General features: G+C 36.3%; 4 protein-coding genes and 1 long non-coding RNA gene across 5 annotated transcripts; 2 read left to right on the plus strand and 3 right to left on the minus strand.

The window, feature by feature from the left end:
• Positions 1 to 1,073: 1,073 nt before the first annotated feature.
• LOC101221138 (kinesin-like protein KIN-14F) lies at positions 1,074 to 13,092 on the plus strand. Its single transcript, XM_011660653.2, has 17 exons — positions 1,074 to 1,573; positions 3,773 to 3,936; positions 4,042 to 4,185; positions 4,345 to 4,725; positions 4,840 to 4,908; positions 4,984 to 5,178; positions 5,353 to 5,434; positions 5,535 to 5,630; positions 5,990 to 6,169; positions 6,298 to 6,404; positions 6,498 to 6,676; positions 6,789 to 6,953; positions 7,025 to 7,278; positions 7,511 to 7,674; positions 7,755 to 7,949; positions 11,481 to 12,223; positions 12,687 to 13,092. The coding sequence occupies exons 1-17, from the start codon at positions 1,411 to 1,413 to the stop codon at positions 12,832 to 12,834; spliced, it is 3,429 nt and encodes a 1,142-aa protein (XP_011658955.1). The 5' UTR covers positions 1,074 to 1,410; the 3' UTR covers positions 12,835 to 13,092.
• Positions 13,093 to 24,296: 11,204 nt separating this feature from the next.
• On the plus strand, positions 24,297 to 43,638 carry LOC101220193 (regulatory protein RecX). Its single transcript, XM_004139726.3, has 6 exons — positions 24,297 to 24,534; positions 24,755 to 25,035; positions 32,213 to 32,390; positions 42,344 to 42,433; positions 42,594 to 42,681; positions 42,882 to 43,638. Exons 1-6 carry the CDS (start codon positions 24,464 to 24,466, stop codon positions 43,158 to 43,160), a joined length of 987 nt encoding a protein of 328 aa, XP_004139774.1. The 5' UTR covers positions 24,297 to 24,463; the 3' UTR covers positions 43,161 to 43,638.
• A 79-nt stretch (positions 43,639 to 43,717) lies between these two features.
• On the minus strand, positions 43,718 to 44,341 carry LOC116405132. Its single transcript, XR_004218232.1, has 2 exons — positions 44,202 to 44,341; positions 43,718 to 44,104 (listed from the first exon to the last, which is right to left on the minus strand). It is a non-coding gene; the product is annotated as an uncharacterized LOC116405132 (long non-coding RNA).
• A 7,070-nt stretch (positions 44,342 to 51,411) lies between these two features.
• LOC101221377 (LRR receptor-like serine/threonine-protein kinase) lies at positions 51,412 to 55,445 on the minus strand. Its single transcript, XM_011660654.2, has 2 exons — positions 52,091 to 55,445; positions 51,412 to 51,995 (listed from the first exon to the last, which is right to left on the minus strand). The coding sequence occupies exons 1-2, from the start codon at positions 54,918 to 54,920 to the stop codon at positions 51,592 to 51,594; spliced, it is 3,234 nt and encodes a 1,077-aa protein (XP_011658956.1). The 5' UTR covers positions 54,921 to 55,445; the 3' UTR covers positions 51,412 to 51,591.
• An 8,038-nt stretch (positions 55,446 to 63,483) lies between these two features.
• LOC101221618 (cytochrome P450 94A2) lies at positions 63,484 to 72,020 on the minus strand. The gene is made up of 2 exons (XM_011660655.2): positions 71,350 to 72,020; positions 63,484 to 64,633 (listed from the first exon to the last, which is right to left on the minus strand). Exons 1-2 carry the CDS (start codon positions 71,931 to 71,933, stop codon positions 63,685 to 63,687), a joined length of 1,533 nt encoding a protein of 510 aa, XP_011658957.1. The 5' UTR covers positions 71,934 to 72,020; the 3' UTR covers positions 63,484 to 63,684.
• Positions 72,021 to 72,089: the final 69 nt, after the last annotated feature.

The following is a 72,089-nucleotide window of genomic DNA, read 5'->3' on the forward strand; positions in this document are numbered from 1 at the left end:
TTAATACCATAATTTTGATTTTAGAAAAGTATTTGAATAAGAATAGAGTTGGTCAAAATTAAAAATAAAAATAAAAAATTACCATCAATCAACACAAAATGCTTAAAATAAAAAATACATCCAAACTCAAAGTATATATATATAAAATATGTGAACCTAACCCCCACGGAAATGAAGCAAAAACGACGTCCGCATTATTTAGATGAAAGAAGAAAAAAAATAGTATAGTCCTATTAGTTTGAGAAGGTTTTTCTAAGTGAAATAAATTAAAGCAAAAGTCGTACTTTCATAATTTAATAGAATAGTTTCCCTATATAAACTATACTCTATTTCAATTATATTATTTAATCATTACTATACACTCAATAATTAGGCTCACAAAAACTCCTTAACTTATAAATATAATATAGTATACCATTCAACATTTGACACACACTAAATGATGTGTATTATTTTGTTTCATGAGTACCACAAAATTGATTAAAAAGGTAACGTTAACAACTATCTCCCTATAATTCTTTCATTTTTCATGAGAATAAAATAACAATCATTTTTTATAAAATTAAAAAGTCAAGATTTATTTGTCACACGATAAATTTTAATTGGACTGTGTAAAGATAGATAAATGTTTAATAAAAATTATTTATAACATAGAGCAATAATAAAGATTTTTTTTGGGTAAGAATAGCCCAATTCTTATATCCAAAAATATTGTTTGATTAAAAACAGGGGTCAACTAACAACATTTCAAACTTTGAATCAAACAATTTTTGGATGGTGAAATTTGAGACATTTATAAAATAAAATTAAAAAGAAAAAAAATCTCTTACCACTATGATATGAAATGAAATGAGTAAACAAAAAAAGAAAGAAATGTAATAAGAGTTAAGATTTTATTTTATAAAAAAATTGATATAGAGAATAAAATGGGAGAGTTTTGGTCAGTTGTCTTTATTAAAGGGTTTAATTTCTTCTTCTTCATGGAAGCCATAAACACTCCATTAACGTTACAATTCCAAGTTTTTCTTTCTTTTTTTAAAAAATAAATTTTAATTTAATTTGAATAGATTCTCTCTTTCTCTCTCTACAAATTTTTCCCACGTCGAAATAAAATCAACTGCTTCTTCAAAAAATCCTCACATCCCTGAACCTCCTTCATCATCTCTCTTCTCTGCTCTCCTACTCATGAATTTCTTCAACTTCAACTCCAACTTTCTTTACCGCTAACAATTTTCATCACTATACTAAACCGAATTCCCTGAATCCACATTACTTTTTTTTTTTTTTTTTTCTCTTCTTCTCCTTGATTCTTTGATTAGGTCCTGAACTCAACAACCATTTCGATCATCTGTTTCTCGAAAAGAGGAATTCGAGATTTCTTGGGGTTAAGAAGAATAGATTCATCCCACAATGCCGCAGGATCAATTAAGCTTTATGAATTCCAAACTAATATCTCCCAACAAGAATGTGAGAGGATTGAAAGGCCTGTTTTCCATTTGTAATAATGATCAGCCTTCTTCTGAGGAAGTTATTAATGACCACGAATTGGCTCAACGCAAAGCCGAAGAAGCTGGTATCGATTTTTAATTCATTGCACTGATTTTTTTTTTTTTTTATTTCAGCTCTTTCGATTATCCATTTTTCTTTGTTCAAAATTTTCAAATTATTTGATTAGATCACTCTTCATTCAGTGTTTCTTTCTTACAATTTGTTCTATCAGCTTGTTTCTTTTACTTTTTCCTTTCCACCCCCCCCCCCCCCCCCCCCCCCCCCTCCTCTCAATTTGAAAGTCACACCAAACAGTTCCAAAGAAAGTAAAACTACCAGAATTCAAAATTTAAAAATCTGCATTACTTTCTTTCTTTCTTCTTTATTTTCTTTTTACCCCGAACCTAAATTACTATTAATAGAGTGAGTGGGGGAAGATGAACAGAAAAATAAAGAAAAAAGAGAGAGAGAGAGAGATTAAAGTTGTGGGAGTAATGTTTACAAATGAAACCCTGAATTTAGGTTCAAGTAATGTTGGGTCCATCTTCTAAAGACATAGGTCCATTTTCAGCCGAAAGAAGATGTTTTATTTTCTTTTCTTTTTTTTCCCTCCTCTTTTGATCTTTTTGAATTCAACAATTATGGTTAAAAACGCCTTTAATCCCTAGAATTACATCAAGTCATGATTTCATTCTTCAACTTTCTGAAATTTAATGTTGGTAATAATTAAAGAGACTTTCTTATCGACACCAAAAAACTTGTTTTTGAAATTAATTACAAAATACAGTAAAAAAAATTAAATGGACTCTCGAAAATTTGATAGATTGCTAATCTTTTTTTTCAAGTAATTAAATCCTGTAACATATACAAAAACTATATAGTTTATAAACATATTTGGTTATTTATTAATTTATCAATTTAGACTATAATTTAAATTTAAATTAAGTTGTTAAAGTTAGGGATTAAATTGTTAGTACCATACAAAAAGCGTTTTCTTTTAGCAAACAATTATAGTAGGTGAAAGGATTGGGGAGATATATCATTGAGCCATTGCCTTTAGGATTGGTTTATGGAGTGGGAATAATTATATTGATAGAGATAGAACTTGTAGGGTCTTCACTCCATTGGCATTAACCATTACCTGCACGCCGTCAGATTACTCAATTATGTTCAAGTTTCTTCTGTGGTTGAATTTAGCTTTAAAAGAATTGTCCTTAGGAATGGGAGGAAAGCTAGATTGAAAATTGTAATTGCAGGAACAATAAAGAATCAAGAAAAAACAGAGGACCATTGACCTATTCTTCCCCTGCTTTTAATTTTACTCATGGATTTCTTATTTAATTGTTAATTTTAATTTCATGAAGTTATACAATCTTATGCTTCATGTATTGCACTCAGTTTGGATTAGTTTTGTAACTTGTAAGTTGCAGCACATTTCGGTTTGGTGAGATGGTGTAACTCAGGAGCAATGTTATATAATGCAACTAGGCTTTTTTATTTTATAAGTCTCTGTCCAGTTCATTAAATTAAAATGTTAGAACTAAGGTATTTTCGACAAAAAATGCATTTTCATATCAGTCTTTTTTTTTCCTTTTTATTTTTAAGATTGAGATGAAATTAGAACTCTTCAAAGGTTAGGAATAAAATTTGGAAAATGATACCATTATGTGGATGGAATTGTATATCTGAGGTTTCAATTATTTAAATTACATTTCAAAATGTGAAATCTGAAAGGGTTTTATTCTAACATAATATCTAAAAGAAGCTGAAAATGAAGATAGGAACGCAGGAAACTGAGTCCATAACAACTGGAGAGGGATGATTATTTGATTAATTCATGACTTGATGTGGGGGAAATATTCAAAAGAGTTTGCAATATGTTATCTGTTTAACAATTATGTGCTTTAAGTCACAATTATTGTTAGTTTTTAAAATCAGGCTTGTGAACAGTCACAATCCTGGAAACAGTTAAATTGTTAATTGGAGCAATTAACAAAACAGAGGAAAATGATTAGGAAGAGAACACAATTTTAAAAAATAAAAATCTGGGTAATTAACAAAACAGAGGAAAATGATTAGCAAGAAAACAGAATTGTAAAAGAAAAAAAAAGTGAAGTAAGTTGTGGTATGAGATTAGTCGAATTTCGTCCAAATTGATCTGGATGGTCGTGGCTATCAGGAAAAATAAAGTATCAAACATACCATTTTCGGTTGTTTAATTTTATAATGGACAATCTATGACTAATTTAGTCTTATTGCTATTTGTAAATGTGATGTTTTTCAGCATCAAGGAGAAATCAAGCAGCAGAATGGCTACGCCAAATGGATCATGGAGCATCAGGAGTACTATCGAAGGAGTCCTCCGAAGAAGAATTCTGTCTTGCACTTCGCAATGGCCTTATCCTCTGCAACGTGCTCAACAAAGTCAATCCTGGTGCTGTTCTCAAAGTAATAATACGCTTTCTAATGTTATTGACTTCATTCTTCTCTGTGTATATTCTGACTAGAAACAACTAAAGTGGGGGTGAAAAATGTGCTTATTTTTTACATTAGGTGGTGGAGAGTCCAGTTGTAACAGTTCAGTCAACAGAAGGAGCTGCACAATCTGCAATACAGTATTTTGAGAACATGAGGAACTTCTTGGAGGCAGTTAAAGACATGAAGCTCTTGACATTTGAAGCTTCTGACTTGGAAAAGGTTCTCATCTTCTCTTGGTCTATCACCTTAATTAACTTCTGCTTACTAGTTTTTATCTCGGTCCAAATCACCGTATCTTCATAAAATTCATTCTACTTGAGTCGGTTGAAAAGTTTTACTCAAAATGCTCATGTTTTGGTTTGAATTTGATGCATGCAGGGAGGTACTTCAGGAAAAGTTGTAGAGTGTATTCTCTGCTTGAAAGGATATTACGAGTGGAAGCAGGCTGGTGGGATTGGGGTTTGGAGATATGGAGGAACTGTACGAATCACATCGCTCGCCAGAAGTTCACCATGCATAACTGAAAGTGAGAGTGCAGACGAATCAGTAGACGAATCAGTAGACGAATCAGTAGACGAATCGGATTCATCTCAGTTTGAGCAGCTACTAGACTTCCTCCATCTTTCCAATGAAGTTTCAGTTGAAGAATTCAGAACTTGCAGTGCTCTTGCTTTTCTTTTTGATCGTTTTGGACTTAAACTTCTACAAGCATACCTCCGAAAGAGTGATGGGATTGAAGATTTGCCTTTAAATGCAATGGTAGGTAAGGCTCTTTTCGTGCTGTACATTTTTTTGCTTCAAAATATCTACTTAAAAGCTTAGACGACTGGAACTAACTCTAAATCTCACATTACGTCTTATAAAATATCGTAGGTAATTGATACATTACTTAACAAGATTGTTAAGGATTTCTCTGCACTGCTTGTGTCCCAAGGAACTCAGGTAATTGATGCAAACATTCAAAAAAATGCACGGTAGTTTGAAGTGTTCTTAAATTTTATCTATTTGTTTATACAGCTTGGACTATCTCTGAAGAAAATATTGAAAAGTGATTTGAGGTCACTGTCAAAGTCTGAATTCATTCAAGCAATTTCCCGATACATCAACCAAAGAGCTAATATGGCATCAAGCGACTTCTCCAAGTTCTGTGTTTGTGGAGGAAAAAGTGAGGTTATTCAAAGGGTTCCTGCCGACCATGATGATCAGATTCAGGTTTTCATTGCAAGAGCTTACTGTATATGCGTTATTTCTAGTTCTAAAGCTATCAATAAAAAGTGTTGCACTCCATTTCGTTTACATTTTCTCAAACATGCAGTATATTCGTTGACAAGCCTACTTCAGTATGTGAAGTCATTTATGATATACTTTGATATTGTTGATCTTCAGGGGCTAAAGTCAGAATTTGAAGAAACCAAACTTGAAGTTAAAAATATACAATCTCAATGGAATGAAGAAGTCGAAAGGCTACGTGAGAACTTCAACCTCTTTGATTTTTCTTTCTCCCATACAGTTGCATTTTTTGAAATAGGTATGATCTCAATAATCTTACAGTCCATTTATTTTCCCAGAACATCATCTCAAAGGCCTTGAAATGGCTTCCTCTTCTTACCACAAGGTATTGGAAGAGAATCGTATACTTTACAATCAAGTTCAAGACCTTAAAGGTAATAATAATTTGCTTCTCTCATTTTGCAACTACAAAATATGAATACAGTAGTTTGGCTATTGTATCTAAATTCGACTCGTTTCAAACACTTCGATACTTGTTGAACATGTCACGTACACCTATTGGACATTTGCACTGGAGCCAGGCCGGCACTTATTAGACACATGTTAAATAGTTGGGAAATATACTGAAACCAGGTCTGATATTTGCAAACATTTATGGATTTAGAAAATGTATATTGCTAGAAACATGTTAATGCTGTGTGGATGGACATTGTTAACAAAATGATGTCTTGCCCATGTCCATGTTTCTATGATGAGGAGAATAATTGAATTAAATGTCATTTTGTAATCACAGGAACAATAAGGGTGTACTGTAGAGTGAGGCCTTTCTTACCGGGACAATCAAATCAGCATTCTACAGTGGACTATATTGGAGAAAATGGGAACATTATGATTGCAAATCCTCTAAAGCAAGGAAAAGAAGCAAGAAGAGTATTTTCCTTCAATAAAGTTTATGGAACTAATGTCACGCAAGGTATATTGATAACTAAGTTGACCATTTTCAACGTGTGGACTTGAAATCAAATACAAATAGCTGATTATAATATACACTTGATCTGCAATCAGATGTCACTCACGATAAGTTTCTACAAAATTTTGCAGAAAAAATATATATAGACACCCAACCATTGATCAGATCTGTTCTTGATGGTTTTAATGTTTGCATCTTCGCATATGGACAAACTGGCTCGGGAAAGACGTATACAATGGTATGCATCAAGTTCATCATTATCAGAACAGAAGGGAATTTGATAATGTTTTTGTGATATAAAACATATAAACCAGTTCTTATTTTCTTGCAGAGTGGCCCAGATTTGATGACTGAGGACACATGGGGGGTTAATTATCGAGCTCTCAATGACTTATTCCAGATATCAAATGCAAGGTTGGATGTGATGAAGTATGAAGTTGGAGTTCAAATGATTGAAATATACAATGAACAAGTGAGAGATTTGTTGGTCAGTGATGGCTCAAACAGAAGATATCCTTTTAAACAACAAAGTGAGAGAGTACAACTTTTTGCATATGACAAAAAAATTTCTTCTTTTGTTAAGTATTTCTACGACTAGATTGGTTTTCTTAACCACTTGAACGTTAGATATTAGAAATAACTCCCAACTTAGTGGCCTCAATGTGCCTGATGCAAGTTGGGTTCCTGTGACATGTACTCAAGATGTTCTTAGTTTGATGAGAATTGGTCAGAAGAATCGAGCTATTGGTGCTACAGCTTTAAATGAAAGAAGTAGTCGCTCACACAGGTATAGGTCTTTCTCTTTCTCATCTCAATGGTACAAAACTGGACTCTCTAAATAAACGTATCTTGTTGTAGTGTTTTAACAATCCATGTCCTTGGAAGAGATTTGGTCTCCGGATCCATCCTTAGGGGATGTCTTCATCTAGTAGATCTGGCTGGGAGTGAAAGAGTGGACAAATCTGAAGCTGTTGGCGACAGACTGAAGGAAGCACAGCATATAAACAAATCCCTTTCTGCACTTGGAGATGTGATTTCTGCCCTTGCACAAAAGAGTGCACATATCCCTTACAGGAATAGCAAACTCACTCAACTCCTACAAGATTCTTTAGGTAACCACCTTTTCAGCATTCTGTTGGTTGATACTCTTTCTTGGATTTTTGTTTTAAATTAGTCAAAATTGAATAGCTGCTGGTGATGGTGATTCACCATTCTGTTGGTTGATATACTCTTTCTTGGCTTTTCGTTTTAAATGTAGTCGAAATTGAATGACTGCTGGTGAGGTCAAATGGAATTGATTAGAAGGAAGCTATAACACGTTTTTACATTTTCCTTAACGAACAGGTGGACAAGCTAAGACATTGATGTTTGTACATATAAACCCCGAAGTTGACGCACTTGGAGAGACAATTAGCACGCTTAAGTTTGCAGAGAGAGTTGCCTCTATAGAATTAGGTGCAGCCCGCTGTAATAAAGAAAATGGTCAAATTCGAGAACTTAAAGATGAGGTTAGTTCTGACCATTCTATTACTTCTTTCCCCTTCCATGTAAGTCAGTTCTAAACTTTGTGCTACATATTCTTGTTTAGATATCAAATCTTAAATCGACATTGGAGAGGAAGGATGCAGAGCTTGAACAACTAAAAAGTGGCAGTGCTCGTGCCTTCGTAGAAATTCAAAAGCCAAGAGCTGCATCTCCCTTACGTGTTTTAAGACATGGTACCAGTGGAGGTGCTAAGCCTGAAAATTGTCAACCGCCTTTGAATGATGCTAAAACTTTTGAGGTAATCAGACCTTGTTTTTACTGCCTTGTACTTTGAATGTTGTGTGCTGAGAAAAAAATGTTCAATTTTAAATTTGGTCGAATTTGACGTAGTATTTATTTGGAGCCGAAGATTTGATGTAAAAGGCAGTCAAACCTCATACATTTTCAAGAAACAAATGTCTTGAAACTAGAGACGAAAAACAAACACAATTTTACGTGAAAGGTCCTAGTACAGGGAAGAAAACCACGGTGCTGATAATTTTATTATTGTCTAATACTCATAGAGGTACAAAGGAGAAGTATTTACAGGCAATGAGTCTATTTAAAAGAATAAAAAATAGGGCAAAGTAAATTACGTAACTCCCCTTGGGCTTTCAACATGACCTAAGCTCAATATTTCTAATACTCCCCCTCATTTTAAATGCAGCATCACCCCATTTTGTTGGGGATATAAGCACAAGAACTTTGGTGAACAATTCCTTTAGAGGATAAGAGCTCGTTAAGTAAGAGGGTGGTTTTGAAACTCACGATCATTATCACTCCACTTTCTTTAGAGGATAAGAGCTCGTTAAGTAAGAGGGTGGTTTTGAAACTCACGATCATTATCACTTCACAAGATTGCAATTTTTGTATTGAATTGTGTTTCTACGGCGTGATAGAAGTCTTGAAATGTGGAGGTGACTTTGAATTTGTTGGAGACTAGGAAAAACCAAGTAAGACGAGTATGGTCATCAATAAAGATCACATACCATCGTTTCCCAGAGGAGGTAGTGGCATTGGATAGTCTCCAAAGATCAACATGGACAAGAGTAAAGGGTTGAGTTGGCTTATATGCATCGTTTTCCAAGTAAGACAAGGCAAGGGAAAAGATACTCAGTGTTGTTTAGCCCATGTGCACACATCATAAAATAAAGAAGAAACATCAACATTAGAAAAAAGGTGAGGAAATAAGTATTTCATATACTTAAAGTTGGGTGGCCTAAATGGAAGTAGTAAAGTAGGAAGATAAAAGACTAGTTCTAGAAATGTTACTTCGTAGTTTGTTAAAATAAGAAATTGCAAAATCTAGAAATGTTACTTTAGGAGGCATTATCATCAAGCAAGTAAAGTCCCCTATTATGCCAAGCAGTGCCAATCATCCTTCCCGAGGTCAAGTCTTGAAAAGAAACAGAATCAGGTAAGAATGTTTCTTTGTAGTTTAATTCACGAGTAATCTTGCTTATTGACATAAGATTATATGAAATTTGTGGCACATGCAACACATTATGTAATGATAAACCGTCAAAAGGAGAAACTTTCCCTTTCTCGGCAATGAGAGGCAAGGAACCATCTGCAATTCTTATCTTCTCATTCCTAGAACACGAAATGTAGGACACAAAGTGTTCAGAGTCCAAGATCCAGGGATTCTTACCGACCTGTGTTTTGATTTTTGGTGGAAGATCGTCTCTTAACTTCTGGGGGACCAACCATGCAATTTCCAACATTGCTCCTTGGTATGCCACTATTTCTTGCAATGTTCACAAACGGGGATCGGTTTTCCACTATTCTTTTCAATATTCTGAAGGCAATAGAATTAATGGCGAGAGTTGGCAAAATACTCATGACACATGTACGATCCTCCTTAAGATAGACTTCAGAACAAACTTCCATTAGAGAGGGAACAAGTCTCTGGCCCAATATACGCCCTCGTTCAACATCGAACTTAGACTGGAGACCAGCAAGAAAGTCTTAGATCCTGTCACTTTCCTCAATCCTTGAGTGTTGTATACCATCACTAAAACAATCCCAGACAATTTCTCTGCCCATATCCATTTCCTACCAGATAAGAGAGTTTGTTTAAAATAAGACATCATATCCATCGTCCTTTGTTTGTATTAGTGGACTAGAGTATAAAGCCGAAAGGCATTCGGACGAGTCGTGGCTTGCCAATATGGAAAGAGAATCCTCCTCTTTCTAGTATCATTCCTGTGGGTCTCCTGGCAAGGGACGAGGTATCTCTCCTGTTAAAAACCCAAACTTGTCGTGCCCCTCCAAGAATCATTCTAATATAATGTGACCATGAAAAATAGTTTTGACCATTTAGTTTCTCCCTTGGAAAATACCGTGGAGACTGTGCCCCACTATAAAACACATAAGAAGAGGACAAAGGATTCTCATAATACATCGCTGAGTCAAGTGGGTGGTGGAAGGGACCCCTAGTGTAGCTTTAAGTGCTGCAATCTGATGTTGAAGCATGTCCAATTGATGTTGAGCAACACTGGGAAACAAACCTTGTGCATGTGGTTGTGACTACACGGAGGATTCCAACCTTGGGGCAGACTCTGGGATTTGCGGCTAAACCAAAAGTTGGTAGCTGGACAAGACCTAACGACGATGTGTGTGGTAGTGCATGGACTGACTAAGCAATACCAAAAGCAAGTCCGTATAAAGAGTGCATCTGTAAGGGTAGCGCTGCATGAGGGTTTGGATGAACTGAAGTTGACAGTGTGTTTGATGGAGGAATCAAAGTTGGCAGTGTGTGGTGACTTTGTGTGGCTGGCGGAATGGAATAGTTGGAGGAGTGAGGCTGAATAATGCTGGTTAGTGAGTTCTGTAGCTGTCTGAACCATTCTCCATGTCGCTAATCCGGGATTCAACAGCGGCGGCGACGATGGCACTAATGTTGCAGCTGTCTCTTCTGCTTGAGTTCCACCATGTGTAAGAGATTGTCCATAGTTTCTTCAATATCATGCTCTAATACCATATTGAAAGTAGAGACGAAGAACAAACACAATTTTACGTGGAAACCTAGTACACGGAGAAAAACCATAATACTGATAATTTTATTGTTTTTAATACTCATAAAGGTTCAGAGAGGAAGTATTTAGAGGCAACACAAGCCTAATTAACAGAATAAAAAATAGGGCAAAGTAAATTACGTAACTACCCTTGGACTTTCAATATGACCTAAGCCATTATTTCTAACAAAATGTAATAATGGGAGATACAAAGAAACCATATATTCCCAAATGGTGTTAGTGCATTTAAAACGTTTTGAAATTTTTTTAAAAGTTTGTACTCTGGCCTCTGGGTTAGTTCCAAAATCAGTCACACAAAATTACTCTTTTTTTATTAGAAGTGGAAGTTAGGAATAAAAGAATGAGATTGAGGTTAACAATAGGGCCCTTGCAAAAATAGCAAAAAGATAATAGAGTCCATATCACTACATTTTCTAAATTGCAAAAGTAGTAAATTTAAAAGTCGATAACCTTATGATTGTCGTCTGATAGCCCTCCGATAGGTTTATGATTACCGTTTGATAGCCGATATCACTAATTTTGTCATATTTGCTATATGCAAAAAAAAAATGTGTCATGTTTTTTTCTAAATGTTTTTGTCATTTGATTTAGTTTCCCTTCATGATAACACTTCCCTATTTGGGGATATTTATATAGCCTTAGTAAAGAGAAACTACCCAACTGATTAATAACAAAATTATCTTCAACTAACTACTAGAATAACAACTTATTTTATCTAATAATCTGTTTTGACAATATTTTGATGATATCAGGCTAGAAGCTACTCTTCAGGAAAGCAAAGAAGGCCAAGGTTTCCCTCAACATTCACGGAGAAGGATGCAATAAAAATGCCCCTATTAGCTGAAGAGAGATCAACAACGAGTTCAAGCTCTGGAAACCCAAGGTCACCATCTCCACCAATCAGGAGATCAATATCAACAGATAGGGGTGCCTTTATAAGAAGCAAGGTCAAAACAGAGACGAACGAGAACCAACCAATTGCAAAGCCTTCATTCCCGACAAGAGTGCACGTTAATAAGTCAATGGCCTCAGTCCCAGCAATCGATAATCGAGGAAGAGTAAACATCAGTTGTCAAGAGCATGAAAACTTGTCTGATGCATTGGTTGGTATCCAAAAAGTAATGGCTTCAACAAAGAAGAAACAACTGGTTTGCCAAGAAAATAATGAAGATGAACAACAGGTGAAGCAGTCTTTAAATACAATGCATGGTGGTGCAAGGAGAAGCAGAAATGAAGGCAAAAGCAAAGCAAAGCAACAACAGTTACCTGGTGCAGCAGCTAAGATTAATAACCAGAAGCATCCTGAGAATGTGGTAACAACATTTCTTACTGACATTAATGCGGCTGGAAAAATGGAGGATGCAAGAAAGAGTGACTTCTCCGAAATGGAGAACGAGCATTTTCTTGCGGGATTGCCTCATGATGGTGCTTTAAAGGTTAAAAAAACTCGTCAGAACTTCCCAAGAAACTCTCAGAATCTGGAACCACCACCAAGGTATAAAATTATATTGTTCGCTAAAATAAACCATAAGCTTAAGTTTTTTTGGTTTTAGAGATGGTTTAACATGATATGATATTAGGGTAGGAGTTCTTGTGTTTATATATTAATAGTTCAAAGTTAGGCTTCGTTAGTCAAATTAATGTCTGAGCCGACACGTGAAGGCTACCAAAATTACCTCTAAATGATTGAAGGTTAATTTACAAGTTCGATCCAAGAACTAACAAGTATGTGTCTATTTCATCTCAGCTTTAGAAAGTGTCTTAAACTAGTGTACTTTTATTTATGTCTGAATAGGTCCCTAAAATGTATAATAGGTCTCTTCAAACTAAATCCAAATAGGTACATATTCAAAATTAGAACAAATTAATTGACCTAATAAGAGATATATATATATATAATTGAATCTAATGTCTAATGAGACTCTAAACCTTGCATTTTGTGACTAATTATGAAACAGAATGACAGTTTCGGGCGTTGAAAGCTTGCTCACTACCAGTAAAGTTGAGAATGGGAATCGCAATCAAACTGAAGTTAGCGAGAAATCAATGTCTGAATTTAGAAGAAGTAGATCTACACCTCGCGGGAAATTTTTGGTAATACCATGAGATAGGAATATTAACACCGTAAATGAGCAATGAAAATATATTTGTTTGTAGCTATTTTTTCTTTCACTTTGTTATTCTTTGTATATTTATTGTAGTGTTCCAAAATTCTGATTGATATGGGTTGGAGTTCCCTTTTGGATGCTGATGGTTTGTTGGGAATTTGATGGCTTTGAATATTTCCTTTCTTATATTACCACAACAAGAGTGACAAACTCCTTGAGACGGGAAAAGGAAAAATTGAGTGTTTTTTGACTCTCATACAAAGCTTTGGACTTTGCTTCTTCTAAAGAATGTTGAAAGCTGCACATCAAAATAATGGTCTTATTAATTTTACATATTACAACAAAATAATTTTACTTATTCCCAAGTTATGCGAACATGAGGATAAGTCTCATTAGTTAAGAAAATATGCTATTTCATATACTAAACGCGGCCCCCGAGATTCAAATTTTTGCCTTATATTTTGTTGTACTCTCAAAGGAAGAAAAAAAATAAGTTTAGTTTGAAGAAAGTTCAAACTCGAAAGTTCAAACTTGTTTGTTTTGGTCTCTAAATGATAAGATGATTTTGATGTTTAACCTAAGGATTTAAATCAACCAAGAGAAGACTAAAATTAGATTAACTCATAAATTGAAGATCTAGAGGTAACTTTAATCTTATTCTAAACTGAATCAATCCACGTGAACTCAAATTTAGATCGAAAGATCTCCAATTTAATTTCTGATTACAAATGGAAGGGTGAAAGAATTACTCAAATTTAGATCGAAAGATCTCCAATTTAATTCCTAAAAAGTCTAATTTGATTACAAATGGAAGGGTGGAAGAATTTTTATAGTATTGTAGAGATTTTAATCTACATAATGTAAAGTAACAAAAAGTAAAAATTATGCATTAAAAAATTCTCCATCTTTTGACTATGCATAAATAATAATTAAAACTAAAATTGCCTTTAGAGAACTAATATAAGAACTTCGTCAACCACATCACTAAATTTTCAAAATCTATTTTGGATTGAGATTGTATTTTGTTTTTTAAACTTTTAAAATGTTCTAGTAAATTTTTTATATTTCAACTGTACGTAGGATAGAAAATTTGAACCTTTAACTTTTTTTTATCAATAGTTCATGTTTTAGAGTAGTTAAGATGTGTTACCTTCTTTAGTTTGAAAAAGTAGGGCTTTAAGTTTATTTTGTTTTCGAGAAATTAATGACGTAGCTTGAGGATGAGTTCTAACATGTTGGATGATTAAACTAGAATCATTTATCTATTGAAAAATAGAAAATTGGGGAAAAAAATGTATAGAATGATCTTGGAAGCAAGACTTCTTCATGATTGATCTATTTGTGAAAACATGTTTGTTTTTTATTTACCCTTTCCCATGTGAAACACCACTTTTACCTTAATGCTAAATGTTTCCTTCTCTATTTTCTACGTCTTTTTTGCCTCTCCCATTTGGGTTTCTTCATATGTTTCCAAAACATCACATGAACAAAAAAATCTAAGTTTAAATTTGAAAAAGTTATTTGAAAGTATACACATTTTAGTATTTCATTTGATTTATAAGTATAATCGAAAAGAAGACATTGAAAGAAAGAGAGGAAATATTTAGGAGGCATTTGGGGGAAGGGTTAGGTTATGGAAGGATTTAGGTTATGATAAAGCTAGTGTTATGATAAAGCTAGTGTTATGATAAAATGTGTTTGGGGGAAGAGTTATGTTGGTAGTATTATCATAAGATGTGTTTGAAGAAAGTGTTATTTGATAATGTTATGATAAGATGTGTTTGGAAGAAAGATTATTTTGGTAGTGTTTTGAATTATTATTTTTATTTCAAATTCATATTATAAATTCAATACACAGAATGTATATTTTTAATTTACGAAATTGTCCTACTTTTTCTGAAGAAAAAAAATTGACTTACTTTCTCTAACAATAACACCCATATTCTACATTATTCAACTAGTCGTCATGTTTCATTAAATAAACATTTGTCTTTTCTATGTCACGTAACTCGTAAACGTTATAAATTTGTGGAAATAAAAGTTACGAACCAAGATAAACAACGTCAAACATAACTTCATTACGGTGAAAATAAATAAAAGATCTTTTTAAGGACACGTTTGATGGAAGAGAATTACAAATTTAAGAAAAGTACATATATAAAAATAGAAGCATAAAAAAATCATAACGATTCATAAACAAAGAAATACAAAAACAATCACACATCATCTCATAGGATCACCCTACAGTAGTTGATCCTTTTGTCGTCCGACACTTCAAGGAAACCTTTCAGGTTGGCTAAATTGTGCATAAGTATCCAAGTGCAGTGCGCCCTTTCCGACCTACTTAGCTCAAGGATGACATGCAACACTCAAATTAAGTCCTTGCGAGCACTACTTTCATCATATAGTGCTAATTGCGACCACTTTGCAATTAGTCTTATCTGGTCAATTTAACAGTCCATGGCATCCTTAATGACATCAACAATATCCATAGGCTGCCCTCTCCTCCTCTTTGAGCCGCTCGGACCCGTTCTACTATCTCTTACTCGACTAGGTCGTTCGATGTCTTCTTGCAATATGTTGAACTCATGTTCAGACATAGAATGAAATTTCATTTCGTTCATGTCCGGATGTGGATACTCCTCGTACCCGCTAGGCACATTGGAACCGACATTTGCAAAGGTCTCCACACGTCCTTCTGTTGCCCTATCTTTCTCGAACACATATGACAGTTCATCGTAATAGGAAAACAATTTGTTTAGGAAGCCCTTTGCTACCAAATGGGTATGTCTAATAAAAAAAATTAAACATGCATTAGTTACTACATTGCGTTTAATAAAAACCAATAATATTTATGTCATATTTGAAACATCTACATATCCTGACCCAGCTATCGAATAATTTCTTTTTAGCACCTATGCACTTTTCATCATCATTCCATCCGAACACATTGCATACGGGGCCTCACATTTCGACTATTGATTGGAATGCTCACTTTAACATCTTGATACTGTTGGAATTTATGTCATAAAACTCGTAGTTTGTATTCAAAATTCTGTTCAATAAAATCGTCTTATTGATACTATAATCTAAAAGCCAATAAACTAATGTTTTAAGGCTATTATGTAGACTTGAACTTTATGTACAGACATAAAAGTGGATCAAATTTGAGTCATAGCCTAAATGGTCTATAGTATATGGATAAAGTTGGGCGCCTTATTCGGGAGATACTATTGATGCGGCCTACTTTGTAGTTAGTACAAACAATGTGATCCTAAATCGTTCATGTAGAGACATGGAAGTGGGGGCATCCTATGTAAAGAGTTTACATAGAATGGGAACCATGAGATAGTCACTTTTAAGTTATAACACCGTTAACTTTTTAAAACTGACTATTTCGTTTATACATATCCAATGTAACTTAATTTTAATCCTTAGCTAACTATGAACTTCTGTTCACACAAAATTATCCTTAGATCTGCATAGGTGAGGGCAGCTCAATGGCACTGGCCCAATAAGCCTCCCATTTCAGAGGTAAGATCAGATGGATAGCTAGAGACATAGGGTGCAAGACGGAACCCCCTCCTACCCACTCTAGGGTTAGTAGATAGGTCGTTCCCTTAAGGACTGAATCCAGGTCTTGAACAAGGGGTCCCACCCTCTCATTGGCCTATAGGGATTCGGTTTAAAGGTTGGACTTTAAACCAATTGTTCAATAGTGGATCAATGGGACTTGAGGAGAAAAAATATAATATTTGGGGTAAAACGGTACTTTGACCCAACCGAGATTAGGAACAACCTGTGAAGGATTAACTTACTTATCAAGGACACAAATATATCTATAGTGAAGGGAGTGCAACCACGAGACTTTAGTGGAATGACCCGTTAGTTAACGAAGGTTGATTAACTCATGCTAAAGAGTTTAGCCAGTTAATCTTGGATTGTTGGAGCTCATAATCTATAGGTCCATTAGGTTCCCCGCTAGCTCATGAATCAACTTAGAACATTATGATAGAATAATTTGAATTGTTCGAATTAGGTAAAGAGAGAGAAACCGACAAATATATCTAATAAAGTCACATTTTGTGTCACGGACGTCGAGCACGTTTATGGCAACTTTGCCCTAACATGTTCTATACCTAGGACGATCAATCACAGACACGTTCACTTTTATGTAAGTATCGTTCATTGCTCCAAGACTATTCTGCATAATTGAACAGATTTCAGATAAGTACTATGACCTCGGGCTACCTTATCAGTGTGCATTACAAGACTAGTTGAACCTCGAAACACTTTTATCGTGAGTCGATACATGTGTTTGTTACTGATTGTGATTTCTTCAACAACTCATCGTGCAATCGTATCATAGCTAACAACATGAGGTTGAAATGACAGGAAATAGTCTCCCCCGACTTCACAAAGACTCGTTGGATGACTCTATTCTTCACATCATGTGCCAATATATATATGCAGGAGCATTGCGACCATCTCCTCCACATCGACGACTTTTGTCGACGTCAGACCAACACTTGTCCTTAGTAAGTGACATAGAATGACAAAAGTTCTTCTGTCTATTTTAGTACTTTGACGACAAACGAGGTCGGAGGCGTGTATCATATGAAAGTAGGTAAGTTGTCTAGTGACGTACGGTGTATATGTCACCCGCTTATTGTCGTTCATCAGTGCCTCAAAGTCAGCAGTAACTAATGTTGGGAGACTATGAAGACGGTTAATATGTGTGAATGTTTATTGACGTCATTTGCGGGTAGCAACTACGAACCTAATGATCTACTTTCCTAACTAGAATACTATTACACCTACAATGCATGCATTAGTACATAATATCTTTTTTAACTTGTAAATTGTGGTTAAGTAAAACGAACTTATTGAATGGATAAAAACTCTATGGCAGTGGAAGATTTTACAGAACCATTCCTCAAATTAATTTGGGAATCTTAAAATACCAGTACATTGGTAAAAATTTAGAATCAAACTTCTAAATAAAAGATACAAATAACTTACTTTTCTTGACATCTCTGAATCTACAAACCACCAAATTAGGACACCACCCATTGGAGACTTTCCTATCCTCTAGGATGAGATTAGTTTGTGGGAACCAATTGAGATGGAAAAAAATTTAGAGGTAGTTGAGAGAAACTCTTCTCTTTGTGCAGAGAAAAAGCATTGGCTTTTTTTGTGTGGATAAATCTATTAAAGAAAATTGTTTTCTTCTAGATATTTATAACCCTATTTCCTTCTTGAAATATGAAAAGGAGTAGGAGAGAATTATGAGATTCTATTATCAAATCTACTAATTAATTAACAATCAGTCAAAAAGTTAATAATTAATTAAATCATATTTAATTAATATTTCATTCAAATCTTATTTGAAAGAATATCTCTCAAATATCTTATAGATTTATATTAATATAATTAATTAAATCACATTTAATTAATATTTATTTAAATCTTATTTGAATGAATATCTCTCCAATATCTTATAGATTTAATTAAATAAAACTAAACTATTAATTAATTAATAGCTAAATTAAATATCTTATATTGAACTTAAATTAAATTTGAATCATATTCAAATATAAGTTTCTTTCCTAATCAATAATTTTAATATGAATCCAATTTGCATTAAATTAATATTTGAACTTATTTAAATATTTTATCTCTCATAAATTAATCATATCCAAAATTAAATTTATATAACAAAGTTTGATAAACTTTATATGATAATGTATCACTAGAAATTAAACTAATTCTTAAAATATATTTGAACATTTCAAATTACAATCAATATAAATAAATCTCATTGCCCTTTACGAGCTAGGAAAGGGATCTAATGGACCTACAGATCAGATGCTACAACGATCTGAGATTAATTGACTAAACTCATTAACCACATTAATCAATATACATTAACTGTGTGTATTCCACTAAAAATTCACAGTTGAACTCTTCTCACTATTGATATATTTCTGTGTCTACGGATATAGACCAATACAGTAAGTTAGTCTTTCACGAGTGTTCATAACACCAGCTGGGTCAATTTACCGTCTTACCCCTAGGTTACCTCTAATCCTTAAATATCAGTGCTCCTCTAATGACAACATGTTTATGGTCCTACCAATAACAGAAACCTCTCTCGTGCCATAGAGAGGGTAGAGTTTTTTGTTTAAGTCCTGGAGACATCATTTAAGGGAACGCTCATACACTTACCCTGAAGTAGGATTATTGAGTCGATCTCGAGAATTCCATCTTGTGTAATTATGTTCCCAACTCCTCACTCGATCTTGTCACCAAAATGATTAGAATTATTGAGTCGACGATCTAGCTACCCTCACCCGTACAAATTAAAGGACAATCCCTCGCAAACAAGAGTTCATGACACACAGACTAAGTTACCTAGATCATCCTAATGAAATAGAAACCTAACTAGTTAACAAAGTTATATCTAGTGGTTACTATTTCACGGTCCGGTCTTATGCAAACTCATTGTATAGGATACCCTCACTCACATGTCAACTACACGAACGTGTTGGATCATTACGTTTGTATCAAATACAAAGTGAGCCATATCCATAATGTTACCCGGATAAGGTACCCAATCTTATCCCTATACTATAGACCCTTTAAGCTGATCTCGAGCATTGATCCTTGAATGTCTCTACATACTCAAGACTCATTAAACAACTTAAGATGTTAGGTTATTGGATTTGGGTTATTAAGACAAAACTAATAATATAATCAATAACAATTATTACAATAATAACACTTTATTAACAACCGTCAATGAATTATATTTACAATCTACGAGTTTTAGAACATAAATCCCAATAGAGAAGGGATGAAGACAAGTTGAAAGGGAGAATACAAAGTCGTGAAGGGTTGTGAAGGGAACACGATGGATTAAGGGGTAAAAAGGGTTTCCATAACATGGGCCCCAAACGTGGTTAACGTTATCATAACCCAAACCCACAATGATTATATGGGGCCCAAACCATCCTTAATGTTGGGAGAAAAAGTGGCACTTCACATGTGAAAAAAAGTAAAAAAAAAAAAACGAAGATGTTTTAAAAAATAGGACAATAATAGATAAGTTTTTGCATTTTAGGTCATTTGAGAATGAGATTCAAAATGTCTAATTTATTTGTTGTTTGGTTTCTGACTTTTGTTTTTTGTCGGTATCCTAACCTCCAATTTTACTTTCTATATTCGTTTAGAAGTTCACTTAATCCACATACAATAATGCACACATTTTCGTTCATAAACAAAAAAGACTTTGAAAATTGTTTCAAAAGAACTCCCAAATTTTATGGGTTGAAATGAAAATGTTCAAAATTCAAATTATAATTGAAAGTTAAAATCCCAAGCCTATAGTTTAGAAGCTAAAGTGAGCTTACATGTGACAAAATTCACTCTTTATTAGAAAGTCGGAGGTTGAATCCTATATCATTAAAATGACTACACTCCAAAACGTAGATTGAACATTTAACCAAGAGAGAAAAAAGAATGAAGAAGAAGAACCATAGTTTAGGGAAAATTTGTAAAAAGTGACACAATTTTGGTTTTATATTTCAAAAGTAGAGCACTTTTAAAAAACTCTCATTTTTGTTTCTCTCGGACAATCTTGGTAGGACTCGTCCTCGAGATATTTTGTTTAGTTTGTGTGCCGGAGATTCATCTTGAGTTTTAAAACCTTATAGTGAAAGGCATCCCAATATTACTTTCTTTTCTTTTTTTTTTTTCTGATTGTGACGACATGCCTTCATTGTTTAAAATAATATTATTTTGTTAGTGAAATGACTTGCTCAAGAAGTTTCATCCGAACAACTTTCCTTATAAATGTTTGGTCCTTTCTCTCATTTCCTTCCTCATTCACTCTCACATTTCATAGCCTCCCAAGCCATCAAGAGAAATAAGGTAAATATAGCTTACATTTGTTTACAAAGTACGTTTTTATTGTCATTTGCACATTGATTAGGCTTGTGAGACATGTTTCTAATTTAAGTATAAGAAGAAAAATATGGTTAAGTGTTTTGAAAAGTTGCATTTTAGATAAGAAGATGCGTTTTAAAGTAACACTTCACGATAAGAAGTTGGCGTTTGAATCAATCCGCGGAAAGGTTTAAGAGATAAAATCTTTTATGGTTAAGTATAAGTTTTGCGATTAAGAAGGTAATTCGCAAGGAAGTTTTCAGAAAAAAAAAAAAAAAAAGAGTTATTGTGTTGAGAACTTCAAAAACTATGTTGAGGGGTTAAAGTTATTCATGGAATGAAGTTAGACGAGAATAAAGGTCTGGTGAGGAAAATGTCAAATCTGATTTGACATGGATTAACGTGTAATATTAAGAATTTAAGCATGGCTAAGTTAATATTAAATTTACATGTGTAGAGTTTTAAGCAAGAGTTGGCGAACTAGGAAGACTTTAAGTTTGACTAAGTTAATTTAAGGGTTCTATAAATAGAGAATTTGGTCATTAAGTAAGCACAAATATTTTATTAAAAAAATAACTAAAAATGCTGCAGATTTGCTTTGGCAAGAAGAAGAAAAACAAAGTGTTAAGTGTTGTTGTTTGTTCCACGAGAAGGCTCCGCAAAAAGAGAAGGAAGATGCGGATCTTTGGTAAAGTGTGGTGAGTGTTTTCTTTCAAATGAATTTATGTTAAAAACTTTATTATGACTTCTCTTTACTGATTTGAAAGAAGAACTCAAGTGGGAAGTGTTTCGAAAGAGATTCCTATGAAAAGTTTATATGTTTTCAAGCATGATTTATAATGTTAAAGCTTAATTTGATGATTGTGATTTTAATACTATAAAATGGTTTTCAAACCATTAGTTGTTTCCTTGAGATGATGCTAACATTTATGTGTACATAAAGAGTCAATGCCACCATAGAGTGTACAGAGCTACATGGTGATAAAAAGCTGACTTATGCATTGAAATGACCATATAAAGTTTAGCGACCTGAGCAACAAGGACGAGTTTGTATGTTCTCGGATGTTGTTGATGTGGTAGTCTAAACACAAGATAATGAGACCAAGCGTAGAGAACTATTCAGGATCCTTGGCGAAAATAATAATTGACTAATGGGTGTTTATGCAAAATGAATATTGATGTGATTTGCGAGTTGATCTAACTTTATTGTAAAAATTATTACATAAGTTTTGATATGTTTTGTGAAATGAAGAGTTTATAAACTGATTTGTGTTGGAATCTATGATTTGACGAAAAGGATTTGTCAAAGAGCATTGCAAAAAATGATTTCATAAAACGTCACTAATTCTTTTAGACTTACGTTCTAAAAATCTCACATTCTAGGAACATGCGTTTAGGCCATGTAGAGAAGAAGGTTGAAGGACTTGCGATGAGTTGAGAAAGCCACTAGACGTTTAAAAGTTGTTATTTATGTTTGGTCAAAGTGTTGCAATTGTATATTCTTATCAAATGCATGTTATTAATAAAATGTACGTTTTGGTTATGTTATTTATCATATTTGGCATTTAAGATTGACTACCATTGTGTTTTTAGTTTTGTTGATAGTTTACAATGAGTTGGGAGTAAGCTTAGCGATAAGACCAGTTGCAAAGTTTAAGCTAAATTGCATCTTATTCGCACTACTTCCTGCATTTTGGTTGTATTAGGGTGTGACAAGGCTAGCAATTGCTTCTATGCATTTTTTTTTTTACTTAATCTTGGTGATTAGTTAAAGATCTCGATCAAGTTTTTGGTATATATGCCCCAAGATTAGTATAGAATTTTAAATCTCAAAAAGTGTAATAATTTCACCTCGAGATTTTGGTTGTTTAATTATTTTTCTTTACATATTTGTAGGATACTAGGGGTGTAAACGGGTTGGGTTGGGAGACATTTTCAACTCAACTCATATTTTCAGGTTGGTTGGGTTGTCAATCGGAATTAAGTTTCTAACCCAACCCAATTTGTAAATAGAGGTTGGGTTGTCAAATTGTATTGTTATTATTATTATTTCGTTTCTAAATTTTAAAGTTTGTAAATGGGAATCATCGAGCATAAATAAAATATGTTTCGTATCAAGTTAAAAAAAAACTCTTGGAACTCATGAGATTGTTTTAATTTTTATTAAATAAATCAATAATAATAAAATAAAATAATATATATAATATATATATATATATATATATATATATATATATATATATATATTAATTCAGATTTGGTTGGGTTGACCCGAATTTTTCAACCCTCTAACCTAACGTCAAAAAAATAAAAAATTTCAACCGAACTCAGTCTACATTTTAAACTAACCCAACCCGACCCATATAATATGGGTTGGATAGTTCGGGTTGTCGGGTTATTCTTACACCCCTACAAGATTCCTCATTTATTTGTTGGTTTTGGTGGAGAATGGAAGGAGATAAGAAAGAATACATCGGATGTCAAATGAAAGGGTTGAATGTCGATGCTAGTGTAAAATTTGAGGAGTTTTTTAGGAGAAATTTATAGAATTAATTGTGGGATAAATTTTGTTGAGTAAAATTTGATTATGTTGTGTTTGTTTAAAGATTTTTTTTAATCGATGATAATGTGTCTTTCGTTTTGGTTTTGGTTTCCAAGGTACTAATTCCATCCTGTCAATCTAGGAGTACTTTGATGTCATTTACTATTCCAATGCCTCAAAAACAAAAAACATTAAACTACCGTTGTCCAAGCTCAACCTACCATTAATCCCATAATACAATGGTGTGTCCTTTAGAGTTGGGAGATGATAGAAATTGATTGGTTAGCATGGTATATGAAGAGTCGTCTGAGTGATATAGATGATACAGATGCATCTCGAGTGAAATTGACACTGAAAACCTCACAGAATACAAATGAAATTCAGCAGATCTCGATGCTTATTCAACAACTCTCGGGGCAATTTCATCAATCTTTCCTGAGATTTATCATCTACATGAGCACAAATTGATGAAATTCATCAAATGAAACCACCTAAAATAGTCGTGAAACCAGATAAAAAATCACTCTAATAGCCTCAGATTTCGCAAATAACCCTAAACCTTAAACTTAAAACAAAGCCCTAAACTACCAAATGGTTCAAAGTTAATTACCTCTACAAATTTAAGCTTGAGGTACACCATGTAAGGTTTGCCACATGGAAAGCAGTCAAGCTGAGAAAGTTTGAGAGCATAAACGATTAAAACTCGATTGGAATGAAAAGATTGATTTCGTGAAACCGTATATCAAACGTTAGGGAACCAAGGGTATTTGTGAAATTTTGCATAGAATTTATTTTGAATTTTAAAAACGGAATAGAAAATTTCGAGATGAGTCCGACCGATATTGCTCAAAAAGAACAAAAATGAGATTTTTTTAAAAAAAAGTGTACTACTTTTTAAATATAAAACAAAAAATGTGTAAATTTTGGTAGTTTAGGCCTTAGAGTATATAGGTATATTTTAAAATTTAACCTAAATTCAAACAATCTTCCAACTTCGTGTGCTCATTTGAGCTGATCTTAGTTATTTCACCCATTGATGGGCCATTGCAATCAGCTGAAGAATTTTCAAGTTTAATAGAACACTGCATTTCTTGGGTTTACATTTCCGGCGATGTTTTTTTGATAATTTCGTCGACGAATGACAGCCATGGCGGGATTCAGCATCCAAGCCTCAATTCACCTTCAACCTAGAGTTCTTTCAATATCCTGGTGATTAATCTTTCCGAACCTTACTTCTTTATTCCCCCCCTTTAATTTAGTTTCCAACAATTTAACGAATATAACGAGCTAAACTTAAAAGGACAAGAAAGAATTCTTCATTTGTAATTATGGTTTGAATGCGTTTTAATTAACCAGAGATGGATTCTCGTTTTCGCATTCCGTATGATGTCCTTGCGTTTATTTTTATGGTGGAGCTAATTGTCTCCAGGGTGAAGAAAAGCGGCGTTTTTGCTTGTTTGAAAGCCAGAGTGTATAGCTCGTCGGGTCCTATTCGGTACATTCCAAAAGGGTCTTCAAATGATGAGAAATCAAGAACACATTTGACACCGGAAATTGTGAATGGAAACGATTTCAGTAGTGGGCTGGATGTTAATGCATGGAGGATTGAGGTTAAACCTAGTGCAGTACCGAGAAGTAATTTTAATGATACATTGCGTGATCAAAATCAGTATGAGAAGAAGAACTACTCTGCTGGTGGAAGCATGCTAGGTATCTGTATGGAGCTTTTTAATTCGTTGAAACCGTTATGTGTGTTTACCATGTTGAATTGATCAAAATATGTAATTTTTGTACTTTTGCGCACCGTGTAGTTTTAAAGTCAATGCTTTGCTGCCGGATTTGTTCTGAACTTGAAATGTGGGTTGGCTTGTGCTTAATTCCCATCAGTTATCAAAGTTCAATTGATTGGAGATCCAGACAGGGGTCGGGATGGTTATAAGTTTCATGAAGAAACTTGTATGTAGGGTGTGGAATGAGGAAGTTCTTTGGGGGATAGTAAAGAGGGTAAGTATGAAACATTAGAGTTTTGCATTCAAGAGAGAATTTGGAAGGCCATATTAAGCTTTAAGAAGGAGAAAGGTAGGTTTAGTTGTTCCCTGATGATCTCTCCCTAGAGTTTAGGTTCATTTGAGTACTTGCGTTTCTCTTATGGCTAGTTACTTATGTCACTTAATTAGCAGAAACAGGCCAATGAGCTTTTGATAGAAACCAGTTCATTTATGCATCAGAGGGTACAGGCCAAGCGATAGAAGAGCTCCCTATCCCTGTCTCCTGCCTCCTGTCTCACTTAGAGATTAAGTTAGTTAATTACTCAAAAAGTATGACTCGAGAATTTCTCTGTGTCTGTATTTCCTTCACCAACTAAATAATTTTTTCAGACCTGCATAAGCAATATTGAACTATTACACATTATATAGTCTCGTCGCTCTTTTCCTTCCTACTGAGTTCTGATACCTCCTTATGACGGGCTCTATCTCTATCCTTTTATCTCGTATGAGCTGAGATATATGGAAACTAGCAAATTCTTGGAAATTATTATTTTACCATATTCTTGACAGAAGTTGCTGACCACTTCCTTGACTGTAAAAATTTATAATCACAAATTTACCAAGAAAGCCATATTCTTTCTGTGGTTCTTAGCGTCGGAAGAATTAATACTCTTAACAGGGTTCAAGCACCCCTACCTGTTTCTCTAGGTATATTTTCCAAGAGAAAGAAACCTAGTAAGTAACTGTGAGGGTATTGATAGGGAGTATGTTGGGAATATTAGCAGGATGGTATAATTAGGCAGGGAGGTGGTTATGAAGTTTAGTTATGAACAGAGAGAGTGAGAACGGAATGGGTTAGGCATTTTGGGACTGAATAAGGGCTTGGGAGAGATCTCAAGAGGGAGGGTGCATGCACCTCGAATTACTTGTTTATATTGTAATTTCTCTAGATATTGCAATATAGTTGTTATAGTGTTTTCATATATTTTCTTGTTAGGAAGCATCTAACTGTAATCTGCTCTTCCTTTCAAGATTCAATTTGGAGAGTGAAATTTTAAACCTAACTTTCGAACATATGGTTTTCCAGTACCTTTTTGGCTTTTGGCTTTTGACTCTTTTTTTTCCCCTCTCTTTGAAGTGCTTTACGTTTTAACAATATTCCAAATTCTGATTGTGGGCAATTCAAAGATTTTTTTTTCTCCTCTTTATTCTTTTAGTGGTAATTTCTTTTGGTGTTGGCTTCAGAGTATTTCCAATCTTCCCTCTTGCTAGGCCTCCAATCACTCAAGTTTACCAAAGGAAGGGTAAGTAGGAAAATTCAACCTAGACAACATGGTTTTTAGGATGACCAGTGGTCCTAGCAACACGTGGCAGAAGAAGATCTAGGTGTTTTGTGCTAGGGTTCTTCATCTTGATCATTAGGCATTTTGAATGAATGTTGTTCATTGGGGAGAGGGCAACCCTTTTATTTGGCTGATTATTTGGAAACTCTTTTTTGTGGCTTGTGAATCAATATTGAAAACATAGTTCTCCTCTCCATTTATATTTGTGTTGTGTGTCTGCTGGTATTATTCTGTATTGTTTGTGTGTACTAGTTTGAGTCATCTACAGGTGTAATGGAAACCTACCATTGGTATAAGAGCTAGTCAACACTTTAGGGAGGTGGAAGAAAATGACGCAAAAAGTAATAAAGGATTGTTTGGCCACTTCGGAAGCTGAGGTTGAAGCGATTAAATAAGAGGTTCAAAGGTTACCGATTCTAGAGAAAATTGTGGAGAAAATGCACGCAATGTTAGCTAAGATGTATGAAGACCATTAGAGGCATTCAGAAAGGTCGGAACTGACCAGTACTAGCACTGGAAAAAGGAAGATGAGAACAGAGGACGTCATTGAAGAGGAAGCAGGTGAAGAAGGAGAAACATCCTTGAGCACGGAAACAAGGGTAGGGCAGGACCAAATTAAATTTAAAAAGTTGGAGATGCCGGTATTCAATGGTAAATCCGAACGATTGGTTTTACAGGGCGGAACATTATTTTCAGTTGCACCTTCTAAACGAACAAGAGGAATTGAAGGTTGTCGTAGTCAGTCTGGAGGGAAAAGGCCTAAGCTGGTTCCGTTGGCCAGAAAATCGAAAACGATTCTGATCATGGAGAGAACTGAAGGAGAGGATGTACTATCGATTCTGTTGTAGAGAGCGGGGGACGTGATGTGCCAGATTTTTGGCTATAAAACAAGAAGGAACAGTGAACGATTATTTGCAAAAGTTTGAGGAACTGTCAGCACCTTTAGGCTTTACCGAAGATGGCAGAAGATGTGTTGGTGGGGACATTCACGAATGGGCTAGACCCGATGATCAAGACGGAAGTTTTTGCGATGTGGGCTGTGGGCTTGGAAGACATGATGGATGCTGTTTGATTAGCAGAAGAGAAAATTGAAATGGCTCGGATGACTCAGGGCCCATATACCAGAGACACCAAGACGACCCAAAAACCCTTAGTGAAAAACAGGGAAAATACGATTACAAAAATAGTGACCCTAGCTGAAAAGATTCCTGCCCAATTGAACACTCCCATCGTTTCGCAACCTAATACATCGGGAGGAGGTAGACGTTCGGAAAATCCCTTTCGGAGGTGGATCGATTCGAAACTGCAGGCAAGACGAGATAAGGGCTTGTGTTACAAATGTGACGAGCAGTTTAGCAAAGGACATCATGACAAGAACAAAGAGCTCTGCCTTTACGTGGCGACTGACGACCTAGAGGATACTGAGATGGAAGATATATTGAGTGAAGAAGCAATGGTAGAAGTGAGTCGGGTGGTAGAGTTGTCGCTGAATTCGGTGGTGGACCTCAGAGCATCGGGAACGTTCAAAATCAAGGAGATGATGGAAGATTGGGAGATTGTAATCATGATAGTCTGTGGGGCAACTCACAATTTCATCTCCTTAAAATTTGTGGATGATTTGAACCTACCTATGGCAGAGACCACCAACTATGGAGTCATTATGGGTTCGGGGAAAGCGGTTCAAGGAAGGGGAATGTGTAAAGGCATCACAGTAGGGCTGCTGATTCTGACCATAGTGGAAGATTTTTTACTGTTAGAGCTGGGAAATCTTGATATGGTGCTTGGAATGCAGTGGCTTTGTAACAAGGTGCCATGTCCGTTGACTGGAAAGAGCTCTCCATGATGTTTGTGGTAGGTGCGACAAAAGTAATCTTAAAGGGAGACCCCTCTCTAACCAGAAGGGAAGTGTCTTTGAAAATGCTGAAGACGTGGCAGCCGGAAGATCAAGGTTTTTTGATTGATTTCAAAGCCATGGGCATCTAAAAAACCGACCGACATATATTGGTTAAGGAATCCGTGGAGGAATTTCGACCAAAACTCGAGCAACTCCAACTAGAATTTGAAGATGTGTTTAATATGCCGGTGGAGCTACCACCGATGAGACAAGTTGACCACAAAATTCAGCTGAAGGGACGGATCCCATCAACGTAAGATCCTACTGTTACTCACATGCCTAGAGAAATGAAATTGAAAAGCTAGTGAAGGAGGAGATACTGGATTCTGGGATTATACGGTCGAGCATCGGCCCCTTTTCTAGTCTAGTAATCCTAGTTAAGAAGAAGGATAAGAGATGGAGGTTTTGTGTTGATTATAGAGCTTTGAACAGGGCAACAATACCCGATAAATTTCCAATTCCTATGATTGATGAGTTGTTGGATGAGTTGAATGGGGCAAGTGTTTCTCCAAGATAGATCTAAAATTTGGGTATCATCAAATCCGAGTGCACGATGAGGATGTGAGGAAGGCAACTTTTTGAACACATGAGGGGCACTACGAGTTTCTAGGCATGATATTCGGCCTCACCAATGCACCAACGACATTCCAAGCCCTTATGAATCATGTTTTTCGACCTTACGTAAATTCTTGCTGATATTTTTTGACGATATTCTTGTGTACATCAAGGACGTGGAGACTCATTTGGAGAACCTTACGGTGGTGTTTCAACTATTAAGACAACATTGCCTCTTTGCTAATAAGAAGTAGTGCCAATTCGCGAAAGATTGAATTGAATATTTCGGCCATTGGTGTCGGCCAAGGGAGTAGAGGCTGACCAAGAGAAGACTAAAGCCATGTTGGAATGGCCAGTGCTGAAGAATGTAAGGGAACTTAGAGGGTTTTTGGGGCTGATTGGGTACTACTGTCTATTCGTAGCAAACTATGGTGCCATTGCTACACCCCTTACGCAGTTGACCAAGAAGAATAATTTTCGTTGGTTGGAGGAAGCAACAAAGGCATTTGAATCCCTTAAGAATGCCATGGCTACGTTGCCTGTTCTAGCATTACCGGATTTCCAGTTACCCTTTGAAATAGAAACAAATGCTACAGGGTTTTGTTTGAGTGCAGTTTTATAACAGAACAAGAGGCCAATTGCTTATTTCAGTAAAAAGCTATCAGAAACAGCACGCAAAAAGTTTGTTTATGAGAGAGAGCTAATGGCTATAGTGTTGGCAGTGGAAAAATGGTGGCACTTCTTGTTGGGCCATCGTTTTGTGGTGTATACTGATCAAAAAGTCTTGAGGCATATTTTGGAATAGAGAGAGATAATACTGGGTGTTCAGAAGTGGTTAATGAAGTTAATGGTGTTTGACTTTGAGATTTATTATTGAGCAGGACTGGAGAACAAGGCGGCGGATACTTTGTCACGCATTCCGGTTGAGGCCTAGTTGAACTTGATTATAGTTCCATCTTTGCTAGATATTGAGGTGGTGGAGAAGGAAGTTCAAGAGGATGCAAAATTAAAAGCATATTTGACTAATTGTTGCTGGACCTAGATTGCATCCCTCGTTATAGTGTTCGGCAAGGCAAGCTGTTTTATAGAGGCAGGTTCGTTTTTCCTAAGACATCGAGCTTAATTCCAACCATCTTACACACTTTCCATGACTTGGTCATTAGGGGACATTCGGGACAGTTACGCACCTATAAATGAATTGCAGCAGAGTTGTTTTGGAAAGGAATGAAGAATGACATCAAGTTGTATGTGGATCAGTGCCATGTGTGCCAACAAAATAAGATTCAAGTGTTATCTCCGGCTAGGTTGCTACAACCTCTTCCTATTCCCAACCGTATTTGGGAAGTATTAAACCACCAATTCATCCAAAAGCTTAAGCTGGTGGTTGAAGTCAAATTTAATTATATATCACCAACACTCCCCCACTTGTGGGCTTGAAATATTTGAAAGACCCAACAAGTGGAATCAATTTTACCTCACTTTTGGGTTTGAAATATTTGAAAGGTCCAACAAGTGGAAATGACAATGCAGGGGCTTGAACACAGAACCTCCCTGGACCACCTGCTCTGGTACCATATTAAACCACCAATTCATCCAAAAGCTTAAGCTGGTGGTTGAAGACAAATTTAATTATATATCACCAACAGGAAGACATATTCATGGATTTTGTAGAGGGATTACCACGTTCCAAGGGGTTCGACACCGTATTGGTGGTAGTGGATCGCCTAAGCAAGTACGCTCATTTCATAACCTTGGGCCACCCATTCTTGGCCAAAATAATAGCTATGGTGTTCATCAAGGAAGTAGTGCGTGTTCATGGGTCCCCTCTTTCGATAGTGTCCGATCGAGATTGGGTATTCCTAAGTCACTTTTGGAAAGAGTTATTCCGATCGCAAGACACCCAACTAAAGAGAAGCACGACATATCACCCCAAACGGATGGGCAATTAGAGGTTGTTAACAAATGCTTACTATATTTAAGGTGTTTTTGTCATGAAAACCAAAGACATGGAGCGATAAGATTGCGTGGGCCGAGTATTGGTACAATACCAACTACCAATCATCTATCAAAGACACCGACTATGCTGTAGTTTATGGACAGCCCCCTCCACCTATCATTTCTTATGGCCAGGCGGGCACCACTTCGAATGATTCGGTGGAGTATCAATTGCAATCTCGAGATGAAATGTTAGCTGCCTTAAGGGTCATTTGCAACACGCCCAAGAACAAACGAAGAAGTTTGCCAATGTGCACCATCAAGACGTGATTTTTGACATTGGGGATTGAGGGTATCTAAAATTACAGCCTTACAGACAGCAGTCAGTAGGTAAGAAGTGTTGTGAAAAGTAATCTCCTAAGTATTTTGGGTCATACATGGTGTTGGGTAGAGTTGGAGAGTTGGCCTATTTGCTGGACCTGCAGGAAACCGCCAGAATACATCTGGTTTTTCACGTATCACAACTTAAGAAGGTGGTGGGAGACGAGCATCAAATCCAACTAAACATAGCGCTGCTCAATGATCAAGTGGAGTTGGTTTTGGAAAATGTGACCCAAGTTATTTAGTCCAATGGAAGGATCAACCAAGTCATGAAGCAACATGGGAATCCTACACGATGCTTACGAATCAATACCCGAACTTCCACCTTGAGGACAAGGTGTCTCTTCTCCCTGGGGTATTGCTAGGCTTCCAATCACTCAAGTTTACCAAAAGAGGGTAAGAAGGAAAATTCAACCTAGACAACATGGTTGTTAGGATGACCAGTGGTCCTAGCAACACGTGGCAGCAGAAGATCTAGGTGTTTTGTGCTAGGGTTTTTTATCTTGATCATTAGACATTGTGAATGAACGTTGTTCATTGGGGAGAGGGCAGCCCTCTTATTTGGCTGACAACTATCTAGAAACTCTTTTGTGTGGCTTGTGAATCAATATTGAATACATAGTTCTCCTGTCCATTTATATTTGTGTTGTGTGTGTGCTGGTAATATTCTGTATTGTTTGTGTACTGGTTTGAATCATCTGCAGGTGTAACGGAAACCTACCACCTCTCTTTTGTACACTACTTTTCTTAAAGAAAATTGTCTTTTATCTCAAGGAAATTTTCATATTTAGGACTCGGAGATGACTTTGATGATGATTTGGGCCATTTTGATGAGCTCTTGGAAGAGCCTGAGGGAGTAGATGAGGAGTTAAATATTTATGACAAGAAATGTTATGATGGAAACAATGTGGGGGGAAATCAAAGTAAGCAAGATGCTGAGAAATTGGCAATTGAATTACTTGCAATAAGGTAATATTATGTAAATTGTGATTCCTGTCTTTTATTTTCGAATCTGCACTACTCTGATTTGCTGAGACTGTAAAAGTAAAAAATGAGTTTCCGCAGATTTGTGTAGCTAGGAAGCGTATCTGAGTCACTTGGGATGTAAGTTATTAAAGTTAGGGTATTTTTGTAATTGTCTAGTTTGGGTTTTACTATATTATTTTATTTTGCAACTATTTAAATATTTGAATTAGGGTAGATAATTTTCTGATGGAATCCAGAATCTAAGAGAATAGAATTCTACTTTTATTGATAATAGATTCAAAATGAATCTAGGTTACACACATGTTAGACCACCCATCATACACCAATATAGTAGGAGAAGGAATAGGAAAGAGAAGAAGGAGGGGAAGTTGGTTATGTAACCAACTGCAGGTGGGGACCATAGGTGAGTGGAGCGTCGTCGCACGATTCGCTGAGAGGGGACCACGATGAGGGAAGTGAGGGAGCGAATATAAATAAAGAAGAGAAGGAAAGGATGAGTAGGTTTTTGTTGTCAAGAGTCCTACTGTTTTATTCTTGAAAGATAGAATAGCAGGAGAGGGAGCCGTCGACTGAGAGCATTCTGTACTACTTAATTTCTGCCATTTTTCATCTTAATACTATCGCATATATTTCATCCTTCTATATTAAGAGTTGGAACAGTTAAGATCCATCAATTTGGTATCAGAGCCCGTCGATCCAAAAGGTAGTGGGAAATCATGGTTCAAACCAGAAGTGAAGAGAGAAGAGATACACTCGAACAAGAACTCAACAAAATTCCGGTGATGGAGGAGAAAATTACCGCAATGTCACAGAACATGGAAAACTTGCAGGCTCAAGTGGAGAAAACTCACCAGATGGTGATGATCTTCATGGAAACAATGGCCAAGGAACGGGCATTAGCAAGCGGAAAGGGTATCGACTCTTCAGTACAAGAAACATGGACGGGAAAAATGGTGGAGGGAGAAAGCTCGGCAACTAAAGAAACAAAAAAAGGGACGGCAAAAAAGAAGGAAGACGGCGAAGAGGATGGCAATGATCGAAACAAATTTAAAAAAGTAGAAATGCCGGTATTCGATGGAGATGACCCCGACTCGTGGCTGTTCCGCGCAGAGAGATACTTTCAGATACACAGACTAACGGATTTTGAAAAACTAACGGTCGCCACTATCAGCTTTGAAGGACCTGCACTCAACTGGTATCGATCACAGGAGGAGAGAGACAAGTTCACCTGCTGGTTAAACTTGAAGGAGCGATTATTGGTCCGATTATTGGTCCGATTCCGATCATCCCGCGAAGGTTCTTTGTATGGCCGGTTCTTGCGTATCCAGCAGAAGTCAAGCGTAGAGGAGTATAGGAATCTCTTCGATAAGTGGGTGGCCCCATTACCGGATATTCCGGAAAAGATCGTGGAAGAGATGTTCATGGGAGGGTTGTTACCGTGGATTAAGGTAGAAACAGAATTCTGCAATCCCGTGGGATTAGCCGAGATGATGAGATACGCGCAAATGGTAGAACAACGGGAGATCCTGAGGAGGGAAGCAAACTTACCAGGATATTCGGGAACGAAAGTCTCGAGTAGCAGCTATCCTACGACCAAAACATACGTTGGAGTAAAGGAACAAGGGAATAAAGAGAACGCACTCTTCCCAATCAGAACAATTACCCTGAGAGCTTCGCCGGCGAAGGAAGTTAGGAAAGAAGGACCCTCTAGACGACTATCGGACGCGGAATTCCAGGCCAAGAGAGAGAAGGGACTCTGTTTTAAGTGTGATGAGAAGTATCATTCCGGGCACAAGTGCAAGGCAAAGGAGATTCGCGAGTTACGAATGTTTGTGGTCAGGGCTGACGACGTAGAAGAAGAAATCATTGAGGAAGATGAATACGATTTAGAAGACTTGAAGGCCATGGAATTGCAGCACGACCCGGGAGAAGTAGTCGAGTTATGTATTAACTCAGTAGTGGGATTGACAAACCCGGGAACCATGAAGATAAGAGGCACCATCCAAAGCAAGGAAGTTGTCGTGCTGGTCGACTGTGGAGCAACCCACAACTTCATATCTGATCGGCTAGTCAAGACATTGAATATAACCACAAAAGACACTGCCAACTATGGGGTAATACTGGGGTCCGGAACAGCCATCAAAGGCAAGGGAGTGTGTGAAAAATTGGAGTTGAACCTCAGTGGATGGACAGTAGTAGAGAATTTCCTGCCTCTGGAACTCGGAGGGGTAGATTTGATCTTGGGAATGCAATGGTTACACTCCTTGGGAGTGACAGAAATGGATTGGAGGAACCTAACCATGTCTTTTTTTCATAACAGTAAAAAGGTGGTGCTAAAAGGAGATCCGAGTTTAACAAAAACTCAAGTGAGTCTAAAAAACCTCACTAAATCATGGGTGGAAACGGACACGGGGTATCTGATTGAGTGCAGAACATTGGAGGCATGCCAAACTGAGATAAAAACTGAAGAGAACGAAAGTGAACCTGAGGGCATCAAGGCGGTTCTAACACAGTATAAGGATGTCTTCGAGGAGCCTAAGGGACTGCCTCCCAGCAGGGATATTGAACACCATATACACATAAGGGGAGGAGCAGACCCGGTGAATGTCCGACCTTATCGGTACGCATTCCAACAGAAGGAAGAACTGGAAAAGCTGGTGGATGAAATGATGGCGTCAGGAATTATACGCCCGAGCACAAGTCCCTACTCCAGTCCGGTGCTCTTGGTCAAGAAAAAAGATGGGAGCTGGCGATTCTGCGTGGATTATCGAGCGCTCAATAACATAACCATCCCAGATAAGTTTCCTATCCCCGTTGTTGAAGAACTGTTTGATGAATTAAACGGTGCCAGCCTATTTTCCAGAATAGACCTGAAAGCCGGTTATCACCAACTGAGGATGTGTAGTCGAGACATAGAGAAAACGGCCTTTAGAACTCATGAGGGTCATTACGAGTTCTTAGTGATGCCATTTGGGCTCACAAACGCACCCGCAACCTTCCAATCACTGATGAATTCTATTTTTAGGGTCTATCTGAGGAAATTTGTCTTAGTTTTCTTTGACGACATACTAGTTTATAGCAGGAATTTAGAGGAACACTGTCACCACATGGAACTAGTGCTGGAAGTATTAAGAGAGCATAATTTGTTTGCCAACCGAAAGAAATGCTGCTTTGCGGGTTCAAAGGTAGAATATTTGGGACATGTATTATCGGGAAGAGGAGTAGAAGTTGACCCGGAAAAATTTAAAGCAGTCAAGCAATGGCCAGTACCAACAAACGTTCGTGAGGTCAGAGGATTCTTAGGGCTGACTGGATATTATCGTCGTTTTGTACAGCATTATGGATCCATAGCGGCACCCTTGACGCAGCTGCTCAAGCTCGACGCATTTAAATGGAGTGAAGAAGCACATGAGGCGTTTGAAAAGCTTAAACAAGCAATGATGACTCTACCCATATTAGCTCTCCCCGATTTTAATACACCCTTCGAAGTAGAGACAGACGCATCCGGCTATGGAATTGGGGCGGTACTAATGCAGAATAAAAGACCTATAGCGTTTTATAGCCACACACTAGCAGCACGCGACCGAGCCAAACCAGTATATGAGAGGGAATTAATGGCAGTGGTAATGGCAGTTCAACGCTGGCGACCCTATCTACTTGGGAGGACATTCATAGTTAAAACAGATCAAAGATCACTAAAATTCCTACTGGAACAGAGAGTTATCCAACCACAACATCAGAAGTGGATTGCAAAACTGCTGGGGTACTCGTTCGAGGTAATGTACAAACCAGGATTGGAAAACAAGGCAGCAGATGGCCTCTCGCGAATACCTCCAACTGTCCATCTTAACCAACTAACCGCTCACACTTTGGTAGATATCAAGGTAATCAGAGAGGAAGTTGACAAAGATGAATATCTGAAGAATATCATCGACAGAATTCAGAAGGAGGAAGAGGTAAAGAACTACACGCTGCAACACGGCCTATTGAGATACAAAGGGAGGTTAGTAATTGCAAAGAATTCCTCATTGAGACCAGCCATTCTGCATACCTATCATGATTCAGTCATCGGGGGTCATTCAGGATTCTTAAGGACCTATAAACGACTAACAGGAGAGCTGTTTTGGGTAGGAATGAAGGCAGAAGTGCGCAAATATTGCGAGGAATGCATGACGTGCCAGCGGAATAAAACCTTAGCTCTATCTCCAGCAGGATTATTGACTCCCCTCGAGGTCCCAAAGAGAGTATGGGAGGATATAACCATGGATTTTATCGAAGGATTGCCTAAATCAATGGGGTTTGATGTCATATTCGTAGTGGTGGATCGCTTCAGCAAATATGCGCATTTCCTCAGTCTTAAACATCCCTTTGACGCCAAAATGGTAGCTGAAGTATTCGTTAAAGTAGTGGTAAGATTACACGGATTTCCGCAGTCAATCGTATCTGATAGGGACAAGATCTTTCTGAGTCACTTTTGGAAAGAACTCTTTCGTCTAGCTGGTACCAAGTTAAACCGAAGCACGGCCTACCACCCCCAGACAGACGGACAGACCGAGGTGGTCAACAGGTCGGTTGAAATCTACCTAAGATGCTTCTGCGGGGAAAAACCAAAGGATTGGATGAAATGGTTACACTGGGCTGAATATTGGTATAACACCACATTCCAAAGATCGTTGGGCGTGTCACCATTCCAAGCGGTGTACGGGAGAACCCCACCAGCCCTGCTGTATTATGGAGAACGGGAAACTTCCAACTCATCCTTGGATGAGCAACTGAAGGAAAGAGATGTAGCATTGGGGGCTTTGAAGGAACACCTACGCATAGCTCAGGACAAAATGAAACGCTACGCCGACATAAAAAGAAGACATGTCGAATTCAAAGAAGGAGATCAAGTGTTCCTAAAAATTAGGCCATACAGACAGGTATCCTTGCGGAGAAAGAGGAATGAAAAGCTATCACCAAAGTATTTCGGGCCTTATAAGATAGTGAAGCGAATCGGTCAGGTGGCATATCAGCTGGAACTACCAGCGGCCGCAACAATCCACCCCGTGTTCCATGTGTCACAATTGAAAAAAGCTGTTGGGGAGAGTGCGAATAGCGAAGAACTGTTGCCATTTTTGACTGCAAATCACGAGTGGAAAGCCGTGCCACAGGAAACTAACGGATATAGACAAAACGAAACAGGCAGGTGGGAGGTTTTAATAAGCTGGAAGGGTCTGCCGCATCACGAAGCCACATGGGAAAGCTATGACAACTTTCAGCAATCCTTCCCCGATTTCCACCTTGAGGACAAGGTGAAACTGGACCGGGAATGCAATGTTAGACCACCCATCATACACCAATATAGTAGGAGAAGGAATAGGAAAGAGAAGAAGGAGGGGAAGTTGGTTATGTAACCAACTGCAGGTGGGGACCACAGGTGAGTGGAGCGTCATCGCACGATTCGCTGAGAGGGGACCACGATGAGGGAAGTGAGGGAGCGAATATAAATAAAGAAGAGAAGGAAAGGATGAGTAGGTTTTTGTTGTCAAGAGTCTTACTGTTTTATTCTTGAAAGATAGAATAGCAGGAGAGGGAGCCGTCGACTGAGAGCATTCTGTACTACTTAATTTCTGCCATTTTTCATCTTAATACTATCGCATATATTTCATCCTATAAATCACACACTGAAACTGAAAACTCTCTTCTGTTATCCTATCTCTCAAGGAAGAACAGAGACCTACTCCTTCCAAGTTTCTAACTAACTTTCCCGCCCACATTTGTTCTTTATTTATACTAACCTAACTCACACGTGTCACTCTACACACGTGCCGTGCCACAACCCTTCTTCCCTCTCCTACTATATTGATATAGTATTGGAGGTCTATCACTTTCTTATATTTTACTAGGTCTTTCTTTGTATATTATATTGTGGAATTAAAGCATCAAGATGATTATGAATGAAATTATAAAAATTTCTCATGGTATCAGAGCTAACCTTAATTGACTAGAAACCCTAATCTCAATGATAACTCACCATCTCTTGGAAGTTTCTCCCTACGTCCACCAGACAATGCTGCTACTGTACAAGCTGTGGCATTTCTATAACCACCAACGAGATGTTGTTTCATTCTGTATACCCCTCCTTTTGTTATTTACGAACAAAATCCACATACAAACATATTTATATCTTGGTCATTTTGCAATCGACCATATTTCCACGCCGGATCTTTCCTTGAACTTTCATCAGCCATCTATGACCTAAGTTATCAAAATAAGTATTCACTAAAAATATATTTTTAAATTAACAAAAAAAAAAAAAAAAAAATCAGCATATTTTTGAAGTAATTCATACTGATTTGTAATATTATAAAAAAAGTAAAAACTACTGAATTTAAATCTGCACTTCTGTTTTAGTTATTCTACCGTAATCTATTGAAGTATTCTACCTTAGAAAGTAGAAGGTATTTAAATCTGTACTTCTGTTTTAGTTTAAAAGAAAAACAACAGCTTACTCCATGTTAAAAAAAACAGAAGGTATTTATGTTAAAAAAAAGTTGAAAATTTGCCCAACTGGTAGTGGTAATGATTTTGGGAAGCTTCTTTGTCTACTCTTCTCCTCTGTTTTTGCACCAAAAAATAGAGTAATGGCAGCACCAAATATCGGAAGCTTTTGACGTTTTGTGTGAAGAAGAAGAAGGGTGGCCGGTAGCCCTTGCCGGAGAGATTCGTTGAAGGCTGGTGCTGGTGACAGAGATTCTTTGAAGGTAGAAGCAGAAAGGGAACGAAAGAGGTAGAGGAAGACGTTCATTGAAGAAGAGAAGCCGCACGGGGGAAGAAGAGTCGTTTCTTAACTTTCAATTTCACGTAATAGGTTTAAAAACTATATAATAATTTTTTTTTATTAAAGCCCAGCCCGCTACTTATAAAAAAGCCCACGCCTAATGCACCTAATGCGCGCCTATTGTGCCTCAAGGAAGGTGCGTTCCTAAACCAAGCTTTATTGAAAACGCCTCGCTTCACAAATAAGCCCCTGTCGCGCGACTTGAGCCTAGGCGCGCGCCTTGATGTGCCTTTTAAAACACTGCGTCTTCCAGTCGCCGTCGTGAGTTCACCATCATCTCTCGGCCGCCGTTGCTTTAGATTTCACCGAATCTTTTCACTCACGCCATCGGGCCATTTGTGATGATTTTCATCCACGCAAGATTTTGCCTTCAATGGGTTCTTCATCACCAAACCTACCGGTCTCTTCATTATCATCAATAGTCCAATTTTTCACCTTGTAGACTTCATCAAAATCTATGGAAATTACTCCAAACGAATGTGTATCACAAGTCACAAACCGAATGGCAGCAATTACATTCAATGGTCATAGTCGGTTCGGATATTCATATGTGGTTAGGATAAGAATTAGTTTCTCTGTAGTGAAGATGTGCAGCCCAAAGAGGTTGATCTAGAACTCAAAAAGTGAAAATGTGAACAAAGACTGGTATCAGTTGGATGTTAAGAATGCGTTCTCGAATGGAAACTTAGAGGAGGAAATCTACGTGAACCCCTAGGGTTTGAAGCCCCACTTTGGTCATTAGGTGTGTAAACTTTAGAAAACTTTATATGGTCTGAAATAGTTACCTAAAGCATGGTTTGATAGTTTTACCACTTTTGTCAAGTCTCGATGGTACAGTTAGGGCACTCTGACCATACTTTGTTTACAAAGGTCTTCGAGGCTGGGATGATTGCAATATTGATTGTTTATGTTGATGACATCGTTTTATCTGGGGATGATCATGTTGAAATCATCCTATTGGAAAAGAGGATGAGTGATGAGTTTGAAATCAAAGGCTTGGAAATCTGAAATATTTTCTTGGAATGGAGGTAGCCAGATCTAAAGATGGCATCTTTGTATCTCAGAGGAAGTATATCCTTGATTGGCTGATCGAGATATGTATGCTGGGATGTCGTCTTGCTGACTCTCACATTGAATTCAACCGTAAACTGAAAAATCTAGGTGATAAAGTTTTAGTTGATAAAGAACAATATCAATGCCGTGGGGGTAAGTTGATTTACTTGTCCCATACTCGATCATATATTTTCTATGCTGTGAGTGCTGTGAGCCAATTCATGCAAGCTCCCTATGAGGAACACATGGAGGCCGTCAACAAAATCTTGAGATACTTAAAAATGACTCTTGGTAAAGGATTGATGTTTGGAAAGATAGACAGGAAAACTATCGAGGCCTATAGGCAGGGTGTGTTGTTTACATGAAATATACGTTCGATTGTTGTACTGTTATATGGGGCAATCTTGTAACTTGGAGGAGTAAGGAACAAGGGGTCGTGGCGAAGAGCAATGCTGAGCCTGAGTACAAGGCTATGAGTTCGAGGATATGTGAGAAAATTTGGCTCCAGAAAATTTTGTCTGATTTTCATCAGGATTGTGAGATATCAATGAAATCATTATGTGATAACAAGGCAGCTATTAGCATCGCCAACAACCCAGTTCAACATAATAGAATTAAACATGTTGAGATTGATCGACACTTCATCAAAGAAATGCTAGTAATGGGAGCATATGCATTTTATACATTCCTTCGAGCCAACAGGTTGTTGATATCCTCGTCAAGGGGCTTCTCAGACAAAACTTTGGTTTTGTGTTAGCAAGTTGGGTCTCATTGATATCTTTATCCCAACTTAAGCGGGAGGGAGTGTTAGATTCAATGGGTTTGGCCCAAGGGAAGATTTGACTTAATATTTTTCCTTTTTTATTCCACCCTGCATTCTATTTATTTCTCCCCTTGTATCATTTGTTACTATGAGAAATTAATAAAAAAAGTAAATCGTGGTTTTTCTCTCAGTACTCGAGTTTTCACCTAACTTTGTCTCTTTACTTTATTGCTTTTAACAATATATATAAATATATTTTAAGAAAAACAAGAATCATAATTTTGTTGATAGTAATTTCAAGCAGAACACATTAGAGAACCGGGTTGAGAAAATCCCACAAAAAAAAAAAAAAACGAATGGATAAGAGCTTTGCAATTGTTAAAAGTCATGGAAAGACCATAATTGCAAAAGAATTTGGTGTAATTCCTACACCACCAAAAGGCCGTATGTTGCACGACCATCCAAAAAGAATTTAAAGAAGCACACTTATCTTACAAAATTCTACTATTTCTTTCCTTCCATATTCCATAAACACCGAAGGAAGGAGCGGGGAGCACATTTCCATAAAATCCTGCCTCTATTATCTTAGACAGGACAGTCAAAGCCTTCCATCATCCAGTGGTTGATTTTCTTAGGAAGGCAGCGGATCAAACCAAAAGTGTCAAGCGAAAGGGACCAACCTTTGCCGGCAAACTCACAGTGGAGAAAGAGGTGATCAAGAATTTCATCATTTTTTCCCACACATGTAGCAGATGGAAGAGGAGAGGGCTGTCATTTTAAGCTTCCTCTGAAGTTTATGAGTACGTATTTAAACTCCTATAGGCAAGTGACACCTTTTTAGGGAAGGGGCTTCCACATAGACTAACCAGAGGTGGGGAAGATAGGAGGCCTTTTAACACTATTCAGGAAGGCTGATTTAGGTATTAAACGTTCTAGAGGCATCATCAATCTTCCATCTGAGATAGTTCGGGTAATCAAGCGTCCGACAATTTAGAACTTCCAGCAGTGCCACCAAGTCACCCATTTCTCTATCAAAATGCATGGGAGCATCAAGAATTTTTGTTCCCTCAATATATTCGTTTATTTTCACTGTGGAAGCGTGGTGTCATAACAAAAGGGGAAAAAAAAAATCTTAATGCGTGGGAGTAATTTATCATATGTTATTAAAAACAGACTGAAAACCTGATGTGATGATGGAATGCCTTTTGCTTTACCAATATTTGTAATTAGTTAACAATGACATAGATACATTTGCTTAGGCAAGAAGAATATTAAGCTTGTGATTGCATTCCACAGATCCTTCACTGCAGTTGAGCTGAGGAAGAAATTAGGCAAGAAGTTCTCACCGGACGCAGTGGAAGCAGTAATCAATGATTTCAAGATCAGGTCCTGAATGGTGGTTACTTGTTATTTTTTTTAGTCATCAGCAACCTTTTGACAAATTAACCTTCTACTTTTGCACGTTAGATTTGAATTTTGAGGTCTAATTCAACCATATGATCTGCCTCTCATATGACATTAATCTTAGCCATATAATTATATGTAGGGGGTTGATCAACGATGGGTTGTATGCTGAAGCATTTTCTCATTCGAGGTGGTCTTCCTCCAGTTGGGGACCTAGGAAGATCAAGCAGGCAAGTGCAGCCTATTTTCATTTGCCACATAGCTAAAGAGTTGATCTTTGTTCTCGTCTTTTTCAACCTTTAAACTTCTCATCATTGATAGGAGAGGTGGTTGGTAGGAGTAGGACTAGAGAAACATGTTTACCAGTTGCAAACTTTTTGTATCAATTTTATGATACTGAGAGTGAGATGCTATTTTTTTTTTTAATCAGGCACTTGTAACTAAGGGAATAGGAGGCGAAGTTGCTCAGAAAGCAATTAAACTTGTTTTTGAAGATGATAAAGAATCAGGTGAAGGAATGAAGGTAGCATTGTCAAAGGTTTCAATGGATCGTTTATTTGTTGAAGCTTCAAAACAGTGGATGCGAGGCCAGGATGCACCGAGAGAGACTAGAAAATCAAGAATAGTTAGGTGGCTTCAATACCGGGGTTTTGACTGGGATGTTACTAAAACCATTCTAAAGAAGTTACAAACTAAGTACCCTCCTTAGCATTTGAATGAAAAATTTCAAGGATTTGGAGGCTTTTTGACCTTCATCTGTTTGGGAAAGTATTGGTTTGGATTTTGGTTTCTGTATCATGGGTGCAAGGAGAAATGGCGGAAACTAAATCTTTTCACTTCCTGAATATATGCAAATGGGTGCTAAGAGAACAGTCAAATAGGGGAAAGTAGAAGGAGAATTACAGTTGCAAAAATGGGACGTTTGAGATCTGATTTTCCCTATGGTGAATTGTTCTTCCGGTACAATTACTCAAAAATGGGTTTTCTTCTTCTTCTTCTTCTTCTCTCTTTCTCTCTTCTTAACAGAAAGATTGAATGAATGAAATTTGGTAACAAAAAATACAAACCATCACAAGCAGTATGTTTTGTAGCCTTTTTAAACAGTTCTATATTGTTTTATAAGTTTGTCAAATACGTGTTTGATATATAGTTTGGATTTTATCTCTGAGAAAGATGTTTTCAAATTCTTTGATCTGGATTTGAATTCTAGTATTAAAATATTTAGAAATATTGATGTAGTCCATGTAATCCTTGACACCTTCCAAAAATCATAATTCTGGATCTTTATTAGAATGATAATTTTTTTTTGAGAAAACGAACAACAAAACTACTAGAGAATCACATCGGAAGAAGCAACAAAAACCTTTCTATTGATTTTCTAAAGAAGAATAAAGTAAGGGAAGATTTGTATTGTCAGTTGCTACAGAGGAAGAGGAAGGATAGTCACTCGAGGTTTTGGAAGAAGGGTAAGACCAATATCACAAGTCTGCTTAGTTTTTCTTCTGTTGAAGCTTAGTTCTTCGATCAGAAGTTTCTCTTTCCTATCTCTCTTTCTCGAAAAAGGGGGGCAGAGTCCTCGTGTGCGTCGACTTTCATGACCTCAACAAAGCCGGTTCCAAGAATAGATGATTTCCCTTTGGCACACGTTGAGATCTTGGTTGACAATAAAGCAGGAATTTTGAGATGGGTTCTCAGGTTACAATCAAATAAAGATCGAGCTGTTGAATGAGTCTGCTCATTAATTCATTACCTTTTCCCTTCCTCTTGAGTCTTATTCCTCAAAGTAGGTTCCCTCTCTTCTCTTTCAACGCCTTGGACGCCAATGAGTGAGCCAAAACATTATTCCAACGACGAACATGGATGAAAGAAACATCAGCTTCTTGCACATAGTTTCAACCTCATGGGATAAAAAATGAGTACTTAGTCAGGTCTTCAGAATTGTCGGTAAAGAAGTTGTACATACTCTACAATAAATGACCCAAAGATTAAAAAAGATCAAGCAAGAGAGGCCTTCACAAATAGCCTTGGCTTCAAGAGCCTTAACTTTGCTATATCTTTTAATAAACTTGAAGCCAACAAGATGAAGCCGATCCAAATTGTTCAGGAGCACCCACCCAAGACCACCTGAACAACGGGCAAAATTTGAAGCCACATCAGTGTACAACTTCCAATAGTTTTCCAACGGAGGATAACAAACAACACGGTGAGGATGTGTATGAGATAAATAGAAACCCATCACAACTTAATCAACATACACCACACTAGAGGAATGATTATGATGAATACTATGTTCAATGGACACACAAATAGTGTTCATGTCAAAAGGGATACATGGTCGACGATCAAGCCCAATGGTCTTGATTTCCACCTTGTTCTGTCATGACATAGAGAATCCACATTAATAAATAAAAATTGAGGCCAAATGTCCTTTGTTACCTATCATTTCCACATAAGGTGGCAAAACAAACCATTCTAAAAATTTATTGCAGTGAGTGCAAGCCATTCCCATCATTGAAGTTATTGCCATTGTCAGCTCGAAAAAGTTTTTGTATAAAACAATGAATCCAGAGATTTGTTTACATGTGTCCTCCCAATTAAAAGCATTCAAATTCTCTTGTTTTCTCACCAAAGCCATATTACAGCCCTTGTTGAATTGCTATTTTCATCTTTACCCTCTAGATTTGATTTCATAATTTTAAATGTTTAATTTTACCCTCTAGATTTTTTTATAATCTCTTTTTAGAATAAATGAAGGGTGAATTGTCTAAATTACTTTTCTTTAATTTTACCTTTCTTTCTCCTCAACTTAAAAAGAAAACCCAAAGAGAAAAAAAATCCTTGTTATCCTCGTCAAGATATTTTGAACTTTTCGCTTCTACTCCGGTGCTGTTCGTCGCTCCTTCGGTACCATCCGTCTTCTCCTTGCGCAATGTGAATTTTTGTGAACTTTTTCACTTCTTCTTCGATTTCTTCTCCTCTACTTCAGTGCCGTTTTCATCCTTGGGTGAACACCTCTACAGTACTTCATGAAACCTCAAATTTGTTGGGTAGCCCTCTTTCAATGGGCATGTCATAATGGGTGTCTTCATATCTTGTGAAGCAGTCATCAAGATCTCCTGAAGGCGAAGAATTCCAAGGGTCACATTCATCTCACCACGCCCAACATGATGAAATGTGTTCAACCTGAGACGTGTTTAAACTCAATAACAAAAGAGAGATGGTAAAATCAGACACTATATACCGACTTTTATTGGAATAGCACATTTATGGGACATTGTAAACTTCATCCTTCTCATGACTCTAATAGTAACACCTCTCTCCCCTCGGAGGAGGACTACAATGACATGAAAATTTTCTCCCTCCTGAAAGTAAAAATTCTAGTGTTCATATCTTCCTAAATTATTTTAACTCTCACATCTAACTCTATTTTATACCTTGAACAAGAAGTTCTTTTTGTGAATTTTTGAAAAGGAGGGAACTTGCTAATCAACTAACGAAAAGAGATTCCCCACCAGGAAAGCCATGGTAAAAAGGTCGTCTTTTACCAAGTATAAACACTAATTAAGATGATTAATTCATTTTCAGATAAGAAATGCTTTAACTAAGCCTTATTCCAAGAGAAAGAACATGATTAAGCCTCAAAAGGAGAATTACGAGGAAAGCTCTTACGTCATATGTGCTGATGGCTCTCCTAAACCCTAAACCCTAAACCCTAAACCCTACTATAACAACAAAATAACTATTACACTTTGATTATACCAAGGTAGCATAAGTAAACTTCCCTGCTTTCCACATTCATGAAATTACATCGTACATAAACTTAAACTTGGATCTTATATTCATTCAAACCCATTGTTAATTTATATTCATTATTAAACCTAAACAATTGGTTAGTTTCTATCTTCTTTCTTTTTCTTTGGATAGCCTAATTATTACCTTGAATCAATTAAAAATTTAAATCCAATGCAAATGATGTTCATAATGATATGACTTATGATCAAGCTGCAATCAACTGTAAAACAATAAGCATAAGGAGAAAATAAAACAATTAGCATAACAAATTTGTTGCATTCCTGTAGTACATAATATTGTTATGGTGGACTTAATTTGCATCAATTTGTTGAAAAATTTTAAATGACATCAAACAAAGGGGTCAGAAAATTTAATGTTTAATGCTATCCATTCAAGATCTTAATGGCATGTTACTTAATTTTTCCAATAAAAATCTCATATCTCAACCAAACAACTTAAACAACAATGATCTATATAAAAAAAACTCAGATTTAATTATTCAAATTTCAAAAGTTTTTTCATAAGCATTTGATTTTATACCTGCAGACTCATGAAGTCATAAATTTATAAAAAATAGTACATAGAAGAGGAAATCACCAATCGAGATTTGGCGAAGAGAAAGCCTTGAGGAGAGGTTTCGACTGCTACAAGAAAGCTTTGATGTCCCAACGAAAATTGAAAAGGATGAAAATGACACTGAAAATGGAGAGGCGTGGAGAAGAAATGGAGAGGCGTTCATCGAAGAATGAAAACGACACTGAAAGCGAAGAAGAAATGAACAGGCGTTCACCAGAGAATGAAAACGACACCGGAGTGGAGGAGAAGAAATCAAAGTGGAAGCAGGAAAGTTAGCACAAGGAGAAGAACGAGAATGTGCTTTTTTTAGTTTTAGATTGAAGAGAAAGAAAGGGAGGGAAAATAAATGAAGGGCAATTTAGACATGTCACCCGTAATTTGTCCTAAAACTCGACGTTTTCAAAATCAATCATAAAATTCATTTATTACTCTATTTTTTGGCTTTTTTTTTTTGGCAATTTTCCAATATAAGTATATCTTTTCAAGTTTTGGTGGATGGAATTCTCACAAAAAGTTTCAACCCCTCCATAGGATTATACCGAGGAGATGCAATCTTTCCTTATTTGTTTCTTCCATGTACTGAATGTTACAATCACAATTTTTGAAACACGAGAGGGGCGATTGTGTGACACTTGTTCTAGCTTGATCAACAAGTTAGCTATTTTAAATCTAAAAGTCGTGAACAAAATCACGGCATGATGTAGCCCCCTTCACATTTTGAGAGAAATTTGTTTTATAAAACGTGAGAAAAATAAGGAAAACAACATTAAAGAAAAGATTGAAGAGTGTCAATTGTAAAGAAAGCTTAGATTGCAAAGAGTATAGCAAGACGTGGTCGAGGATTCAACTAGTATATCTCTCCAATAGTACATTTTAAACTTTTTTAGTTTTGATAGACTTGTATATATGAAAAGTGTGAATCACCATACTCAACGTTAGTGACATAAAAAGAAAAGCAATAGACTGGACAATGTACAAAACATAAAAATAGGTGGCTTAAGGATGTTTGGACATGCGACCATATGCAAACAATCTATGGACTCATTGCTTATGACATTGAATGCCCCTATGCTCGCCTCGTTAGGGAAGAATCTCTTTCTAACATTTTCGACATTAAATTAAATTGGTTCTACCCTCTTTTAACTCATCTCTCTCTCATTTTTTTTTTTAGATGACAACTTTTTCTTCTTCAAGGATTCTTACAATGATTGTCAATCTATTAGAAAAAACCTGGCTAAGTACGAAAAGGCTTCTGGTCAGACGATTAACAGAGGAAAATTTGTGATTATTGCTAGCAAGAATATTGCCCATGAGAAATTAAAGGTGATTGAAGATTGGCTTGGGGTGAACCACGTCAAGTCCTTTGGCATGTATCTTGGTCTTCCTGCAAATAACTATCAAGACAGAAATCAAGTATTTAAAGGTGTTAAATCGTGATTGTGGAAGGAGTGTGGAAGGCATTACAAAGTTGGAAAGATAGGTTTCTTCTCATATGGGAAAAAAAAGTCTTCATTAAGACACTTCAAGCCATACCAAGTTATACTATAAGTTGATTAAACTGCTTGATAATCTATGCAAAGAGTTTATGTGCGCAAGATTTTGTTGGGGCTCTTTTGACCAAAAAATAAGAATTTGTTGGAGTGGGGGAAACTTTGTCTTAGGAAGTAATCCTTCATACACTTGGAAAAGCCTCATTTGGGGAAGAGACCTTTTCGTTAGACAATTGAGGTGAAAAGTATGTGATGGAAGAAAAATCAACATTAAGAGTGACCTTTGGCTACTCAATATGGGGAACTTCAAACCGAGTTACACTCACTATTCTCTAAGACAAAAAAGTGGTTTATCTCATGAACCGGAGAGGAGATTGAAACAAATCTTTAATCTGTGAGTTCTTCCTTCCCCTCGATGCTTCTAACATTCTAAGTTTCACTTTAAGAGGGATGAGATTATATGGGTGTATTACAAAAAAGGTAAATTCTCAGTTAAAAGCGCCTATTAGTTGGGTATGAATCTTATGAAGTTGCTGAGACCTCTTCTTCAAACTCCAACATTAGTAGATCCTTTTGGAGGGTGTTGGTGGGACCTTAAAACAAGACTGAAGATCAAATTATCTTGTTGGTGCATCATTAACAACTTAATCCCTGGGACTAAAAACTTAATTTCAATGGAATATGGACAAATCAACTTTGTTCTTTGTGCAAAAAGTTCTAGGAGTCGACACCCCATATTATTTGTAATTGTAAGCTTTCAGAAAAGATTTTTGAACCACTTCTTCCATCCTAATTTGTTTGCTCTTAGTTTGGACAAGGGTGGGTGGTCGTCAAAGGATTATTAGGATTTCCTTAGGAAAACATGCTCAAAACCAAAGTTGGAAAAGGCTGCTATCCTAGTGTAGAGTTTACTGAATTGTCACAATAATGTTTTTCTAAACAAAAGAATGGCAGACTTCAATGCCATAAAGAAACTCATCGAAGTGCATTTGGACGAAGTTGATCTTAAGTGCAACCCATCTTTGGAGCTGACAAGAACCTCTGTTAAAGCGCCTTAAATCTTTTCAAGATGTCGCACGCCTGATGCAAAATTGCTAGAAACCAAATGTTGATGTCTCTTGGGTTTTGAGTAAGAGAGAAGTAAGGTTGTGGTGGATTGTGCGAGATTTTACTGGTTTCTCGATTGTAGGGGATGTAAATTATCTATGAGAAATTCCTCTATCATCTTTCTTGAAGTTGAAGCTGTCTTGGAAGGTTTTAAATAGCTTAAAAAGGTGTGACATAACCATTCCCATTCTTTGGTTCTTGAATATGATTTGTTGGTGTTGGTTAATTTGTTGAATCAAATAGCTTCTGATTTGTCTCAAGTAGGTTTTGTTGTTGATGAGATTTTTTATGTTGTCCCTTTGAATGTTTATGGTTTCTTTTTTGCCTCTACAGAGAAAACCAAAGTTGCCCACTCTATGACTCATTTGACATTTCCATTACGAGATTCTTTTGCTTGGAAAGATAGTTTTCCAAATTGTATCATTTTCTTCATTCCACTACAAGAAAAGGGATCGCCCGACGCACAAAAGTGTTAGAAAATGTATGAAAATGTGTTGAAAAAGGATATTTTGATGCATAAAGGCTCGTCGGGATCAGGGTCGAAAAAATTTAGTTGGAAGAGGATCTTCCAACGCATCATATTGTGCGTCACAAGATCCTCCATTTTTTTTTTTATAATACCTTCCATTATTAAATGGAAGGTATATATATTGCTTATTCTACCTACATCAACTTTTTTATTTGCTACAACTTTATTTTTTCTCAACACTTGGTCTATACCAATGTACAACATACAAGATGCAAATAAGATTTCTACTGATGCAAGACCACACATCATGCAGTGGAGTGAGTAATACCATACATCATGCAATAGAGTTTGAGAAACTCACTTAGCAAACACAATGATATAAATTTAATCATAGAACCTTTACATATGTCCGAAGGACCAATTACAGAAGCAAAGCAAAGAAGATTACACCTTCAATAGCTAGCAAATTCACATCAAGCGACAAATAATTTTAAGCCATAAATTATATACATGTTAATTCAATGAGTCAATATGAGAATGGATTAAATATGATATTTGAAAAGTTCAATAGTTTGGAAGATGACATGGAGAACAAAAAAGTGTGCAGATCAATATTGGGCTTATAATTTAGTTTGAAGACTTTTGAAAACTTTGAAGACTTTCTACATTTTTAGTTTTTGAATTTGTAGTATTAAATCCCATTTTAAGTTCCTAGGTCTTATTTTCTTCTATTGATATTTAAATGTATTTGGATACCATTGGGCTTCCACCTCATACAAAACCATTTGACCTATAAAATGGATTGTGATGCTCTTGAAAATTCAAAATATCAATATTAAAAAGCTTTTGCTTATTCAACCCTTTTGATGTTGTGTTATCTTTTCAAATCTTGCTGTAGATTTTTTATGTTAAAATCAATACATTGATTAGTTTTGATGAAGCTAATTTTGGAGTGAGTTGTCTTAGGATGTAAGAGTGACCATCATAAATTCTAGGTTTAATCTAAGTTAGTTTTTTTTTTTTTTTTTTTTGTGATTTTGCAAGGATTATAGAACAACCTTTAGCTTTACATCAAACAAATATAGTGTGCGCTTATCACATAGGTGTTTGGGTCACGAGTTGTAAGTTTTGTTTACCTTAAGTAAGATTTACTGTTTAGTGCTTTCAATGTTTTTTTACTTAAATTTCTTAATTGGATTTTCCGACCACCGAAGGTTACATAGGTCATCCTCATCCACAACCTGATAATGTGGATAATCGTGAAGGACAACATGAACAATAGGTAGATGAGGCCAACACCCATTTTGATGATTCATTGATGGGTGATCATGCCAGATTCACTAAACGTAATGTGATTGACCCATTAGTAACTCCTTAGCCTTGGGTCAACCAACTCCTTGGCAGTCTAGTGGTACTGATAATACTTGTGAGTCCATTCAACAGAACGGGTGGAGGCAAAGATGGATCACATAGATAGTGAGAAACTATAAAAAGTGAGGGTTGAAGTGGAAATGTTGAGCGAGAAATGATGAAGAAAGGTTGAGTAAAAGTAAATTTCTGTTGAAGAGATCTAATGATAGTTACATCACAAAGTTGTTATTGGGGCCTTCCTTTTTATAATCACTCGGAATGAACCAACAACTGAAGATTTCAATTTACAATTTAGAAATAAATGGAGAACTGATTCTAAACCCCAAACTAAGCCTCTACGGGTTTAAACATCCTTCAACCACAACCGCTACTCCCGGCTTAGCCTCATCGCTTTCGGTAGCACCTCTTCCCAATTCCGAATGCCGAATCTCCTCCAGCATCACCACGACATCTTTCATAGACGGTCGATCATCAGCCTTCACGCTGGCACAAACCAATGCCACGGCTAGGGTTTGAATCATTTCGTTGATTGTCGGATCCGTTCTTCCTCTGAGCTTTAAATCGAAAATGTCGGCTCTGTTTTTGTCTGCGGCGAAATGGTTTTGAACCCATTGCACCAGATTTACTCCTCCTGGTAAAGTTGGGTCCAGTGGATGCCGCCCTGTTAGAACCTCCATTATCACCACACCGAAGCTATAAACATCGCTCTTCTCTGTGACTCTCATCATCGACCCTTTTTCTATAATCATCAAGGAAAAAAAAAACGCTTAGTTTTGAATCCATGGACTGTATTTGCCAAAATCGAAATATGAGGATTGAGGGGGGTGAACATACCAGGGGCCATGTAGCCAAAAGAGCCTGCAAGTTGAGGTCTTGTCAATGGCGTCTCTGCACTATCGTTGCCACTTTTTGTACTTACTATTTCGGCTATCCCAAAGTCAGCTAGATATGGTTCAAAGTCAAGGCCGAGCAGGATATTCATGGTTTTAACATCGCCATGTAAGATTGGTGGAATACAATCATGGTGAAGATATGCTAGAGCATGAGCCACTCCTAGAAGGACTTCGTATCTGACCTCCCATTCTGCTCTTTCTTTTTCAGAGACATGGATAAGGGAGCCCAAGTTTCCATTTGGAAGATAATCATAAAACAGAATTTTCAAATTCCTGTTGGATCCCCAACCTAGTAGTCTGATTATGTTCTTGTGTCGAATTGATCCCAAAATTTCGATTTCAGTGCTGAAGGCTCCAGTTTCTTCAGCGGACCACATTTTCTTCACTGCCATTGTTTCCCCATTTGGGGTTGTGATTTTGTAGACGGCACCGGAGCTTCCGGTGCCGATAACGTTGGATGCGGTTAAGTTTCTTATGATGTGGTCGATTGAGAAATCGAGCTTTTGAAACAGGGTTATTTCCCATTTGTTGCCTTCTGTGAAAAGGATGAAATGGGCCATGTGTGTTCGAATTAGCATGTAGAATCCTAAAAAGAACAACACTGCACTTATACTGATCAAGATAGGCATGGCTATATGCATTGCTTCTCTGCTTATGCTGCTAAATCTCCCATTGTCTTTAAGATTAGGTCCTCCATTTGAAACAATGATGAGGTCTTTGTTTCCGAAAACAGAGCTTTCAGGGAGTTTTTGAAAGAAGGGTGTGTTGGGCAATTTTCCAGAGAAGTGGTTATAGGAGATGTTTAGAGTGACAAGGTTTTCAAGCTCTGATAGAAAGCCAAGTTTCCCTGAGAAGTTGTTGTGGGAGAGGTCTAGAACACTTAGCTTGGTGAGACCAGAGAGTTCATTTGGGATTTGACCTGAGAATTGATTGTAACTTAGATTAAGAGCAATTTCAAGTGAAGCAAATGTTCCTAATTGCTTAGGGACTTCCCCAGAGAAGAAATTGCTGCTGAGGTCTAAATATTGGATTTTCTCACAGTATGTTATTTCTTCAGGGATCTTCCCATAAAACTGGTTGTTTTTTAGGTCTAGTTTAGTTAATTCCAACAATTCTCCAATGTTGGGTTTGAGCTGACCTTTAATCATGTTGTTGGATACATTAAGAAGTACTAGGTTCTTTGGCAGAATATTTGGAAGACTAGTGAGCTTGTTTGTACGTAGGTCAAGAGACTCAAGCTTTTCCAATGTGGAAAAGGTCGAGGGAATTCCTCCAACCAAAAGGTTTTCACCCAAGTCAAGATGTTCTAAGTTCTTGAGATTTCCCATCTCTGAAGGAATAGTACCTCCAAGCTTATTCATAGACAGTCTAAGCCTGGTTAATGTGGTACAGTTTCCAATTTCAGGAGGGATGGTCCCTGATAGATTATTTGATAAGAGAAGAAGTTTGGAGAGTTCTTTCATTGCGAAAATCCCTGTCGGTATTGGTCCTATTAAGTGGTTGAGAGATAAATCAAGCAAGATGATGTTTGAGCAGTCTGAGAGACTGGCGGGAATAGTGCCTGTTAAGTTGTTCCCCCATAGTAAAAATGTACGAAGGTTCTTCAGGTTCCCTACATTAGTTGGTATCTCCCCCCATAATCTGTTGTTGTCTATTTCCACATGAACCAAAGTCGTGATATTAAAAATTTCAGGTGGTATTGTACCAGTAAGCTGATTAACACTTAGTTGAATGTCTGCAAGGTTTTTAAGTCGTCCTAAACTTTTAGGTATAGGTCCTGTTAGGGAATTTTCTGAAAAATCAAGTAGTACCAGTTCATCGCAGTTTCCAATTCCTTCTGGAATGTCACCGTCCATCAAGTTCAACCATAGAAGAAGGATTCTAAGCTTTTTCATCTTCCCAATTCCTCGTGGTATTTTCCCAGAAATACCATTTTGATACAGTCTAAGAGTTTGTAATTCACTACAGTTTGTAATCTCTTCTGGGAGTGATTCAAAAAGTTTTGATCTATACATATGTATGGTCTGGATCTTTTGCAGATTCCCAATTGTTGGAGGAAGAGCACCGTAGATTCCAGTGTCGGATAAGCCTAACATTGTTAAACTGCTGCAGTTTCCAATCTCATCTGGCAACAAACCCTCTAGATATAAATTCCCTCCAGCTTTGAAAACCATAAGATTCTTCAACATTCCAATGCTCTTGGGAATCTCCCCATTTATACTATTGTCTGTGATTTGGAAATTCACAAGGCTTGTAAGATTTCCAATCGTAGTAGGTATGTTTTCAAACTCATTGTTATGAAGAATCAAATCCTGTAGCTTGCTCAGCCTGCAAAGCTCTTCTGGGATTATTCCCTCGAGGCAATTTCTGCTTAGATCAAGAACATTTAACTCCAAATAATCCCCAAACTCTTTCGGAATGCTTCCCGTAATATTCGTGTCAGAGATCACAAGGGTGCTCAAGAACTTGAGAGCTTGAAAATTTGTAGGCAATGTACCTAGCAATTCCAGTGATGTCAGGATTATCTCCACCACATGTCCATTGGAGTTGCACATGACTCCAAACCATGAACACGGCGTAGCCGCGTCCGGATTCCATGAACCTAACACATCTGTGGGGCTTGTTAGATTATTCTTCCATTCAAGAAGAACTCTACCCTGGTCATCAATGGAGTAAGAAGAAGAAAAGAGAAGGGAATTTAGACATAAAATAAAGGGTATGGTGAAGAAGAAACTGGGAGGAAGAAAGGGATTCCTTAGAATTGTAGGCATTGTTCTTCTTGAAAACGTAAATTAAGGAATGATCTATTTTGGGATTGTGGAAAGGGAAAACCCATGTTTTGTTTATAGGAGGAGAAGAAAAAGAGAAGATAAGAGATAGGGATATTGATCAAACAAGCCTTCTTTCTATTCTATTCTTATTGTTTTGGTTCTTAGTTCTGGATACTGGAATATGGTTTTTTTTTTCTCTTAAAAAAAATCTTTTTTAAGAAAACTGTTCCTTTTTTTTCCTTTTCTTCATTCTGCTTTGGTTAGTAAATCTTCATAAAATCTTGTTTTTTCTTTTTTTGGTCAAACCATACACCCTGCTTCCCTTCACAATCTCTTTCTTTCAAAGCTAAGCTATCAATAATTATCTGTTTCTTTTATTTGTAGGTTTGCATCCCACGTTTCAATGTTTGGTTATTTTCATTTTTCTTAATTAACTATTCTATAACAGTGATGTATTTGGATAAATTTATCAATTGCCAAAGATTGGGAACTAAATTTATAAGTTTTGGAATAATTTATATGTTTTTAGTTGAAACATTAATTGTTGGAGAGTTGTGTTTATGGGTACCCTATTTATTACCCATATTTTCTATTGGTGGTGACTAATGTAGTAAAATCTAATAATAAGAACTTTTCACGTGCCTTGGATTTTTCAACAATTTTTCTTTGCTATTTTTCTCTTTTTCTTTTGTTGATAGTGTCTTTCTTTCTTTCTTTTTGTTTTGTTTTTGCAGTTTTCTTTTCTACTGATTTTTTTTTTTTATTCAAGAGAAAATTTGAGGAGAAGATTTCAAAGGCAAGTTGTAGTATGCCTTGTATTTCACAATGCAAGCAAATGTTTTGGAAAGCAAATATTGGAGTATACATATTTCACTTGATCTTGACCTAGAATGTTGACCAAAATCTGTGATACCAAATGATAAGGCTCACAATGCTTGAATATTATGTCAAACTAGAAGTCCTTTTAGGACATTGCACACACTAGAAAATAAGACTATGATTCCAATCAAGAGTTAGTTAGAAGGATGAATAACTCGTATATTGAACTTAGACTATATGATGGTCACTCTTAGTTCGTTATAGTTGGATGACATATATGAACCAAATGGTCATTATCATTAACAGTGGTTGTCATTTAAGTTGGTCGTGACAACTGGAATCATTAAAAACATCCGAAGTAGAAAGTTCCTTATTCAAAATAATGAGTTGTAAATTATACAATTGTAATAAAAAAGGGATATTAAAATAACTCTTACTCTCATTTTCTTTAAAACACGCTGTGAAGTTGACTGTGTTATAACTCACACATTTCTTTTTAAATAAGTGGTCCAAACAACTTTCAAATTTAAAAAGACGAAATTATGACAATCGAACTAATTTTATCTGTTATTACTTGTAAATTCGTTTGATAGTAAAAAGTTAAAAACATAATAAAGTAAACTTTCCAAGTGAGAGCTTTCTTAGGTTCAAAGTTGAAATATTAGATGTAGATACAATTTGAAAGTAGCATGTTCATATTTGTTGTAAGACGTAATTTGTTTACCAAAACGAACCCAACAGCTTTGAAACGTCTTTGTTGACATTAACTGAAACAACCCTCTGCAAAACTTATAAACATAATGGAAAAATTTTAGTTCTTCCTTTGTTTTGTTTAGCATAAGAAACAGATGAGAGTAGAAGATTGGAATACACAATCTCTAAGAATGGACCACATCTCATTATCAATCAAACCAAACTCACTTTCCTCCAAAATTATACTTCTTTGATATGTATTGTTTTTAGTTTTCAAATTTTATCAACAGGTATAGAAACACCATCAGTTTTTTTGTTTTTCTAATTTTAAAAAAGTATCTAGATTTTCATATATAGTTGCATCCAATTTAAAATAATAATAATAGGAAAGAAATTTTTTTGAAATATTTTCATCCAACAATGTTTGTTTCTATGATACTATGCGTAAGTAAAGGTGTCTGGTGACTTGAATCTTTATGTAGTGACAATAGTTTAGAGTATTGTAAAGTAACTCATAATTTTGAACGTTACTTCTAATGCTATTGCACACACAATATTATTTGAGTGAAGTTCTAAACTAACCCGTGCTTTATGGCCTTGCATGTATATCCCAGTTTAGTAAATGCTCTAGGAATTTGCTCAGAATTCTATAGGAAGCGACCCTCACTTCCACATTCACAAAAGTGAATCTATCAAGAGTACTCCTATAGCTAGGTACCATACTTGATATCAAGTATAGGTTTCATTAAGAACAAAGTTCAGCCTCCTCGTACGCTTCAGGATATCATGCTAATCATTGAATCATAAAAATGAAACTCCTAATTTAGCATGATTCTCGTTATATTACTTGTGGTTAGTTATTACAAATTGAATTTGTTTCTTGGAATCCACATTCTTACAAGTTGGGTTTACCCAACAGTAATTCATTTTTCAATAGGTTTGAGTCTCAATATTTTTTAGATTTTAAAAACCTTCTCTCTTGTTTGTCCTTTCATCAAAGGATCAACCAAGTTGTCATCAGACCGTACATAATCCACTATCACTGCATTAGTCGTGAGAAATTCTCTAATGGTACTATGCTTACGACGTATCTGTCGTCTCTTACCGTTGTAATAACGATTCTAAACTTTTGCAATAGCTGCAGTACTATCAATGGATTAGTATGGTTGGTACCGATCTTTCTCAAATGGGAATCTCAGATAGCAAGCTTTGAAGCCAACTTGATTCTTCACTAGCCGTAGCTAGTGCTATCATCTCTGACTCCATCGTTGACTGGGCTAAAATTGTATGTTTCTTGAATTTCCAAGCAACAACTCTTGCTATATTAAAAATATAGTCACTTGTAGCCTTTGAGTTATATGAGAGGAAGTTCCAATCAGCATCGCTTTAACCTTCAAGTACATAGGGAAACTTTTTGCCATGTAATCCTAGATTTTGTGTCTTCTTAAGATATCTCATTACTCGTTCTATAGCATTCCAATGTTCTAGACTTAGTCTGTTGGTAAATCTACATAGTAATCCTACAACATAAGCTATGTCTGGTCTAGTGCAATCAACAACATACCTTAGACTACCTATGATACTAGCATACATGGATTGGTTAACATTGTCACTAGTGTTTTTGAATAATTTAACACTAGAGTCATAAGGTGTAAAAGTTGGTTTACTATCAAAGTAGTTATACTTCTTTAGAATCTTTTATATGTAATGAGATTGGTCTAAGGAAATTCCATTTTCAGTTCTTGTATTCTTAATACTTAGGATTACATCAGCTTCTCCTAAGTCTTTCATGTCAAAATTTGCACTCAAAATAGATTTTACATCATTTATGACGTGCAAGTTTGATCCAAAGATTAACATGTCATCTATATATATGCATATGATAGTACATAACTCATCTTCAGTCTTATAGTAGATACATTTGTCACTCTCATTTTCTTTGAATCCTTCAAACATGATTAAGTTGTCAAACTTTTCGTGCCATTGTTGTGGAGCTTGTTTTAGGCCATAGAGGGATTTATCTAGTTTACAAACTTTGGTTTCTTGACCGTGAACTATGAAATCTTCAAGTTGTTCCATATAAATTTCTTCTTCTAAATCATCATTTAGGAAAGCAGTTTTGACATCTATTTGATGGATTAAGAGATTATTCAAGGTGGCTATAGATATCAACACTCTAATTGAGGTGATTCTAGTGGCCAGGAAAAAGGTATCAAAGAAATCTATGTTTTCCCTCTGCCTAAAACCTTTAGCTACTAATCTAGCCTTATACTTATCTACTAATCCATCAAGTTTGAGTTTCTTCCTTAAAATCCATTTACAACCTATTGTTTTGCAGTCAGGGGATAAATCAACTAGGTGTCAAGTTCTATTGGATTCAAGAGAATCCATTTCATCATTGATAGCTTCTTGCCATAAGTTGGCATCTACTAAGGATAAGGCTTCAATTAAATCTTTTGGATCTTCTACGTTATGCATTTCGAAGTCTTCTCCAAACTCCTTTATGGTTCTAGCTCTCTTGCTTCTTCTAGGTTCAGGATCTACTTCATTTTCTTCAGTTTGGATTTAATTGAAGGTAGACTACTTGAACTTGAACCACCACTAGTTTAAATATTTAAGTCCCCCACTATTTCTATATTTAAAGGAAAATCTATCCTTGAAAAAATCTACATCATTTTATTATATGATGATTTTGTTTTTTAAGTCATAGAACCTATAGGTTTTACTGCTTTCAGCATATCATATAAATACATATTCATAGGCTCTACTGGTTAATTTTCTTCTTTTTGGGTAAGGTATTCTAACATAGGCTAGGCAGCCCCAAGATGGTTGATTTAGGAATCCTTCTAGAACATAATTAATAGCTTTAATTATTTCACCCCACCAAGATGGTGTTGTTCCTGATTCAAGTAAGATAGCAACTACTAACTTCGTTAGTGTTCTATTCTTTCTTTTTGCTTTTCCATTCATTTTAGGAGAATAAGGTGCAGTAGTTCTCGTGTATTATTCCTTCTAAGTTATAAAACTTATTGAAAGCAACTGAATCATATTCAAGTCCTCTATCACTACGAAGTCTCTTAATTCTTTTGTTAAACTGATTATCTATTTGACTTACATACACTTTGAACATGTCAAAGATATCACTTTTATTTTTAAGCAAATAAATAAAAGTGTAGTCGAAACATTCATCTATAAAGGTTATTACGTGCCTTTTATTGGTCTTAGTTAATGTGCCATCAAATTCACATAAGTCAGAATATATTAATTCTAAAGGCTCTGTTACTCTAGTTACAGACTTATGCGAGGTTTTTGTTTATCTTAGTTTGACTACAACATACACATTTCTCAAATTCATGCACAAATAACTTAGGTATAAGATTTAACCTACTCATGTTGCTAATTAGTCTTCTATTAACATGACGAAGTCTATCATGCCAAACATTAATAAAAGATAACATATAAGTAGAAGATATATTCTTATTAATTTCCAAATTCAATTTGAACATGACATCAGTAGCGTAACTCTTTCCCACAAATACATTATTTTTGGTTAAGGTAAACAAGTCTGATCCTATGGTTTGAGTGAAGTCATCCTTATTGAGGAGATATTCAGATACCAAATTCTTTTGAATTTCTGGAGTTCAGCACAAACGTCTTGCCATATGTGAATTTCAGTTCTACTTCTCCCACGCCAGCTATCTTGGTTGTATGATAATCTCCCAGAAGGATATTCTTATTCTTAACTTCATTATATTTTCTGAACAGACTAAGGTCATGACAGACATGGCGGGATGCACCAATGTCTAGCCACCAACCTTCAGACCCTCTAATGACATTAACTTCAGAAATCATAGCTACAAATTCATCTTCTACCAGGTTCGCCTGCACAGCACGACGATTCCTATTTCTACAATTCCTAGCTCAATGTCCAGACTTATTACAGTTATAACAAACAATTTGTACCATACTTCTAGATAGAGGGTTGTTCTGTTTATTGGATCAACATTTCATCTTGTTTCCTTTCGATTTCAGAACTGCAATAGACTTCTTTTTGGGAATCGCATTTACCTCCTCCTTTTGATCATGTTTTCTTGCCTCCTCCCCTATCCTTAGTCTCGTGATAAGGCTTTCCAACAAGAACTCCTTGGTTTTGCGCCTTAGAGCGTTCTTGAATTCTTTCCACAGGGGAGGTAATTTATCAATAATAACTGCAACTTGAAATTGTTCGTCTAGCGTCATACCTTCACTAATAATTTCGTGTGCTATTTTTGGATCTCATGCGATTGAGCCTCCACGGATTTGTCATCGGTTATTTGGGTACCGTAGGTATTGGCTCACTGCATATTTTTTTTACCCCACTTCCTCCGTGTCATATTTCTTTGGTAATGCATCCCAAACCTCTTTCGAAGTTGACAACATACTGTAATAATCATATAACTCGTCAGTTAGTACATTAAGAAATAAATTATTACATATACAATTGGTTTCTGTCCACCTGGTGAGTTCCTTCATTTGTTCTTCTATGAGATCTATTCATGGGACTTTTGGCTTTTCAGTTGTAGATGTGGCAACCACCTTTAATGTGAGGAAAAATAAAAAATTTTGTTTCCACCTTTTGAAGTGTGTTCCTTCAAATTGAAACAGACGATTGAGATCAAAAGGCATTAGATCGAAGTGGAATTGTTCGGCCATCTCAGCAAATTGTAAAATGTCTTAAAATTGTTGAGTATGTTTGACGTCGATGTACTACTCACATCGAATGAAGGATCACAGTAGTGGGAAAACAACAAAACTACAACAGTAAAGAATAGCAACAGTAGTAAACAATATCAATGATAACAGTAAACAACAACAGTAACAGCGGTAAGCAGCAGCAACAACAACAACAGTAATAAAATCTGAAACAACAACTGCAATACAAAAATGATATGAACGTATGGCTGAGTTGCGGAACACACTAACTTTAAGACGTTTCGCGGCTCTGTAGGATAAAACACTCTCGTCTAAAGCTGACTTTGCACGAAAATCAGCTCGTAAAATTACAACAGTAAAGAATAGCAGCAGTAGTAAACAGTAACAACAATAATAGTATATAGCAAGAGTAACATCGGCGAGCAACAACAGTAAGCCATGAAATAAGCTATCTTTAAGATGTTTCGTGGCTCTGCTCGAGAATGTGCTAACAGATAAATGCCCCGTTGTCCCTAGGATAAAATAGTCTCTCGTCTATTGTTGACTTTGTACGAAAATCAGCTCGCAAAATAAAATCGCTCAATGACAAACACAATTTTGCTCGGGTACCTTTTAGAGAGAATACCAAAGTAATGTTCTGGTCTATAATTTTTAGGAATGAAAGGAAGATCCATATATAATGCTTTGTCGGGGCAGCCAACAGTCAAAAAAATAAATAGGGGAGCAAATCGTGGACAGTAAATGGGTTGAAAAAATGTTCAAACGATCATAATATTTAATTTTATAAAATGGTAAGAAATAAATAATTTTCGTTTTGATTAATAAGAAAATAAATGTTTTTAATATATATATATATAGGGGCACTTGCAAAAATGACAAAATAAGTTATAATAATTAAGTCTGTAACACACACATTTTATTATTTGCGAAAATGACAAAAACGAAGTCCAACCCATAAATCAAGAGGTAAAATATCACAAATGCCCTTGTTACTAATATACGTTTGATACACCTAGCACCTGATACTTCTTGATACACCCAATATATTTGATTGATGCACTTGATGCATCTGATACTCTTTGATACACTCGATATCGAAACATTACTAATATATGTTTGATACACTTGATACACTGCAGATACATTTAGTATTCTTCACTTATACAATTGATTGATTAAATACACTTGATATGCTTGAAGTCCTACTTATACACTTGATATGCTATTGATATACACTTGTAAACTTGATTCATATACTTGATAATGATTCACTTTACTGATATGCTTTAACAATATATTGTTGATATATTTCGTAATGTTATACTGAGTTACATCATTCATATACTTAATAATACTCTAATGAACTGCATAAAATTTGAAAAAACAAAAATCTCGTAGTAAGTATATTAACCAACTAATACATATAATATAAGTATATCGCAACACTGATATACGAAACTGAGACAAAGTAAAACAAAAAAAATTAACGTAAGAAAATAAAACAAAATCATTTGGAATCAAATTCAAATGATTAGGGCACTTTGAGCATAAATAAATAATGAGTAAGGCTTTAAAAAGAAGAAGGAGAATGAGTTATTGTAGGATAGTTTAGGAATAATATCAAATTTAAGATGGAGAAGTGAAAATTTTGTCATATTTGCAAAATTTGAAAACAATGTGTTATAATTGCTATATCATATTCTTAAAATGTCATCTTATGCAATTTTTCATATATATATATATATATTATTTTATTTTATCTCTCCTCTCCTCATACGAGAGTGCACATGAAGCTACGGACATCTCCTCCCTCCATCTAAAACTTAGGTGATTTAAAGGTCCAAACCTATTGATTAATCCACGAGTAAGAAAAAGGACATTCTCAGTCCAAATTTATAAGTGAAATGCTTTTGAGAATAAAATAATATTATATTTTCTTTTATAAATTTTTCATCCAATAGTTGACAAACACGAATTTTAAGTTTTATCGAAAATACACAAATCAAAATAAAATAACCATCCAAGTACACAAAAAAAAAATGATATTTTAACCATAAAACTCGCTAGGCTATGTTGAGTTCTATCAATTTAATTTAAACTTATTATACTTTTAATAAGTGCATCAATATAAAAAAAATAAAATTGAATGTAGAGTTTAAATTGATTTTTAAACTTTAACAAATTCATATTTAACATTTTGGTATGACACAACTAATTGAACTACCGTGTGATCTATTGAAAAAAGGGTGAATTTATGCTCACAAAACAAATTAATTGGTAGAATTTGTTAGTTGCATTCATTTTTTTTTAAGAAACATATAATTTTGCCAATAAGTAATACTTAAAAAGTTGTTAATGGTTTGTTGCTGCGTAAATTTTAGAGTAATTGTATTAGAAGGTATTCTTGGAATAAAAATAATACCGAAAACATAGCAAATAAAGTAGCTACTAGTGATTTAGTGGAAGTGATTTTGTCCATCACTAATAAACTAGCTACTACTGGATTTCAAGATGAAACTCACTTAATAATTACTCAATAGGTGACGGGACCATTGTTACTCTATTCCGATCCCTCTCGTACCTTAATCCTCACCGGAAACCCGCCCTCCATCTTGGCCGTCATGTACTGAACAAACCTCGGCTCCACCCCCTCTTCCGCAGCCGGAACCACCCTAAATCTTTTAACAATTCCGGCCACTATCCTCTTCATTTGCATAAACGCCATTTCCTTCCCTAAACAAATCCTTGGCCCCGCTTGAAACACCGGATACGTATAATTATCTCTCCCCACAAACCTCCACTTCACCGCCCCTGCCTCATCGCCTCCACTCTCCAACCACCGCTCAGGGCGAAACTCCGCCCAATCCTTCCCCCAAATCCCCTCCATCCTCCCCATCGCATAAGGATGATACGCCACCCTCTCCCCTTTCCTCACCACCGTTCCATCCGGTAACACGTCATCCGCCGCGGCCTGCTTCCCGTCCACCGGCACCGGCGGATACAGCCTCATACTTTCGCACAGAGCAGCGTGAGTGTAAACCAAATCCTTAACTTCATCGTAACCAAATAAATGCTCTGATTTTTGGCTAATTTCTTCAAAAATTCGAGTTTCAACTTGTGGGTGTTTGGCTAAGAGCCAGAAAAGCCAAGTTAGCGCAGCCGAAGTTGTGTCCTGTCCGGCTAAAATGAAGCTAATGATTATGTCGATGTTGAAATTGTGGTTGGAGTGGCCGGAGGTGAGAAAACGGGAGAGGAGGTCGACGGCGTCGATTGAAGAATTGGCTTTGAGCTCTGCTTTTTTGTCATTGATGATTTTGTTGGCGTATCCTCGAACTTCGGCTACGGCGATTCGGAGCTGTTTTTCTGATCCAATGTTCAAAAATTTCTTCAGTTTCCATACATTTGGAATCAAAGATTGGATTCTGAGGCTGCTGATTCTAACTGCTTCTTCAAATGCTTTTGCGAATTTTGATTGAACAAATGATGGTGATAAGTAAGCTGGATCATACCTGTTCAAATATTAACACACAAATTTCTCAATTTACTCCCTCAACTTTTATTTTCATACCTTACATTTTTGTTTCCACTTTTTTCAGTTATAAAATTAATAAATAATAACAAAAATAGGATGGAAGCAAAAGTATTATAAAAAAATAGGATGAAGGAGGTCCACATCCACGATTTTGAATGTAATTCAAGGACAACGTCCACGACTAAACTAACAGGTGGAGAGTCACGTACATCAATTATAGAATGGCATGTCTGTACATGCTGCCAAGTAGCAGGAACTCATGGACCTACTGCCGCTCCTGATGTGACTGTGTGGGTTCTTATCTTTTTTCTTTTTTTTTTTTTAATTCTTCTTTTATTTAACCTACATGTTTGGATCTATGAAACTTTGGGGTTAATACACAAATAATTTATTTTGGTGTTCATTTGTATTATGGTTTAAGTAGTGTGAATGTTTTTTCTATTATTTTGTACAATTCTAAACAGGTCCTTTAAGATTGTCTACACCTTTTGTATTATGGTTTAAGTTGTGAGTACAGTGATATTATGAGATTGAGGTTGATAATTATTTGGAGATTTAAATGCACCGAAAGAAAGTGAGTTAGTTACCTTCAAATGTTTTCACATCAATTGATTGGAATATTAAGAATTCAATTTGTAAAGGTGGTTCAACTTTTGATGAAATTAAAAAATGTGTAGAAAACTTAGGTCTGATACAGAAAGAGATATTATGTTCGGTTGTTAAAATGTATTGTATGACTCATCATTATCAAATTATCATGGTGGAATCAAACCAAAATATGTGGCAAGTTGTAAAAAGAAGGTTGTGATTGAGAGTGAATTCAAAAGAGTTAAAAATTTTGGTATACAGGGCTACTAACTAGCTCCAAGCACCAAAGTTCATCGGATGCATGAAAAAATTATAACAATGTCCTAAACACTTTTCAAGACAAATGAACACAATCATATGATGGTGGATATCATTATTGTTGGATGATGAAAAATATGAGAATGTAAGAGTGGGGTATTTAAGAGAGCTAAGACGACAACAATAGTTTGAAGTCAGTAGAGGAGAAATCAGTGAACCACTTGATCCCGCGGACATGTATACAAAATATGCTATAAAGAAATTGAGAAGGTGGGAAAAAGGAGCTGTTATGCATACTGTGAAATTTATTGATAAAGACACAAAGCTTCAAGATAGAAACAAGTATCAGTATGATATCTCCTTACAAAGGCCAACAAACACACGTTGTGAGAGCCTAAAGGAGTGAACATGTTATTGTAACAAGTGACAGTGTTTCAAGATCTCATGTTTGCATGTCATTGTAGGCTGCAATTATATGCACTTGGTACATTTATCTTTTACTGACGAGTGTTACAAACTATCTAAATACTAACGATGCTACAATGACCACTTTCATCCTAGACCACAAAAAGACTACTAGCCTAAGGCGTCATTTAAGGTAATTTTCAACTGAATGAGAACTTGTCAAGAGAAGATCAACGTCCAAAAAGTCCTTGAATTCCTAATGAGATAGATTGACACGAATGGAGTGCAAAAGTTAGATGTACTATATGCAAAGAAGAACCTACCAATGTACTTGTCCATCACTAGCTCTAGTGCTTCGTCTTTGAGCTATAGAGGACAATTTTTTTCCCCTTCATATAATGTAATTGATGTTTAATAGATTTTTTTAAAAAAATTCCTTTGTATTGTAATCCATTTGTAATGATGTTTAATATATTTTAATTTTTTTCATTTGTATTGTAATGTAAGTTATTTATGGTGGGATGTACTATAGTATAAAGTAAATTTATTGTGTATGCTTAATTTTTTTCATTTGTACTGTGTAACACTCGTTTAGTAATTTAGATTGTCATGTAACATGTTATTGGTTGTAACTTTATTATCAATGTTTAATTTGTATTTACAAATCTTTCAACGGATACAAGTTGTCTAACACAACACAAGTATATATCAACAACCAACACACGGTTCACAATCAGTATGGGATACTTAGGCTACTATTGTTTTGGTGTGTCATAGATGGAAACATGTTGTTGATCATGGTATTCTATTAGACTACTAGATCATAATGTATTGATGTCAGGCTAGATTTATCGATGTTGTAGACATTGGGTTCATCCAATTGTATTGGCACCTGAGCACACCTTTAGTAGAGTGATGCAGACCATAAACTCACGCTTTTCACATGCATAGTGGGGAATGCACAATAACACTGCAAGATATTGCAATTCAATGTAGATTACCTGTGGGCGAGGAACTTGTGACTGATTCGTTAGTATATGACTTGAAATATGCTTGTGAGGATTTATTAGGTGTTCGACCTCTAGAATTAAAAGGGTCATAGTTGTTTGTCCTCTGGTTAGACATAGAGTTTTTTAAGTTGTCTCTTGATATTATACATCATGCAACACATTGAAGAATTTTTATTAGCTGACAAGTCAAATAAGTTAATGCACCTAATGTTCTTGCTATTGTTGGGGTTTTTCGAGCAGGTGGGTATTCTTGGGATAGTGCATGCTTTGTGTCACGGTCATACTTGTTCAGGGCATGTTTGCCTATGGCCATATGCTCGAATACCCCCAATTTATCTTATTTTTATGTCTCATATCTAGTTTAGGTAGTTACTTTCCATTTTAAGTCATAAAGCTTGGGAGTGAAGTTTTGGCATTTTCTTATGCAAGCCTACCAGAGCTGAAAATGTCCAAAATGTATTATAGGGGTGGCATACCAGCTGAATCCTCGCCCAAGCATTGTCGCACTCTTTGCAAACAAACATTTTTCCCTTGCAACTGACAGTCTTTAATGCATATTGTGACGTCAATTTCAATGTATTTCTTCCTTTCTCGCGTTTTATAAACAATTTTCTCAAGAACACAAAGGAAGGTTACATCATACATCAACTTTGTCCGTGACTTTCGAATTTCGATCGACGAACTAGTTCATCGAGTTAGAACAAGTGCCGCACAATCGTCTATCTCGAGGTTGAAATACTACGATTGCAACAATTGGTATCAGAGCCAAGTTGGCTAATTGAAAGTTGAGACAGAAAGATGTGGACTGTGAAATAGACGGGTATGATCCATAATGAAAGATTGGTGGGGCTCGAAGAGCAAATGCTCCACTTGGTTGAAGCTTCTAATTCTATTCGATTTCTTGAAAAGCGGCTTGAGAAAGTTTTCAAGAAAGCCGATGCTATTGATGCGGTGTCTGGTCGTTTCGATGGATTTTCCATACAAGATTTATTGACTAGAGTTGACATTCTAGAGTCATGAGTTGTGAAAAGCGGTAACGTCACCTACGAGCGTGGGGATAGTTCATCCGACTCTGTTGGCCAGTTAGAAGATGCGAAGATATGGTGAAGGTCTCGATATGTTGATATTTAGGAAGGACGTTGCACGATAAGTACCTGGGGCAGTTTGAAGAAGAAACTTCATTCACAATTTTTCTCCGAGAATGTTGACATTTTGGCTCGACAAAAACTGTGTGAATTACACACTGACACCATTCGGGAGTATGTGAAACAATTCACAGAGCTAATGTTAGACATATGCGACATGTCAAAAAAGGACAAGATCTTCTATTTAGTCGAAGGGCTGAAGCCATGGGCAAGGACTAAGCTATATAAGTAGAGGATTTCGAATCTCATGTCAGCTTATGCAATAGTCGAACATTTGTTTGATATGCCTAGTGAGTCTCAAAATACAAGACGTCACCAAAGTTCTTCACCCGAAAGAAATAGAAACAACCGACCAAATTCTCCCAAAGCTGTCAGTGAAGACAGAAGTCCCGAAAGAGACCGCAAGCCTTTCCAACCCCAACACGGGGGACACCTGGCAAAGACATAAGAGTTCGAACACATCAAATCGTCCTTTCAATTGCTACATATGTGACGGATCACATCGAGCTAAGGAATGTCCGAATAAATCAGCCTTCTATGCCTTTTAGGCCGCTTTAGCTTTAGATTCAGACTTAGATGACAAGTTGAGTCAATCAGAAGAAGAAGTTGGTCAAGTGTGACGAAGTTGAGAATCCTAGAGTGGGGGTCATGAGATTCTTGTCGTCTCTTCAGAAGAAAGTAGGGGAGACAAGTAGGCATGCGAAAAGGGGTCTAATATATGTTGACATCTGGGTTAACCAAAAGCATGCAAAGAGCACTATGATCGACTCTGGTACAACCCACAATTTTATGACAGTGGCAGAAGTCAGACGACTGAACCTTCATTGGAAGATGGATACAAGAAAAATGAAGGTCATAAATTCTACAGCTTTACCGTCGTCAGATCAGTGAAATGAGCGATGATACAGTTGGAAGGATGGAGTGGTCTGTAGACTCCGTGGTTGTAGAGGTATGGATGACTTTGATGTAGTACTCAGGATGAAATTCCTTCTTGAGCATCAAGTGATCCTAATGCCTTCAGCCAAATGTCTGGTGATCACTAGGTCTATCCCCACCATTGTGCAGACATACCTTCGCTAACCCAAATGATTGAGAATGATCTTGACCATGCAACTGAGAGAGGGTCGTGTTCGAGATGAAACATTGTTCAGGGACATCCTGCCTAGACCTACCGGTAGCTAAGGGAAATAGTTCGAAAAGACACAAGGTGTGTCGTTGAGAAATATTGTGATGGGATACTTGATAATTTGCCTATGTCAGAATCGCCTACGAAGAATATTTATCGTGTGGTGCTGCCGGAGTTAACTAAATTTTGGAGACAATCGAAGGGATTGTTGAGTGCAAGATTCATTAGACCTACAAAAGCTCTGTATGAAGCCCAAGTCTTTTTACGGGAAGAAGAGAATGGACGATTGTGTGTTGACAACTGTGTCTTGAAGCAAGCCCTGAGGGAAGGGCCAACTCTTGGGTCTGTGAGTGTGATCCAACCTATTGAAGCTCATGCTTATGCATTTGGTTATGCGTTGGGCGATGTCATCGTGCAAAATGGACAACTCATCACATCTAAGAGTAAAAAACCGAGTACCACAGAAAAGAGTTATACGGTGTTTGAAGAATAAACGCTTGTCATGACAATATTCCCATGGATCTACTTATGTAAGAGAGACGAACAACATTGTGACCAACCACTTTAATACTCAACCGAAATAGACTTCAAGTCAAGCAAAGAGGCAGAGAGACCTGCTCGAACTTGATTTTGGATCGAAACATAAGAAAGGAGTGAGTAATCGGGCAGCTGATGCCTTTAGTCAAAGAGACAATCATGTCATTCCATACATGTTGACTCGTATACACGCATGTCCAATTGATGGTCCAATGCGGGACGCGTTGAAGGAATCTAGCAGAAAAACTCTGTCGCTCAAAATGGCGTGAGTTTGGCCAAGGCCGGTAGGTCAGTACACAATGGGTGGGACAATGCTTTATATTACACTTAATTGATAATTGTCTTTGGTTATTATTTTTAAACAGGTATGACTTAATATTTTATAAAAAAATTATTTTGTGTTCCTTGACAATACAGTGAACCTTTTTATTGTCAATATTTACACGTTTATTTTCAAAAATATTTTTTAAAAAATGTACTCATGGATTGGGTCCATAAGTTAAACGCGTGGTACTCGTTAGGGGTTTCCAATAACCCAAACAACCCGAACTACCCAAATCAGATTATAAGGGTTAGGTTGGGTTCAAGTTACATTTTAAAAAATCTGGGTTGACCCAAGCCAACCCAAATTTCTAATATAATTAAAATACATATTACAACTTATAAATATTATAATTCATACATATTATTATAGAATGTTTTCGAAATGTTGAATTTTGATGACTAACGTTTAAGTTTTGTGAAATTTTAGTTATTAAAATGTGTTATATATTTAAGTATTTAAAGCTAATAAATAATATAGTTAAGAAAATAAAAGAAATAAATAACTCAACAACCCAACCCAACTCGAAATTTGAGAATGATTGGATTGAAGATTTTCTTTAGGTTATTTGGTTGTTCAATTTGATCAACCGAAAAATTCGGAGTTGGTCTAAAATATCTTTCTAACCCAACCCATTACCCGCATAGAACACATTCACCCGACCCACATGTTAAGTGTGGTATTTGTAACTTGTGGACTACCATGTGAATCTGTTAGGTGTAATAGTAGTTGTAGACATGGTCCAAAAGTGACTTGAGATCTAGTAATTTGAGGAGAATGTGGACTCCTTTTGGTGTAGAGCTATTGTTGACCATATTTTTCCACTCTACTATAGATTTAAATAATATTGAAATATAAATATAAATAAAAATGTAGAAACAGAAAAATAAATAGTTAATTTTAGAAAAGTTGTAAAAACAAATCAGTTTGAAAATAAATAATAATAATAAACATGGAACAAACCCAACATTTAAAAAGAATAAGAAATGAAATATAAATAAATAAATAAAAAGGAGGGGTCAAAAGTAATCATGGTTGAAATAATGCTTAGTCATTTCCAATTAATTGACAAGACTTTTCAGTTTTCTTCTACAAATGTGTGTCTCAACCAAAAATACTCCAAAAGTTAAGAAAAATGTGGTTAAAGTCATGAAAATGGTTTAGAAAATGGAATTGATATTTGATTTTAAGATTATTATTATTATTTTGTAATATGAAAAAGCAAAGATGGGTAAATCTAATATTCATTGTTCTACTATAACCAATCGAAGATTGAAGTAAAACAAAGTAATTTAAACTTACCCGAAAGCAATCTTGCAAACGTTGTCGAAAGCAAACCGTTGAAGAACATCCTGTAAATCCAAAACACAGCAGCTGCTCGCCGCCGTATGCAGAATCGGAACAAGGCGGTCTGAGAGCTCTGCATCCACCACTGTCTCAACAAATTTTCGTAGAGATTTGGTGGTAAACTCATGGCTAGAAACTTGTCTTTGAAATTTCCAGCTCTCACCGTCGGCGTTAAAGATTCCGTCGCCAAGAAAATCTGTGAAAATAGACCGAAAGGAATCTCCCTTTTGGTAAATATGAAATTTGGTCTTCAAAATGTGTTGTACGACGGCGGGATTAGCCGTGAAAAACTGTCGCTGGCCGAATAGGCGGTGGAGGGTGAAGGTGGCGGCAGGGGAGATTTGGAGGACATCGGAGAGCCACTGCAGACGGCGGTGGCGGTTGGCAAAGAGGGCGAAGAAAGAACCAACAATAGGGTATGATTTGGGGAGCTTAATGGGAGGGGTAAAATGAGGGTTTGGAGTTCTGGTGAAGATGAAGGCGAAGAAAAGTAATGGAAGAAGGAAGAGGGAGAAGGAGAGTAATAATGGAGCTAACATTTTTGTTGTCTAAAGGGAATACTGATGGAATTTCCTCTTTGGAGTTCGGAGCTTACGTCTGAGATTTTTTTTCTCTTTTTATAAAACCTTTTCGTGTGGTCAATGAAAAAGCTCTAACCAAAATCTTTTTAACTTTCATTTGTTGAATTTTATTTT

Source organism: Cucumis sativus, chromosome 7 (genome assembly GCF_000004075.3).
Source record: "Cucumis sativus cultivar 9930 chromosome 7, Cucumber_9930_V3, whole genome shotgun sequence".
Taxonomy (NCBI): domain Eukaryota; kingdom Viridiplantae; phylum Streptophyta; class Magnoliopsida; order Cucurbitales; family Cucurbitaceae; genus Cucumis; species Cucumis sativus.

Coding starts and splice junctions, on each gene's coding strand:
- LOC101221138 (XM_011660653.2), top strand. CDS start 1,411: ATGCCGCAGGATCAATTAAGCTTTATGAATTCCAAACTAATATCTCCC. Junction 6,170..6,297: donor TGGAACTAATGTCACGCAAG/GTATATTGATAA, acceptor AAAATTTTGCAG/AAAAAATATATATAGACACC. Junction 6,954..7,024: donor AGAAGTAGTCGCTCACACAG/GTATAGGTCTTT, acceptor ATCTTGTTGTAG/TGTTTTAACAATCCATGTCC.
- LOC101221618 (XM_011660655.2), bottom strand. CDS start 71,933: ATGTTAGCTCCATTATTACTCTCCTTCTCCCTCTTCCTTCTTCCATTA. Junction 64,634..71,349: donor GTTTGCAAGATTGCTTTCGG/GTAAGTTTAAAT, acceptor ATATTTGAACAG/GTATGATCCAGCTTACTTAT.
- LOC101221377 (XM_011660654.2), bottom strand. CDS start 54,920: ATGCCTACAATTCTAAGGAATCCCTTTCTTCCTCCCAGTTTCTTCTTC. Junction 51,996..52,090: donor TTTTGGCTACATGGCCCCTG/GTATGTTCACCC, acceptor TGATGATTATAG/AAAAAGGGTCGATGATGAGA.
- LOC101220193 (XM_004139726.3), top strand. CDS start 24,464: ATGACAGCCATGGCGGGATTCAGCATCCAAGCCTCAATTCACCTTCAA. Junction 32,391..42,343: donor ATTGAATTACTTGCAATAAG/GTAATATTATGT, acceptor TGCATTCCACAG/ATCCTTCACTGCAGTTGAGC. Junction 42,682..42,881: donor GACCTAGGAAGATCAAGCAG/GCAAGTGCAGCC, acceptor TTTTTTAATCAG/GCACTTGTAACTAAGGGAAT.